Here is a 59,201-nt window from a genome sequence, read left to right as displayed (position 1 = left end):
ATCAGAAACAAGCAAGACTTTTAGTCATTGCAACAGCTGACTCCCTAGAGCTGACAGATATTCCTACAACTCTCTGGGCGAGAGTAAATACCGTACAATGTTGACCAGTAGCAGCTGCAGAAAAAACCATTATGGCTTCCAGAGATTTGGTAGATAATCAAAACTTGACACTACTGGTACCACATTCCATGTCAATTATTCTGTTGGAGCAAGACTGCTCTGCCGCTAGATGGATGATATATTATGCAATGTTGTTGGAAGCGCCTTACTGTGCTATGCCTAACCCTGCAACTCTTGTTCGCACTGCTGATTGCATGGTGGCAACAAATGAAATGTGCAGTCCAAGGTGAGACCTTAAAGCACACCACTGGTTAATGCAGCACTGGAGCTTTTTGTGGACGGATCAGTAGCAGATTTGCTGGATGCTGTACTAGTACCCAAACAGTTGGCAATATGTATAGCGAGGCGCACACAAATAACACAGACTCTGTTTCAACAGGAAATGCAAGAGCAGACGCAGTGGCAAAGCTCTAACCTCTTCCTCTTTACAGATGTTGTACACAGATGCCACTACAGCTGACTTAACAGATTTACAGAGCTACATGGGGACAACAGATGCTGCAAAGCACACACCCTCTGCAAAACGAATCATTTGAACGCCTACAAATGGACTTTATTGAATTAAGTTCAATTGAAGGGAAGCAATACTGTCTTGTCACAGTAGACATGTTTTCCAAATGAGTTGAGGCCTTCCCAACAACAAAAATGAATGCTAGTGACAGCGCAAAGATGCTGATAAGGGAAATAATACTCAAATTTGGTATTCCAAGAAAAATCAGTGGTGACAATGGCACACATTTTGTGAACAAAGCAATCACTTTGCTATCTGACTATTTGGGAATTTACCTAAAACAACACTGTGCCTACCACCCATAGAGTGGAAGGGTAGTAGAGAGAGAAAATGGCACTCTCAAAAACAAACTGACCAAATGTGCTGAGACAGGACTAACCTGGACAAAGGTTCTTCCCCTGGTGTTAAGAGCACATGTCAGACTCAGAATCAATCTCAGTCCTTTTGAAATCCTATTTGACAGACCAATAAACAAAGGTATTGGACCAGCTAAAAGACAACTCCCTGGCACAGAGGAATGTACTAATGAAATGCTGAGGTACTGTGCAAACTTGTCCTCTGTTCTTAGTGCAATCCACACACAGATGAAAGCAGCCCTTCCTCAAGAAAGGCCAGGCAACCTACATAACCTCGAGCCTGGAGACTGGGTGGTGATAAGGACTTTTGGAGAAAATGTTGGAACCAGACCAGGTGGCAAGGGCAATACCAAGTCCTCCTCACCACCATCTCAGCAGAGAGTCGCAGAGAGAGCCACATGGTTGCACACCAGCCACTGCAAACAGGTAAAGATGCCCCACTCAAGACGGAGGCCCAAAGAGATCCTTTACATGTTCCTCTAAAATGATCAAGCAAGCACCTCATAGCCTGATAACTGAACAGAGAGAGAGATACCCCGAGCTCTGACAGAACACATCTTTAATTACCTGTTGTACATATTGATTAAGCAATGCTGCAATACCCCAGCATTCAAAGACTGCATCTTGAAGGAAGATTTATACGGACTGTTTCTTGTGAGAAACTTTAATGTGACATACATACTAATGAAATATAGGACTCACCCATGGGGGTGCGAGTGATTGTACACACCCAAAGTGAGCATTGATAATTTAGACAAACCTTAAGCACTCACTTGTTTTAAAGAACATGCACTCACAGGTGTTATTTCAGTGACTGAGTTTAAAGTGAGGTATTTCACTATTTAGTCCACACATCCCCACATAGAACTGACAGAGTAACTGGAAGCAGCTAAATTCAAGAATGATTGGCAGATTTTTTTTTTTTTTGGTTTAAGACACTCAAAATACATTATGCAATCTCTGCAAAGAACTGTGTTCCAGTTCCTTGTGAAACTGGTGGTCAGAAAACACTTTAACAGGGAACATGGCCAATTTAAAGTCTGTGTACGCAGAGAACTTAAAGGACTATTTCTGCTAAGAGGCTTAATTTAGAACATACCACAGTTGAGCATAAAAAGTTAGTGGAGTACAATTAATTCTGCACACTTTAGACTATAGTGGAATAGGTTCCATAAACTTATTTGACCAAAGATTCGTGGATGGGGAACTTCCAGAACCTATCAGAGCAGAGAAGGAGAACCTCACAGGGAAAACTGACATGATAATAGGCATGATCAGCATTCATATGAAAGTAAGAATCAGTTCCTGCCTTTGTGAGAGGGTTGGCTTTAGATTTCCACATAATCTTCCATTTTTAAACACTGTGACGACAAATTCAAGAGAAGTCTCACCCACAGACTGTAAAGGAAGTCCTCTCAGAAAAAAAGTCACATTTTTCTTTCTCTTACTATTAATTCACATCCCATTTCTATAAAACACCGGCACACTCAAAGAAGGAAGGATTTGTAATAACTGATTTACAGAAGACAATGAATTACACATCTTGTCCTCGTGTCAGCTTTGACTTTTCAAGCAGATTCCTGCCTCCTGTTTTCATCTTAGTATTCATCGTTGGTCTGGTAGCTAATGGATGGGGTTTGAAGTCTTTGCTGCACAACTGGAAGAAACTAAAGATCATCAATGTTTTTGTTCTGAACCTTGGTCTTGCAGATATTCTGTATCTGCTCACACTCCCGTTTCTGATGGTGTACTATTTTATGGGGAGTAAATGGATCTTTGGAGATACATTCTGCAAGATAACAAGATTCTGCTTCAACCTGAATTTATATGGCAGCATTGGGTTCCTTACTTGTATAAGTGTGTACAGGTACCTGGCTATTGTCCATCCAGTGAGAATGATGGGAAGATTCACTATTACCCACTCTGTGGCTATCTCAGTCATGGTTTGGCTTTTGGTGAGCATTCAAAGTCTTCCGGACATGTTCTACACCAAAACATTTAGAAATAAGCCTGGGAAATGCTACGATACCACCCACGAGAAATATGTTGAGGATTACCTGAAATACAGCCTTGGATGGACACTCACTGGGTTTTGTCTGCCATTCCTCATCACACTGGGCTGCTATGGACATGTGATTGTCATTCTCTGCCGCAAAAATACCATTGACAAGGTACAGAAAAAGAGATGCTTGAGATTATTGCTCATCTTGATTGTTCTCTTCTCTGTTTGTTACATCCCCTATCATGTGTTGAGGAATCTCAACCTCTGGTCAAGAGTTTTATTAAAACATCAGATATGCCGTGAATGGTCTAATAGAGTCTACATTGCTCATCAGATAAGTCGTGGACTTGTGTGTCTGAACAGTGCTCTCAACCCTCTGGTTTATCTTCATGGAAATGAACATATTACTGCTCAGCTCAGACAGCTGCTCCAGCGAACTCGTCAGACACTCAACTCCAGCAGTGTGCCTGCAGCACAAATTACGGAGGGGGTTTAACACAATTTATTAATAGTAATTCTGTAAACATATCTCCTAGTAATTCCAATTGTGGCCCCTCTAGTTTGTTATTATGTTATGATGTATTGTGTGTGTTTTTTTAATGTCACATTGAGTTATTATTTTTGTCATTATTCTAGTGCAATTCTAGTGTGTGTGTGTGTGTGTGTGTGTGTGTGTGTGTGTGTGTGTGTGTGTGTGTGTGTAAAAATGATAACTTATTACCATTGTGGTCCTCCATATATTTATCCTTTATGTTTTAGAGAGCAGAGAGTGTTTTCTTTTTTTATATTCATTTATAGAGAAAATACATTCACAATCACTATATTATGATTTCATGTTATCTAAAACAGGAGAACAAAAGAGCCATAATTATTTATATGAATTTTATTGAAAGTGAAGGATGCAACAACACTTTAAAACCATAAATCAACTCTGCCTGAAAACCACATGCCCTCCTTTGTCAATTGTACACAATCAACTTTGCATTGAGTGTATTAGTCATAAAACATAACAACACAATAGTTTGCAAATTTCAAAATAAACAAAACTACAAAAAACACTACTTTTACCAACCTTTTTTGTCATGCAGAAGTTGCATCTCCCTCTCTTTTGTCCCCTTGTGACAATTGACTGTGGTACTGCAGATTGATCAGGGCAGGATTCAGACTACTGTTCTCCTGCTGCGGCTGCTGTGGTTGATGTGGCTGACGTGGGGAAGGTGGCATTACCATTGCATGAGAGAAGTCACAAGGGCCTCTCTCTCATTTCCTCCATGTTGTCATCCTCTTCTAATACTTCCTCCTCAACTCACTGTCTTCTTTTTCATCTCCTCCACTATAGGGAGGACTGTGTTGGGCAACCACTATGTTGGTCGTCTGGGATTTGATGAGTTTGTTACTTTGTATGGGCTTGCTTTCAGGTGCAGATGCCCACCTGGGTGGGAACCCTGGCAAATGTAACATATGTAACAATATGGTGGGATCACAGGCAGTTCTTGTGACAGTGTCAAAGTTCCCTTGAGCTCTGTACCCACTGTCCCAATGACAAAAATATACAGACATGTCAGTCTATAATTTCACAGTTTCAAGATTCCACATAACTATCCTTAACCTTGATTTGACCTCCTCTAGGGATTTTAAAATCCTTTTGAATAAATACAGGTCAAACTTGACCCAGAACACCCTATGTAGAAATATTTATATCAGCTGTGCAAAAATAAACAATTTTTAAATATTTCCATTTCTGTACATATATCCTGGGCCACTTTAAGAAAAGTCATAACATTTTCAGACTTACAGAATATCACTTAGGGTGTCTTCACTGCTTTCAAATGTCAAATGGGTTTGCCCCAAACACTATGTAAGGGTTAAAATACTAATAATTTGAACATGTTAAAGGTGTTATCTAATTTGAATTTTCAACACTTTCTCATTAATATATTAATTTTAGTCCTGTATATTGCCCCCTGTTGACATTACATAGTGTATTTTCCACTGTAAATTATGGCCCTATATTATCTCATTTTTATCAACTTTCTCAAGATTTATTTATCATCAAGTTATCTGTTCACTCTTGGACTTGGATTTGGTCCTTATCAGATGTCGAATGAGACATTTTGTTCTAAAAGAAACCCAAACTAATGCCATGATTAGCAAAGAAAATGCTACAATGACTGCTATCACATCCCCACAGTGATAGGCATACTTATATGACTTGTTGTGCAGTTGTGCTGCACCCTTGTGTCTCATGACATACTCCATCCAAAAAAAATTGGCACTGTCGTTCGGCTATATTGGTTTGTCATGATAACGTTTTGAGAGTTTGAGCATATTTTGTTTAAAGGACTTTTCTGGGTCTAAAATATTCTTCAGAGCACTTGTCAGAGACTTTACATCCAGTTTGGTCACGTCAATCTCAGCCACTCCCCAGGCCTTCATACACGCCATGTTGTCGTACTGGTCAAAGATGAGAGGAATGCCCAGAACTGGGAAACCATGGTAGATGGCCTCGTAAAGGCTGTTAGTACCCCCATTCATGACAAAAACCTTGGTTTTAGAGTGACCTAGTATATCGCAGCCATTCAACTAGCATGGTGTTGTTTCCCAGAGTGACAGGTCTTTCCCTAGTGTGTCTCCAAACAACCCTCTGAAGGAGGTTAGCAAATGCTGAGATGAAGATCTTCGATATCTCAGGGCCAAGGTCTCTAAGCAGGGTTCCCAGAGTCATGATGATCACCCCATGTTCACCAGAATTCTGCACAAATTCCTCTAAATCTAATGGAAGAGGTTTGGAGGGCTTACACTGAAGCCCTCCAATGTAGATGACATTGGGCGTGGTGAGGCGAGGGGACTTGAATGTAAAGTCAACCCAAATTAACCAGAGATAAGCTCCCTGGATGAGAGACATGACGCTAACATCATGTCCAAAATAATGATTGCACACAGCCGGATAAAGTGGATTGGAGACATAGTGGTACATGTAAACCAATACGCTATGATAGATTGTATTATTTATTCTTTGAAAAAACTCAATTTTGTTAGAGAAATGGGAAAACAATTACTGGAGATTGTGTGCCAACAGCATTCCACCTGAACTAGATCACATCCAGTTTCCTTCAGCTCCTTAATTCTCATTCTCAAAGATGCTGATGGCTAGTTTTGCCACAACTTTCTGGTAGACCTCTTCAAGTGGTCATGAAGGCTTGGCTCTCTATGTTTTGGGACTGCTCCTGGGTGACGGTGATGGAGGTGTAATGGGGTGAGAATTCGGAAATGTACCAGCTGGTGGAAGAATGCAGCACTGTGATTTGATGTCCCTGAGAATGAAGCTCTTCTACTAGGATTTTCATGTTAAGCCAGCTGTTCCATCTATGGGTTACACCATCACAACTGCCGCACAGAGTTGCTGAAAATAGCATGACGAATGCCAGGGTTGGATATGACCCCATCACTGTGGAAGAGACAGAACTTACTGAGCAATTAGTTGCAGTTCATAGTCTTCAAACTAACCAAGATCTCTTCCTAATCTGTTTCCAGTTTCTCTTGTAAGTATGTTACTTGTATATATATATAACAGCTGCCTGTTGCTGTTGGTAAAAGGGTTAATGAGAGCACTAATAATGATGAATTCAGAGAATGTGCAGGTTGTAAAACCAAAGCCAGTGAGCCAAAGAGGATAAAAAGCCTCATAGAGCTAGATTTGGTTTATAATTCTCTGTGGGCTCCTAATTCCATTCGCATAGTATAGGTTGTCATTTGATTCATTGTTGTTATAAAAAGACTAATTAAGACTAATTCAATACAAAATTCTACACAGAGTACACTGCAGCCAGTATAAACTGCACAAAATGGGACTCACAGAAAATGACACATGCCTACACTGTACAGCTAACACCACAGATGACAAAATTCACGCAGTCTGACTCTGCCCACTCATACAAGCATTCTGGACAAACATCACACACAAATTATCTTCTATCTTGGGTCGCAGCATCCCACTCTGCCCCTCCATCTGCCTCCTTGGTGACCTTTCCCAACTTGAACCGCCACTGAAATATGAGCAGCCCACCATGGTCACACTAGTAATCACTAAGAAAACAATACTACTCAACTGTAAAAATAGAAATAATCTTACAATATCCCAATGGCTTGATTTACTCTCTGAATACCTATCAATGGAAAGGCTAAAGACAGAAAGAAACAAAAGCAGAAACAAAGCAGAAACATTCAAGAAGCTATGGATTCCTTTCATTCCCACCATCCGTAGGCCCACAAGCACTCACTCACACACTCACCACGCACAAAAAAATGAACACACATACCACACAATACTCAGCCACACAGCACATGCACAAATAACCAACAGCATGCCAGTGATGCTAATGCATGTCTCTTTGCCTTCATTTATTTATTTGTTTTTTGAGGTTTTTTCTCTAATAATTTGTTTTGTCTGCGTTCTATTATTAGCCTCCCGTTTAATAAGTCTGTCTGTATTTGTTGTTATATGTCTCTCCTTGTCTCACCTTGTCATGCCTTGTATGTCATGTCAATCACTTTTTTGCGTATCCTAAAAAAAACAAAAAACAAAAAAACAAATAAGTCTTTCTTGCTGCCTTCTTCACTGTTTATACTTATGACAAAACTGTATGCTCTTTGGCTCAGAATAAACCTTTGACAAACATGTGAACTACATGTCTACATGTGTTTCTTTTAAAACTGATAGGGGTCACTTTAAAGAACAATCTGTGGTATGTGTGTGTGTGTGTGTGTGTGTGTGTGTGTGCTTGTTTAAATGCCTGTTGAGGTCCGTATGTATCGTATTTTGAGCATTCTCAAGTTGATCTTCATCCAGCTTTTCTTCTCCAAACGTTGCCAACATCTACAATATTTATTTAACTTTGAATCTATTAGAGTTATGTTTATGTTCGGCCCTCTGCCACATAGTATGCCTTGTTTCTCATGTCTCAATTAGTTTTTAGGGGTTTGTGTGTGTGTGTGTGTGTGTGTGTGTGTGTGTGTGTGTGTGTGTGTGTGTGTGTCATGCATCCGTTCTTTATAGTGTGCACAGCATGATATTAAATGTCAAATGCTAAAATTATTAGACCAAAATTGGAGCAATCAAATGCAACATCACAAAACACTCCAGTGTGCAAATCTGTGATTCATCTGGTTTGTACATTTTGTCTAAGTGGCAATAATCACCACATCTAGTAATGTAGTGCACAACCACACACCCTTGCAAAAAAGTACGCAGGATATAGCAAAACCACAGATGCACTCCTCACTGAGCTGTCATATAGACTCAAATGTCAAGTGAAGAGGGGCCTGATAGCTTTTGAAATAAATTTAAATGTGTGGTTTTAAGCAGATACAACATATTGTACAATGAAACAACATGTTGTTCTGCAGGCCTGTTTATGTGGTGTGATGAAACGCATCTAAGCAATATTTTCTATTAAAACCACATTGTGCATAAAATGTTTAAAACTGAGCACACAAGCAGAAACACAGAATTTGTCAGTAAAATAGGTCTTCGCGGCCTCTGAGGTTTTCATTCGACAGTCCTGCTGAGTCTGTGGTTGAAAGGCAAGTGTGCACTGCAGTTTACTGCTTCTTTTGCACTTCTGGTTAGACGCTAAGCTGTATGTCGTTGTCTCAGTACTTGTACTCTGTGCAATGACAGTAAAGATGAATTAAATCTAATCTAATCTTAGTTAATGTATAACTCTGTATGTCCCTAGCTAGACAGGTCCTTTCTGCTGCCTTTTTATCCAAATAAATCTAATCATGCTGAGGTCCCCCTCTGAACCCTCTGTCCTGATTTTTTGCTGTTACAGCTATTTTGCTTCTCTGCTCAAACACCATCTAGATTTTACAAACTTCCACAATGCACAATTTTAGTGAGCTATTAAATATTAAATGTGCAATCTCTCTATCACTGCGCACCAAAGTAAGTATTTAATATGCTTATTTAGTAAAAAAAAGTCCAAAAAAGTAAAAGATATCCCTCTCTCCCATCTTGAATGAAGAAAAAAGAAGAAACAAAGGCATATACTTTATAAATAATTTGTTATGCTGTTGTCAGAAACAATGTTTCTTCATTAAAGAGTACAGTGTTGATTTGGTAATGAATGTAATGTTCTCATGTTGTAGATGCTGAGTCAGAGTATATTACCTCACATGCACGTCAGCCATTGGTAAACATTTGGCACATCTGTATTTTTTTCTCCATTGCTTGCAGATTACAGAAGATAACCAAGTTTATCTTCAAACCTGATGGTTTCAGATCAGCACAAAACAGTCCCAAGATAAGAAAGGCACAGACAAACTCAAAACGCAGACTATTAGATAGGATCTGCATTATTTTAACCCACAAAAGTATGGGCAGTTCCACATGCATGTATTAGTGTCTCTGCTCTGACCTACATGTTTTACAAATGTCTAATTGGGTATTGTTAAACCGGTCTTAAGGTGTGTGCATGATCCATTTATATCTTAGTTTTTTAAAAAATTCATTTATTCACCTTTATTTATGCAGGATGTTTGATTAAAGGGGAACTCCACCACAATTGCATATGTGGAAAAAGTTGTATTGCTTGCATGATCTAATAAATTGTCTCAAGTAACATCACTTGAGTCATTGGGTTGGGGGAGAAGACTACAAGTATATATAAAAATGAAATCTGGGAGTGTAGAGTTAGAAAGAAGTATAGGTGGCTCCTCATCTCTGCTTGAGGTTATAGCAGCTCCAGGCTACATTGGCTGCCTGCTATTAGCTTAACACACCCAAATATCCGACTGAACTGTCGGTAGTCAAGTTGCATTGTGGATGATATATTACTTCCAGTACTTTTTTCAAACTGTCCATCGTGAGTCCAACAAGGTGCAATGTGAAATTGGTGGAGTACTTTTTTAAGAGTTTGTTACTCTCTTTTGCATGTGCACCCTGTGTGCACAGAACAAGAAAAGCAGGGGTGTTAAAAGAGTCTCAAGTCTATGTCTAAAATCCTTGTCATGTCTGGCATGAGTTCAAGTCTTGAGTGTCAAGTCTACAGCTCTGCCAAACTAACACACTTATAGATTCATGTATATATTCTTGAGGAGGCACATTAAGAATATCTCTACGACGCGTTTGCTGCCCCTAAAGACAAACAGCAGCAAGCAGCAGAAATGAAGATCCCAGGACTCTTAACATGATTATTGGAAGACCACTTTTGGTTGTCTAATACAATACATGATGTAGCAGGTATTCAAGAGTCATTTTCTTCTAATCATCAGTATCCTTTTGTATATCGAAGTCTATCGTCACAATAGTACATTTAAACCATGATTGTTCCATTCTAGAAAGTATAAATACAGTAGTGCATCATTTCAAAGTCATGTCTGGACTTTCAAACTCTCAAATATCACACCCTCCCCACTGAACGTACACTGCACAGCAGACAACAGTGCTGTTACTGCTGTTCTTTAAACCAGACATACACGTTGAGTGAAAGCAGTGTGTAAGCATAAATGTAGCCGTGTCTCCATGTGCAACAACAATCACCTTCTTTGCGACCTTTGCACTTGTTATGACCCGCCCTCTGAGAACTGCTTCTTCCTCGGCATGTGTGTACGTTGTGAACTCTGGCTCTGGCAAACATTAAAGGACAAGCCCAGTCTGCTGCTATCATATGTCTATGTGTCGTGAAAAGAGAGGGCTCGGCGGGTTGGGGGGAGAGGGGGTGGGTTGAGAATACTTTGGCAGAGGGGTTTAGTTTCTTTAAAAAGAGCATCAGTTCTGTTGCCACTGGCCACATTATCCTGTGTGTCGATTGTGCCGATGGTTTTTAGCTGCTTTGCTGGTTTGGTCTGGTCATTGGAGTGTTGTACAGAATGGAGCTTCCCCAGCTGGAACATATGAGGCTCCGCAGGTCAAGGTGTGACAGCGCAGGTGAGATCACCGATGAACTGCCCCCTGCAGAAAGCAACCGATATGTAGAAGAAACCTTACAGCATGTTGTCACAACTGTACAGGCCATAGATATGTTCATACTGGCTGTATGTGCAACATGGTTATGAAAGAGTAAAAACAGACGTGTCTTTATTCAGAAGTGAGATAACTTCCTTGTTGAGTGTAGCAACTGCAAAAGTAATTGGTAAATATACAGTATCAGTCAAAAGTTGGAACACACTTTCACATCCAAGTGAATGGGAAGGTGTGTCCAAACTTTTGACTGGTACTGTAAGTAATAAGAACTAAACAGGAAGTTAAGAGATAAGTCTGTTTTTAATGCTATTTATAGACTTTCTTTTCTCAGTTTCTTTGTTTACAGGTAATACATTCTTTGAACACACAGTTATACATGAATGATAACAAAGTGGAGTAACTTCATGGGACAGTGAAAGAGACATGTTGTATTACCAGGGACTGCAACTCACCTCACACAAAAACAAGTGCACAAATATGTAGACTTGATCAGTATGCAATCTGATCTCCAGTTGCCTCTGCAGGTCTCATACTTGGTGTGATTTGCTCACAAGCATTATTTATAGTCCTTGGAAAACTCCTCTCATGCTGTTACGTGTGTACAGTATGTGTGTGTGTACGTAAGAGAGGGGAGACAAATGGGAAGGAAATGTCCCAACTCTAGTCCAGGGACTGCTGTTTTAGGGAGGACGTGCTGAACGCCTGCCGGGGCAAGCACCCAATAAAATAGCACGTACCATCTCTTAGTGGTCAAGTTTATTCCAAAGCAGGAAACACTGACCATTAGTGGCTATTATTGCCGTGATAATGACTACCCATGAGTTAGACTTTGAACATAGGCCACAAACTGGGTATATAGTACTGTATGATGTTCCCTGTTTGAAGTATGGGTGACATTACAGTTTGAGTCGACATAATGTGATGAGTGGTCCTGTCTTTTAAGATCAGGCAAGAAATGTTTTAATGAAAAATTTCTTTCACTTTTCTTGTCTCATACACAAAAATATTACATCTGATTTCCAGTATTTGTTATGGAAACGTGTTGATTTGACGGTTGTCTGTCTATTCAGACAGCTGATATGTCTCTGGGCATATCTGGTGGTGTAAATTAAACAATCAAATTATGTGGAGTAACCAAATGCATTTATTCAAGTGCTGTACTTAAAGGAAAGGTTCAACATTCTGATGGAGAGTTAGATGAGAAGGTCGAACTCACTCTCATATCAGTCAGTTAAATATGAAGCTACAGCCAGCAGCCACTTATCTTAGATTAAACTGCTTAACAGTTTATAAATAGTTCAAATGCTCCACTTGTTTAAATGTTGTTTATATCAGTAATTGTAATGGTACAATAGTATATTATATACACTCTAAAAGAAACTAATGTGCAGAACTTTTGATGCTTATTGTAAGTCTATTTGCTGATACTAACACTGCATTTTAACTTAATTCAAATTTTTTGTTTTGGTTTTAAAAACAGAAGCCTTTACTTTACAGATATGGAAAGAATTAATTAAATATCATTTGACCGTAGCAAATATTAAGATAACAATAAATCGAAGAAATTCAATGAGGTACGGAAGTACATTTACGATGCCCTATAAGGCCTATAAGAACTTGTGGCAAAGCTGGGGAGGGGGGGGCCTCAGTGGGGAACACAGGAGAGAGAACTAATATGTCCATGTAAATGTGTGTATTTATATTCATAGAGGGTAGGGGATGGGGATGAGGGGTGTATGTGTCATGTGTAAGGTTGTAATAGTACTTAGAAGTGTGAATGTACATATATAGTATGTCTTGTGTATGTGAATGTATCTACATTTCATGTTATCCTGACATCATTCAAGGATATGTATACATTATCTTGTATATGCAGACATTAGTATTTATCTCAGTAAGTAAGAGATTGATAGCAAACCCCCAAAGTGGAAGTAATATATATATGGTGGAAGTACCTAGTAATAATTCTACAAATATATTATACACAGTATATAGTACTGCGCCAAAGTTTTAGGCACTAAAAGTAAAGTAAGGATGTTTTCAAAAATAATGCCATGAATAGTGTAATGAAATATGAAGTTGATCAATTAACTTAATGCAAAGTTCTCAGTGCACCTGCACACAGTTTTTCAAGGTACTTGGCAGGTCTGTCGTTCCTGCATCTTGGAGAAGTTGCCACAGTTCCTCTGTGGATTTAGGCGTCTCAGCTGCTTCTGTCTCTTCATGTTAATCCCAGACTCACTGATGATGAGATCAGGGCTCTGTGGGGGCTGTACCATCTGTTGCAGGACTCCTTGTTCCTCTTGTCACTGCAGATAGTTAGACTCTGGCTGTATGTTTGGGGTCGTACGATAAATTTGGGACTGATCAGATGCCTCCCTGATGGTGTTGCATGATAGATGAGAATCTAAACAAAAAGTGAAGTGCTAAAGTCTAAGTCTAAAGTGCTTAAACTTTTGTACAGTACTGTATCGATTGAAAAGTAAATGATCTGAATACTTCTTCCACCTCACACTATATCACGCATTGACTTGCCAGTTTATCAGGTACAACTAGATAAAACTAATGCAGTATACAACAGCCCTAGTCTACCCTATCCTCATTCATATAAATGGGATGGACAAAATATTAGGAACACATTTCAGTATAACCCAATGATGTTCAACTGCACCACAAACTACAGCCTCCAAAATGACCATAAAATAAATCTCTCTAATACCTCTCTAATACAAATAAAAGATGAACCGTTATAAAAAATAGGATTTATTGCAGGGCTGTATTATACTGCATTAGTTTTATCTAGGTGCTTACTCCCACAAAGAAGCAGGTGTTCTAGGTGTCATTTCACATAAGCAACCTCTCTGTTAGTGACCTGCTTATATGAATTACTGGAGAAGTAAATTGGCTGATTAGCTGGATTCAAACAAGCCCAGTTTCCACATACACACTACATCAATAAAGTATTTTATAGACTTTGGTATGACTAACTTGTTACTTTTATCAGAGCAGTGACCATTTTAAAACTCTTAATACTAACTATCACTTCCTGGAGTATCCCAGATTCAGATTAAGGCTTAAACTGCCCTCTAGTGGCAAGAAAGGAGAAGCACCACTCCACACTTCACAGAACAGCTTGTGCAGTACAAACTGTGCTCATCTGAATTCATGAGAGGTTCCCACCTCTGTTACGCTTGTCTGAAATGTCTTGACTGCTCTTATTCTGACTGAGAAACCAGCTGTGTCACCACAACAGATGTACAGTACAGTGGATTTGGATGCTTCCCTGCTGTCTGACATCACCACAGAGACTTTGGCAGCTCCCCTCAGGCCTTTTAAATCATGAAACAGACGGAGAGGCAGACAAGCAGGATGGCCTCCAGTCCTCCCCCTCCTGCCTACCAAGTACTTCTCCTTAGCAACAGTCAGCTGACCTGCAGTAGGTAGTGTTCAGTGAAGCACACACATGCACACAGATAGAGCAGTGTGCCTCAGCCGCTCACACTCACTCCTCCGCCTGCCACCTAGGCCTCATGGCTCTCACCATTAACACGTCCACAGAGCAGAAAAGACTCACACAGACTCCTCTGCTCAAGATCTGGGTGCCATGGATAGGCTGCAACTTGAACCGCAGGAGGGCATGTAAGTGCAATAAAAACCCAACTAAGCTTGAATAGAAGAAGAATACAATACATTACTTATTCTGTCCTCCTGCTGTTTGTTCTGCCTCTACTTTAACTCAGTTCTTGTTTCAACAGATGAAGCTTTTGTTTGCATCATTTTGCATCAACTCCTCCAGCAGTCATAGTGTTGCATACTGACTGTACTGGATCCTCAGCATGGGTCCCCCTCCTGCTGTTGCTGCAGGACTGGTCTCAGTCCTGTCAGGGCATGCAGGTAGGCAGGCACCAGTCTGAGAGAGACAGAGGAGTCAGTCATGGGATACCAGCCAGCCTGGACCAAGCCAGGTCCGAGCTGGCTCTCTGTTCAGTCACTGACGTGGTCCTTTGAGCATTTTGCTGATGCAGCATACTCCATTCATAATCGAACAGCCTGGAGGCTGACACTCTCCCTGTCCCTGTATAGACACACACAGACCATCCGGGTACTTTGGGGGTACAGCTAACTGGCAAGCAATCCTGCAGTGTGCCTTATAAATTACTGGCATTTTTGACCACAGACAGACAAGCATGAATCAACTGAGTGATGACTGGGTAAGAAACGCACAGAGCTTTGAGGTTTGTGTGGAAATGTATGAGAAGGGAATGCTATTATTTATCTCAGAGGTCATTCTCACAAAGAATAGTTTTAGATAATTGCAAGTAGTGATGCAATCTGAACCGAGGCCTTAGATTTGTCTAGTAAGAATAGTGGTTTTATACTGAGAACATTGTTGTTTTCTGTTTAGTTTTGAGCCGATTTGTAAACATTTGCATGGCAGAAACTGACATATTAACACACCTGTGGATCAGGAGTGTCTGGCTCTTGTTATTGTCAGCCATATGGTGCAATACGCTGTGCTGCTCAGGTTGTTTCCAATATGTGACTACCTGAGGAGGAGAAGAATCTGGTACAAGTTATTCCTCACTTGAGTATGTATTGCATATTGTTTGCAGAGGATTATTTCATTGTTTTAATGTATTTATGCATCTGTTTCTTTGTTTTTGTTAGTGGTCGGTCTGACAGTTTTCTGTGTGGAGACGTACAGCCAGATATACCCTTGTTTACAGACATTTGAGCTGCACCGCGGAGCTCTTACTCTCTCTCTTAATGAAGATTACCTTGGCAGAGACACCCACACGGCACATGTCCTGCAGCTCAGAACCTCAGAGAATTTTGTGTGACTCTGGATTGCGTTTGACCATTTGCACGAGGCCGACGCTCTACTGCTTAATGATGCATCACATGTGCAACAATAATGCTTAAATTACATCAGCAGCAGCACTCAATAACTATTGCTTTATGTTATTTTGTCTTTGTTTCCATCTCAGCCTCGGTGCCGCAGTTCTGTAACTCTCCTACAATGATTGTGATGGTGGGATTGCCAGCTAGAGGGAAGACCTACATCTCCAAGAAGCTCACTCGCTACCTGAACTGGATTGGAGTCCCTACAAAAAGTCAGTGAGTCCTTGAATGCTGATCATGTAAATGTACAAATGGGACAGGACATGTTTTAATGTTAACTACAGTGTAAATATTCTGTGAGGAAAAAGAGGAAACATTTTTTTAACCTCTCTGTTGTTCCATTCGCACCAGTGTTTAACGTGGGCCAGTACCGCCGAGAGGCTGTCAAGACCTATAAGAACTTTGAGTTCTTTAAACCTGACAACGAGGAAGCCATGAAGATCCGCAAGTAAGTACAATACAAACCTGATTAGTCACTTAATGATGAGAGTCATTACGGGTAATGCTGATTTGAGTTTTATACCTGTGATATGATTTTTCTTCCACTATAATTTTCATGTCACATTCATCATTCACTCATATTTTGCAGTGTTTGCTGCTTTGTCTATACCAGTGTAACTTTTCTCTCAGGGCCTGTGCATCAGCCGCCCTCAAAGATGTGACTGCCTACTTCACAAAGGAACACGGACAAGTAGCCGTGAGTAAGAGGACAACTGAAACTGTCCCTCCAATCACAATACAACACAGTGCTTCATTATGCATTTTGTTTTCTTTTACTGACTCCTTACTCATTCAATGTGATTAAGGTCATTATGGAGAGGAGGAGCATTTTTCTGCCTGAGTTACTTAGTATATTTCCACATAACTGTAACACTGTGTTGTTAAAAGAGACATGAAAGAGAACTTTGATTAAAGAATTAAACCTGAGAACAAAATACACTTCCATAAACATTTGAAAAACTGTGGTGCAGTTAGAAGTCAAACATGCCGGTAGCTATTCGGGAATATGATGAAAAGTAGCCGCTTGCAACCTTGTAAATGTAAATGTATTACTTTAAAATTAAATGGTAGACAGAGAATATAATTGAGATGAGACATTATTAAATTAAAATATGACATTATGGAGCTTTGTTGACATTAACTCTTTGTTTGTTGTAAAATGCAATACATAAAAATGAGACTTTAAAAAACATGACGTGTTAGACAGAGTAACATCAATCTGTTTTAATCTATAATATAATTTATATTGGCATTATATTAAATGTCTACCAACATAGTATGTTGTCTTATAAATCAGATGCTTGATTGTTCAATCATTATGCCAATTATGAATAGTGTGCAAAGTGTAAAGTTGTATTGAATTGAATTGAATACTATAAAAATGTACTGATAACACATGTGTCCTGTCCCATCCAGGTATTTGATGCTACCAACACCACCAGGGAGAGAAGAGCAGTCATCATTAGTTTTGCCAAAGAGAAAGGCTACAAGGCAAGTACAGATCTGGACACAGTGATGTTTACACAAAAAGATGTTTTCCAAATGAGACATTTTGGGAAGTATTCACTTATTCACTTTCTTGCAGAAAGTTAGATGAGAAGAAGATAGGTAGGGCAGAACGGGGTAACATGAGCCACTTTTTACGTTTGATGATTTTACTGCAAAATGAAAGTGTATTTGTTTCAAATAATAGTAACTATATATACCTCAGGTTGTTGTGTACTCATGGAAATTAAAACAAGTTATCTAATTATTATGGTTTTAGAACAATGACCCATCAAAAAAAGTTAGTCCTATGGCACAAAATTACCCCAAGGTAGGGGTAAAATGAGCGTGGGGATAGGGTAAATTGAGCGCTCAATGGGTAAATAGTGTTACCATTAAATATGGATATAAAAATTACACAAAATCAAACAAATTTGAGATAATTTTGAACTTTATTAATGCCATCAATTTAACAAAGGCAAAAACTCTTATACTTAAATACTTTTCAGTAAAATTAAATGTTTGTGTCCTGTTGTTCAACAAGTCACCTAAACACTTTCAGTAAAGATTAAACTGTGAGCTTTGTGTGTTAGCTACAGAAAGAATGTGTGTGTAAATGTGCTTTTGTGTATACAGACAGGTGACAAATTAAAAGAAAAGCTGGTCCAGGTCTGAATGCTTGACCCCTACAGTGAGGGGATCTGGTGGCTCTGTTATGCTGTGGGAGGCATTTTGCTGGCATGGTTTGGGTCCACTTGTCCCCTCAGAGGGAAGAGTCACTGTGAATCAATACAAAGTTGTTCTGAGTGATCACCTTTATCCTATGATCAAACATTTCTACCTTGATGGGAGTTGTTTCTTCCAGGATGACTGTAGTGGAAATTTAAGATGAATTCACAGAGAGCAAGTTGTCTTTCAGAGTTTTATGGCAATATCCAGAATACATATTTGCAAGTCCAGATCTCCCGGTTTGCTAGGCTGAAGAGATATTGAATGAAGTTCAGTGTTGGTACTTGCATATACAGCCACATGCATCACAATCATCCCATATTCATTACCCTAACAGTTATTTTTAATTATTCACCGTATCTCTAGGGAGTTTCTTTCAGTCTCTGCTTAGAATTAAGAGTTGAAGGCTAAATCCTTATCTGCCTTTCCTCCCTGGATATTCCCTCTAAAGTTACAGTGACCGAGTCCCACACCTCACTTTTGACAGTACCTGTTAGGAACATTTTCATACGGGAAGCAGATCATAAAGTCAATTGATATGTTTCCATTTCAATGACAATGCCCACATTCAAAGGACACGAGAGGTCACTGAATGGTTTGATGAGTCTGAAAATGATGTGATTCATATACTATGGCCTTCACAGTCACCAGATCTCAACCTATTTGAACACCTATTTTGAACCGATGTGTTGGACAGTGTTCTCCACCACCATCATCAAAACACCAAATGAGGGAATATCTTTTGGATGAATGGTCTTCATCCCTCCAGTAGAGTTCAGAGACTTGTAGAATCAATGCCAAGGTGTATTGATGATGTTGTGGTGGTCCAACACCTTACTAAGACACTTTATATTGGCTTTTCCTTTAATTTGTCACCTGTCTGTATGTACAGCATGTTTGTGTGTGGCTTAAACTTAACATCAGTCAACAATTAGGTATTTATTCATCAACATTGTAATACTTGTAACAGTGATCAAACATTAACATGAACAGGGTCTCTAGTCTCTAGAATATCAGAAAAAATTTTGGGGATAAATTGAGCCATTGACTCAACTTGCCCCAACATCACTGGCACATTTTACCCCACTATCTCCATTTAGACAAAACTGTTTCACATAGTGGCTCAGATACACAGTTATGCTAAGTTTATGACCTTGTTTTGTAGCTTACACTGACTTAAATTAACATGTAATAATGTCCAAAACTTTTTTAATTAAGATATAAGACTGATGAATTTAGTAACATGATGAATTCACTTGGCATGACAAAAATCCATTGTTTTTGCTCTGTTTTGTTGATCACTCTCTCCATGTGCTTGGGTCCAAGATGGATTGAGTAATGTGAACTATACTCTCTTTGTGATCGCATGATTACTTTTGTTTATGGTTACCAAGATAAAGGGGGTGGCTCATTTTACCCACTGGCTCTGTTTACCCCGTTCTCCTCTACCACTCTCATATCTGTCCTTTGGATATGGAGCTACAGCCTGCAGGCAGTTATCTTAGCTTAGCATAAAGACTGGAAACAGGGAAACAGTTGTCCAAAAATAACAAAATCCAACTACCAGCATCTCTAAAGCTCATCAATAACATGTTTGTTTAATCTGAAATATGAAAAAAGTCAGGCTAGCTGTTTCCCCCTGTTACCAGTCTTTATGCTAAGCTAAACTAAGCTTTTGCTGGCTGTAGCTTCATACTTAATGGACAGATATGACCGGTATTGATCTTCTCATCTTTTTTTTATTTAGTGAGATGAGACAAAACAGGTGATACAAAACATAACAAGACAGAAAGTAATCCAACGGATGACATGACAGGATTTGCGTGATAAGACAAACATGCATTGAGGACTTACAGCTGTAACAGCAGAAAAGAAAAATTCAGATGTTAATACTTGTGATATGAAATGTGTGTGTTAGGGCAGGTGTAGGGCAGTCTGTTGTACAGGATTTCTGTGTGTGTAGGTGTGAGTGTGTATGTAAGTGTAGAAGAGCAATTGGGGCGAATGGTTATAAAAAAAAGATTAATAATAATGATGATAACAAGTAAATAAATAAAAATAAATAAATAAAAAGGGAGAGGAATGGAGAAATTTGATCTCATCTAAATATCTGCAAGGATGAGATTAAAAACACAAACATGTATTGTAAAATTATTTTAATAAATCAAACTTCTGAATGGCCTTTTATACGCAGGTGTTCTTTGTGGAATCAGTCTGTGAGGACCCTGACATAATCGCGGAGAATATCAAGGTAAGAAGCTCCTTCACACCGTCAGTCAAGGTTGTGTTTTTAATATAAATGCTTACAGTGGCTGGCATGTAGTGTTCTCAACTGAATACAACAGCTGACTGTCCTTTGCAGCAAGTGAAATTTGGGAGCCCGGATTATGTGGATCGTGACATAGATGAAGCCATGGAAGACTTCATCCAGCGCATTGAGTGTTACAGGGCAAGCTACATGCCTATAGATGATGATAAAGACAGGTACTGACCCATGATGCTTTTCTTCATGTAAGATTAAAAAGCAGAATAGATTAGTTATTCCCTAATTTCTGTTTATTTTCCCCAATGCTGACTTTTAACAGGAAGCTTTCCTACATCAAGATCTTTGACGTGGGCAGTAGATACTTGGTGAACAAGATCCAGGACCACATTCAGAGCAGGATAGTCTACTACCTCATGAACATCCATGTCACACCGAGATCCATCTACCTGAGCCGCCACGGAGAGAGCGAGCTCAACCTAACAGGTCGCATCGGGGGAGATTCAGGCCTGTCCCCCAGAGGACATAAAGTGAGTTTACTATACCAAAGTTCAGTCCTTTTATGCAAACGTTGTTTTAAAAGCAGAAAAAGATTCATTCAAAACAATTTTTTAAAATGTATTATTTGCACTCATTCTCTCCAGTATGCCAGTGCTTTGGGAGTCTTCATCAAGAGTCAGAATATCAATGACCTGAAAGTGTGGACGAGCCACATGAAGAGGACCATCCAGACTGCAGAGGCTGTGGGAGTCCGGTATGAGCAGTGGAAGGCTCTCAATGAAATAGACGCTGTGAGTTTATAAAGTTCACCTTACAATATAATCCTTCAGACAGAGACGCATGTACAGCTATTTTTAGAAATATTAGCCTGCCCTCACGGTTGAATGTATCAGAGTTGTGTATCTTAGGGGGGGTTGTAATACAAAAAGTATTCACACTCCAAATGATTTGGTTTCACTTTTCCCACTAAGGGTGTATGTGAGGAACTAACCTACGAGGAGATTCAGGAGAAATTCCCAGAAGAGTTTGCACTGAGAGACCAAGACAAGTATCGTTATCGTTACCCCAAGGGTGAGGTAAGTACTCCCCAGAATATACTGGGACATGTTTTGAACCTTTATTTAACCAGGGAAGTATCACTGAGAGGTTTTCTGGAACACGCTGTTCACACTCACACGTTAGACACACATTTCACACCTGGAAGCTGTCCAGTACAACCACATTCAGATCTGTTGGCCGCTGAGCAGCTCCACTGGGGCGGTTGGGAGGTTGAAGGAATAGTCTGACATATTAGGAAGTTAATTTCTTTGCTTTCTTGCTGAGAGTCTGATAAGAAGACTAATACCATTTGAGGTGGAAATCATGAATCGCTTTGCTGATTTGAATCACTTTGTTCAGTTAAGTTTAAAGATTTGTAGTCAATGACTGTGTATGGCAGTAAGTGAATGCATTTCTCTTCATATGGCCTGACATCCAGCTCTGTATCTGACTGTCTGCAGTTCAGTAAAATGTTCAACTTGTTGCTAGTTCAAGCTGTCACATCTAGTTCACTACAAAACTAACCTATACAAGCACTGCACATAAATTAAATAGCTCAACAGCCTATTGTTTAAACCAGAGTTATCAGGTTATGATTGTTCCTGTGGGTTTCATGGTCTTTTAAGGTGCTATAATGAGGATGTAATGCACTCTGAATCACAGCTGAGCTAACAATGGAGCTCTCAATAACCAGTGAGGGGAGCACTGCTGCTAGAAGCTACTGATTCAGTCAGTAACAGTATAGTTCAGTATAGTTCACTTTGAAGATTTGTTTGTACATGTACCGAACACCTCTAGATACCACTGTCATGTCTGTATAGTCAAACCTAAAGCTTAGCTGAGCATACAGACTGGAAACAAGGGGAAACAGTTAGCCTGGCTCCAGCCAAAGGCAACAAAATCTGCCTACCAGCACCTCTAAAGCTCACTAATTTACAGGTTTGTCCAATCCATACAGTTTATGTTTTTTAGGGGGTTTTGTGTGGGACTATTTCTTGGTTGGGTGGTGAATTCCTGGAGTCTACACTGCATTTTTATATAAATTAAACAAACCAGATATAACGTGTTAGTTGGTTGCTGGTAGGCAGATTTTGTTACTTTTAGACAGAGACAGACTAGCTGTTTCTTGTCTTTATGCTAAGCTAAGCTAACTGTCTCCTGGCTGTAGCTTTGTATTTAACATACAAATATGAGAGTGGTGTCAATCTTGTCATCTAACTTTCAGCAAGAAAAAAAAAAAAAGCATATGTTGAACTTTTCCCATCCGAATCTATCCTTCCAGACATATTCATTATAAGAGATTCTGACCAAAGTCAGGACAGAAAGAGTCTGGTTGAATAATTAATGAACCCTTCAATTATTCTGTCTCTTGCACAGTCTTATGAGGACCTTGTCCATCGTCTGGAGCCAGTCATCATGGAGCTGGAAAGACAGGAAAACGTTCTGGTCATCTGCCACCAAGCTGTAATGCGCTGCCTGTTGGCATACTTTCTAGACAAACCTGCAGGTACACAAAACCAAGCTCCACCTCTGCAGGGGCTGGCTGCTCTTCTACTTGTACTAATTTGCTTCGTAATACTTTAACAAAATAACTCAACCATGATATTTTCTTCCTTCTAAATCATCAGATCAGCTGCCCTATCTAAGATGCCCCCTTCACACAGTGCTCAAGCTCACGCCAATAGCCTACGGTAGGTGGTTAGTGCTTGACTCTGTGACACATCCAATCACTGTAAATCTTTCCCTGACAGTCTGGCTTTCTCTTCAATTGTAGGGTGTAAAGTTGAGTCATTTTTCCTCAATATTGAAGCAGTCAACACGCACAGAGAGAGACCAGAGGTAAGTTTCCACAAGCACACATTTGTCGTAATACACACTCAGCTTTGCCAACTATTGGTCTGTGGTGCACCACATACAGTACGTCTCATGGCAGCAGTGGTGGAAAGTAACTAAGTACATTTACTGTACTTTAGTACAATTTTGAGGTACTTTGTTCTTTACATGAGTATTTCCATTTTATGCTACTTTATACTTCCACTTCATTACATTTCAGAGGGAAATATTGTACTTTCTACTCCACTACATTTATTTGACAGCTTTAGTTACTTTTCAGATGAAGATTTGACACAATGGATAATATAACAAGCTTTTAAAATACAACACATTGTTAAAGATGAAACCAGTGGTTTCCAATCTTTTTGGCTTTTGACATCTTACAAAAAGCAGTGTGTAGTCGGGGTCACATTTCAGATGTCTATGAGTTGTTAACAGCTCCACCAAATAGTGATTTTTCCCTCTAAACTTCTCACATGGTTTCATTTCAATAAATGTTAAAATGATCCAATATTTCACCAAAAATCAAAGATCAGAGAAAAAGTCCAAAAACTGAAAACATATTTGTGTATCAGAACTTCTTCTTCTTTCCTCTCCTATTAATCATCTCATGACCCCTCAGATTAATCTGGTGACCCTTCATAGGGGCCTGACCCCTGGGTTGGGAACCACTGGACCAAACTAGTTAACTGTATATAAAGTTCAAACTAGCTCCACCTCCAGCAGCTACAACAGTAACATGCTTTTTACACACTGAACTTCAGTATTAATAATCTAATGATGTCATACATAATAATATATCAGTCAGAGGGACCAAACCACTACTTTTACTGCAATACTTTAACTACATCAAGCTGCTAATACTTATGTACTTTTACTTAGATAAAGGATCTTAATACTTCTTCCACCACTGCATGGCGGGCAGTAATGTTAACTCTAACCCTACATATTAATGAGATGAATGTATACGTATAGCAGTGGGAAATTAGCCAATATACAGCTGAACAGATCTATTTTCTTTTTTGTCATTTTAGAATTTGGAAACAAAAAATTTTTTAAAAATCACCACCTAAATAAACTGAGTATTTGCGTTGTTGTTGTTGCAGAATGTCGACGTCAACAGAAACCCAGAGGAGGCCCTGCAGACTGTTCCTGATCACATATAAATGCTGTTTTGGGGAAACAGACTACAACCATGTGAAAATGGATGTGTTGCTACAGATAAGCTAAACTAAATGTTCAAGATGCACTCCAGTTAAAGGTTGATTGTGTGGCAACAGAAGTCAAGGGGGCTTCAAGGCAGAAGATGACAAGATGTTAGAAAGTTAAGTTACTTCTGAAGCACACGGATTCCTCCTGCAGTGACTTAAGCTGGTACAGGATGTTCTGTTTTAAACATGTCTGTCAGTTGTTCCTGTGTCTTTTCTGACTATATTACTTTGTGCAGAATTTTGAAAGTGACATTGTTTACAAATGATTTACGGGGGGGGAAAGTACTGTGTATTGAAGCTGAGAGAAAAACAAAAAGATGTAGGGATGTTGTCATTATAACTTGGTCCTACATGCACATGTAACTGTTGTACAGATACTAAAATGTGTTGTTGATCATGTAGGAATCAGCACCATGGACAGCACCCAAACAAAACAAAACTAATTGTTGTAGATTTGACAACTTGGTTGTAACATTTGTAATGTAGATAAGTTGCCAAACTTCAGGAGGGATTGAATGAAATGTATGTATGATTGAATGTAAATAATGTAAAGAAAGAGTCACCTCAGAAAATAAATTCACTATACGAGTAAGTGTTCTGTTTGTGGTTTTCTTGGCAGCTTTGTAATGTTGCTCACTCTCCCACGAAGAAGATAAAAAGTTAAATTTAACAACATCATTGCGCAACAGACCAATGTACTGTTCCTTTCAGCCAGTAATGGCTTCTTGTGTGAGAACACTCAAGGGAAATAAAAACTCGCATTTGGGAGTAATTTAAGATGAATTTAAGCACGAATGAAGACATTTAGGGGCACTAGAGCGGAGGGGAGGAGGAAGAGGAGGAGGAAGTGTTTTGGTCGCGGGGTATTTTTCCCCAAATAGTTGAGCAGGGGTTAATAATCCCTCATTTCCCTCATGGACCTTGGTGGCAGCAGTCCGCGAAATTTCCAGTATGCATGAACACAAGCTGGGAGCTGCTTTCTTCAACCCAGTGGGACTGACGCAACTTTCAGACTGAACTTCACGCCTGTTCGCCTGTTTTGTTTTGTTTTGTTTCGTGACGGATGTTAAACTCTTATCAGAATATACATTTTTGTTGTCATCACTGCAGTGGAACCGTTTATATTAAGCGGAGGGAGGGGAAGGACTGCCCCGTGCAATAAATAACTTGTGTAAAATGTGAGGTGTGCACCGCGTCCTGCTGTACGAGCCGCTTCAGTCCCGCTGACAACGTGACACCACCGGGAAACTCAGTTTATTTTGGAGCCTTAAACCTGTTTTAAATATGGACACAATGTGTTTAAAAATTCAGTGCATTCTAGTTTTCTTCACTTTTTGTGTGCAAGAGGGATTATCAGCGGATTATGCAGCGCGCTTTGGAGAAAATATACTTTTACAGGTAAGAATATTCTTTCAGTTTTGTGTCAAAAGTCGTCTCTAAATCAAGGCAAAAGGGTAATGTACTAATATGAAGCTAAACTTTACTTTGTATTTAATAAAACAAGAATACCTGTCAATCAGTCACAAGTGTATGGTAGAACATACAACATACTTCATCATTTTTTAAATATTTTTTAAATACCAGGCCCCCCAATAACTTTTTGCAGCACTAATACAGTTAAAACAGTATCATGAAGTGTTATTTGTCATATAAAATATGTGATTTTTATTTTGTATTTTAAAGGATTTCCATTCTTAAAGTAATTTGTTTGTTCCCAGTAATGTCCAGGATATGTGGTAATGTATTGACACAGCAATGACTTGTGTGCAAAATTAACATTTGAAACCAAACCGTGCACCCTCACCGGCCCTGTGTACAGTGAAAGCATTTATTTCCAGTTCCACTTCCCCTCCATTCATGAATGGCTTTGATTCAGGCTATTTTGACACAAAATCTTGACCCAACCCTCACATGGGCAGATTGTGGAGATTACTTCAAAAAGGAAGCATTTTGATCAAACTGTTTTGCTGAGAAATGACATTGTGCACCGTAGAATAAGTTTCACATCATTGTTTTTCATTACAACTTCTCCTTTTTCCTCTTTCTTAAAAGCACTCACCAAACATTTTACCAAATTACTCAAGCACTTGACCACCATGCTGTCTTGTTTCTCTTCCAGAGAGTAAAACGTCAAAGCAAACCAACAAAACCAGTGGTAAGTTTTTGTGTTACGACACTCATTGTGCAAGATTGGAACTCTTCATGCCACAAAAACACAAGGTTCTCCATTTAGAAAATAACTTCTTAATTTCTGGTGAAGTTTTTCTATTATATGTGCAAATGCATTTGCATGTGATAGCAGGAATATAGAATGAACATAGCTACTTAAACAAAAATTTTAAAAATAGTTGAATTATAGAACTGCTGTATCATTTGGTCCTGGTGTTGCCCCCCCTGTTATACAAAGTGAACTACAGAACAAGCTTCACTGACAGGGAAACAACCCTGAGCACCTCTCAGGGTATCATCAGTAGCTCCACTGTGGTTTGCCCTGGGTTTGCTGCAGTTCCATGAACACATTCTGTCTGTATAGCACAAACCACAACCTTCCTAAATACCAGCGAGCTGGAGGGCTGATGTGGCTTTCTTCCTCATGCCTGTCGCCTCGTCCTGCAATAATGTGGCCAGCACTGACCAGATTGGTCCCAGCAGGCGCCAGCGTTACCCAAGTAAACAAGAGGAGGGAAGAGACACCATGCAGGGAACTGCTTTGTGTTGTTTCGTTGACTTGTCAGAGCGATGCAGACCAAACTGTGATATGGAAAAGAAAGAAAAACAGTCATGTGTGAAGTTTATGATTGTGTTTTTCTTGTGCCTCAGAGTAGTACAGCATTCATGGCTATCTGTTATAGTCAGAGTTGATTGATGGTGTCACATCAGTGTATAAATGTGGCATGAACCCACAGTTATTATGGATCACCCCAGCCTTTTTTTGGATCTAAATAAATTTAATTAAAAAAACTGATTAGCCCACCAAGCCAGCCTTTCCTGCATTCAATGGATCAGAGTGATGTGTGTTGTCCTTCAAAGTAGAACTTTCACCGATGTTGGCTCCAGTATGTGATAAGAATCTCCTGATCTCTTTTAATCTTTAAAGTGATTTGTCATGTATCTGTTATTAGCTGAAGGTGACAGACTACCACGTGAAGTGTTCGGTGGTGTCCCGCTACGCTGTTACCACAGTCCAGAGTTCAGTATGGAACCAGCTTGCCATCACTAAAGAGGCTGCCTTTGAGGTGGATCTGCCCTCCTCTGCTTTCATCTCCAACTTCACCATGTAAGTCAGTTCGTCAAGTCTTCCACAATCTCTCCGTCTGTCAACTACAGTATGCAACAGTACATCACTGCTTCCTGCATTTCTTTATGAGTGTCTCTCTTTCCATCCTTCACTTCTAATCTTTTCTAATCTCTAAGATCACTTTGAATGTCAGTCGTCTCAGTTATCGTGTTTTAGATGACAATTCCTGACAGGTAGTGTGCACTTATACAGATACAGATAAAGTATCCTTCGAAGGGATCTTGACTGTAGGAATAATATTTCCCTGCTATATGGTGATAAACTGTAATAAATATAAGTAATGTTCTCATTGATGGGCAAAATCCAGAAATAAAACTTCAGAGGAATTATGTAAGGAACTAGTATTCTGGTCCAGAGGAGGTGCTTAATTTGATTACTAAGAGGGTCGGTAACCACTCTCCTTTAAAAATGCTAAATATAAACAAAACAAATAAGTCAACATCACAGGCCAAGAAGCAAGCGTGGAGCTGGATTTGGGAGCGGAAGCAGGTCAGGAGGAGGGGGAACCTGAGGGCAGATGAATACCAGGCTTTGTAAATGGAAGTCAGAAATTTAATAGAGAAAATGACAGGAGTTTGCCTAGTCTCCCCTTCTCTCCCCTGCACAGTTTACCGAGGCACCCTGCCAGTTTAGATTTGCTACATGCAGCACACACATGCTTACATCTACTGTATATATGCGTGCCTACATAGGTGCTTGTAGACTTAGATTTTTTAAGTATGTGTGAGTCTGGAACTTGTACAGCTTTTTTACCACCATAATCCTTCACATCTCTCTTTCTCTGTCACTCTCTTTCACAGACACACACACAGCTACGCTTATACATATTTTCCCACACACTCCTATACGGCCGTCTGCACATCACCAAATACCCAGAGGAAAAAAGGCAAACGGATTGCGTTAGTTCTTTGGCATTTCTGTTTCTGAAACTAAGAAGTCTGTGTTCTGTGTGTAGGTCACTGATGTACAGCCATTCCTTTACCCCCTCAGCCAGCCACACATATAAATACAAGCGCCTCCATTTTCCACTCTCCTCTCTCATGCCATTTTGCTCTGTGTCTCAAACAAGACCCGTTTCAAGCCTGTGGGTTTATTTTAGTTAGCCTTGATGTTTTTTCTCTTTGGGTATATTTGTTCAAAGGACTTGACCTTAATTTAGCACCTTGTCATGTGACATAAGAGGCCACCAAAATCTAGGAAGTGCACCTTGTGAATTGGATCACGCTTTTGAGCGTTGGTTTTGGTTTGGATTTTGCTGGGTGTAGCACACAGCGGCACTCCCTCGGAGCGTCACCGGCCTGCAAGATCTCTCTTCATTAATCCTGTTTTCAGAGGGAAATTACTCTTTTCCACTTACCCTGTTTATGACCCGACCTCTCCTTCACATGGTATGAACGCCATCTGTAAACAAGCATGATGTGTGTTTGTGAGGCGGCTCTGTGATAGTTCTGGAAATACAAGGAGCAAAATAAAGTAAATCATGCCTAACAACTCAATGCAGGCCAGGCATATTTCTGAAATATAATCTAACTACTGTGAGTCAAACAGAGACCTATTTCTTCTTCTTCTTTCCTCTATCCCATCAGCACCTCCAATGGCAAGGTGTATGTGGCCCAGGTGAAGGAAAGAGCCGCTGCCAGGAAAATTTACGACGCTGCTAAGAAGCAAGGAAAAACAGCCGGACTTGTCGCTACCAAGTTAGTCGCAGACAAAATTAGAACTTTTTTTACACCTCACTGAATAAAAACTGTAATGTTATTCCCTATGTTCAATACACTGTATTATGCTGCATGATTTGTAACGCAAATACAGTTTTTTTTTACATTAGATCGGCATCCCATACATTATTATGAGTTTTTCTTTCCATTTACTCTGCGGTGTTCCAGAGAGAGGGAGATTGAGAAGTTTCGTGTGGCAGTAAGTGTGCCGTCAGGAGCTCGGATGTTCTTCTCCCTGTCCTATGAGGAGCTGTTACTTCGCCGACTTGGCCGCTATGAGCTCAGTTTGGGTCTGAGGCCAGGACAGCCTGTCCAGAACCTCACATTAGACGTCAGTATAACAGAGCGAACGGGCATCAGTTTCATCAAGGTCTTTCCGCTCAAGACAAGCCGACTGCTCTCCAACACCGCTCAAGGTAAAAACGGATCAAGATATAATGGAGACATTGTGTTATGATGAGCAACTTTCAAAGGACAAAATCATCCTTGAAGAAGCATATTTCCCAAAATGTCAAACTATTCTTTTAATGGAAATTATATAGATTATTACTTTAACCATTTTCAGTTACTACTACATAGATTTAACTGACATGTTAAGATGCACCTCTTTCCTACAGGTGATGCAGACGCCCCCGCGTCCACCCATGTTGAGCGGAGTGCCAGCTGTGCTCGAGTTCACTACAGTCCCACTCTGCAGCACCAGAATAGCATCTCCTCTAAGGGTCTTGATGCAGACTTCATCATTCATTATGATGTAGACCTCAGAGACCCCATGGGTGATGTCCAGGTCAGCAACATTCATTTTTGGCTTGTCAAATACACTTAGTGTGCATGCATGTGTTAACACAACCGTGAAAGCATCACAACACAAAAATGTGTTTTTGCTACCAGTAAAGGTTTTATTCTCTCAGCTTTTTATTATTCTCTGCCTCTCTTAGGTGCATGATGGCTACTTTGTGCATTACTTTGCACCCAGAGGACTTCCTGTGGTTCCCAAAGATGTTATATTTGTCATTGATGTCAGTGGCTCCATGATAGGCACCAAAATAAAACAGGTAAAGTGGGCAAGAAACCTTCACATAAAACTCATGGACCACCAAAGGTTAGAGCTTTAATAAGAAGGCAAGCTTTCTAAGATGAGGAAATGTGCTAAAATATGACAATATGGTGCTAAAAATAATGTACATTTTCTGTTAATAATTCTAATAATTTCTGTCAGTAGACCAAGCAGGCCATGAGCACCATCCTCGGGGACCTTAGAGAGGGAGACCACTTTAATATCATCACCTTCTCAGACAAGGTTCACACTTGGAAGAAAGGACGAACAGTGCGGGCAACTCGGCAGAATGTACGAGACGCCAAAGACTTTGTAAAAAGGATTATTGCAGAAGGATGTGAGTTGAAATATGATATTATCTGAGGAAAATGTATCATTGTATCTTTTTTCAACTTCCTTATTATTTGTTTGTTCAACACTGATCGTCCTCATTGCTCCATTCTTTTCTCAGGGACCAATATCAATGCAGCGCTGCTTTCAGCTGCCCAGCTCGTCAACCCAACATCCTCTGGCTCTTCCAGCCACCTCTCATCCCGTCGTGTCCCTCTGGTCATTTTCCTCACTGATGGGGAGGCAACAATCGGAGTTACAGCCGGTGACACCATCCTAAGTAACGCTAAGAAGGCGCTAGGCTCAGCCTCTCTGTTCGGCCTTGCCTTTGGAGATGATGCAGACTTCCTCCTTCTGAAACGCCTGGCTCTGGATAACCGAGGCGTAGCTCGGATGGTGTATGAGGATGCAGATGCAGCCTTGCAGCTGAAGGGTTTCTATGATGAAGTGGCCAGCCCTTTGCTATCAGACATCCAGCTGTCCTACCTGGATGAACAAGCGTTTGACATCACCCGCTCCCTGTTCCCAAACTACTTCCAAGGCTCTGAGTTGGTGGTGGCTGGAAGGGTTAAACCAGGGGTCAAGGATTTAAAGGTGTCAATGTCCGCCACTGATTCAAAGCAGCGTGTCAAGTTGGAGAATGATGTGACGATTTCCCACACAAAGGGGAATGGGACAGCAGATTCACTAGACTGTTCAGGAAGTTTAGAAGGAATTTCCAGCTTTGTGCATCGTCTCTGGGCATATTTCACCATCAAAGAGCTGCTACTGGCCAAACTGAATACGACTGACCCTGCCACTCAGAGGTTACTAGCAGACAAGGCCACAAACCTCTCCCTAAAGTATAACTTTGTGACACCAGTCACATCTTTAGTTGTAGTTAAGCCAGATGCAGATGAAGCAGCTCAAACTCCAACCACTGTAAAACCCACCACTGCAGCTACTATAACCACAACAGCAACTACTACTGCTATATCCAAAATATCAGCTGTTGGTGCTGCAAAGAAGTCAAACTCACCCTCTAACACAAGGCCGAACAAAAAACCAGACCCTCCTCAGCCACCTCCCAGACACCCTACACCACAACCGAAAAAAACATCATTACCACTTTCCCCAGCAAAAACCGTGGTTTCACCATCCAAGAAAACCACAACAACTTCAAGTCCCGGCTCCACCAAAACTGCTCCAGCACCACTCTCTGGTAAAAAGCCCACTCCTTCCCGTAATGATACTAAAACTGCCTCTCCTCCTCCTGCTGGGAAGATATCCACCTCTCTGCTTAATGCTCTAAAAACAGCGTCGCCTCCTGCACCTGGAAAAATCTCCACCCCCCAGCCCATGAAAACAATCCCACCCTCAACAACAACCACCACCACAATGCTAACATTCAGCAGCAGCACCACACCTCCTCTCAGTTCAGTCAGAACTGACGCTGCACCCCTGCCCGGGAGACTCCTTACTCCACAGCCCAGTACAGTGAGGACAGCTCTGCCTCTTGTCAAAGCGGCTGCGTCCTCCATGGAGGCAGAGAACAGCACCACACCTGCTACAGGTGTTCCTCAGCCTGAAATCACCACCACCGCTCTGCCCAAGCTGTTGTCTCCGCTCACCCCTCCCACCCCGGCTCCGGCTCCGGCTTTGGAAGACAACAACACAATCTCAGGCGTGGATGTAGACCTGAGCATCGCCACCCTGGTGTCGGCTACTTTTGCTCCCATGCCTGGTGTAACAGATGGGCCAAGACTGTGGGAGGCAGCAGGGCTTCTGGGTAGGTTGTCATAGCCTTCCTGTAGACTGCAGACTTTGTGTTTTTATTCCTAATTGAATGTTCTTTATCTCTCCACTAGATGTCTCTACCTCCATTCAGATTCAGAGAAAAGGTGAAACTGAATTTCCTGTTTACATTTTTCAGAGCTTTTAAATGCATTTCATCTGGTACAAATGACTTTAAATGTAATAATGTACTAATCAACTATATGACAGCATTGGAGATGAATGGTGGGTAGTAATTTTATATTTCTATCTCTTTTCTGTTAAATAGATATTGACCTTGTGAAAGGTGAGTATCACTACTAATTATTAATGTTCTGTCACTCCCTCTAAAATCAAAATTTCTTAGTGAGCAGCAGAATGTGTCCTAAACTTATTCTCTCATTGCTTGCTTCCATCTCCCAGACTATGATGCAACCTATGACTATGACTACGATCTCAGCTACGATGCCTGTAAGTTTTAAATGCTTATTGGAGGCAATTCTGCACTGTAGCTGCAAAATAGAAAAGTTTCACGCCAAATACATGTCTCTGACCTATTTTCAGGGGATGATAGTGCAGACACGGGATCATTTGGTGAGTATTTAGTGGGTGTTATTTGCAGCTGCATGTCTTGAATAATGTGTTGTTTGTTGTAGAGACACTGCTTGCAATACATGTCTAGTCCTGTGATTGGTTTCAGTGCTTGGGAGTGAGGAGGACTGTCCTTTAGTTGAATGTCTTATGCTTTTAGAGCCTCCGTCCAGGCTGAGCACCATCAGGGTCTTCTCCTCATCAGGTCAAGAGCCTACGTTTGATTTATTGGTTTTTAATTACATCCTCAAAGTCATTTAAACATTCTATGTACTCATGTCATATTTCTGCTCAATGCTGTCTGTTGCAGTCGATGGAGATCCTCATTTTGTGGTCCAGTTGCCAAAGCTGCATCAAAACCTCTGTTTCACAGTAGACGGCAGGGCTAATGACATTCTCAGACTGTTAGAGGACCCAAAGAGAGGTATGCATGTCAATAAATTCAGTTTCAGGTTTATATATTATAGGATCAGCTAATGCATACTGTCACAATTACTTTTTGGGTGGATTACCAAATGTGAATGTATCGCCTTCCTCTTTAAGGGCTCATTGTGGATGGTCATCTAGTGGGGGCTCCCCCCAAGCACGGCTCAGAAGAGCGCCCCCGAACCTACTTTGACAGGCTCACCATCTCCTCAGCCACGGGCGGCTCTGGTGACATTATGATCACACTCTCATTGGACGCTGTAGTGGTGGAAGGGGAAGGGCAGGATATCCTCCCCATCAATCAGCAGGGATCAGTGACAAGGCAGGGTGTGACGGTTGCTGTGGACAACCATCGGAGCTGCTGGATTGAGTTGGCCAAGGATGTGCGCTTCCTGGTCCTGTTCCACCATTACAAACACCCCAGCTACCTACAAATGGCTCACCTGGGTTTTTATATCACACATGGACGTGGGCTGTCTGCCTTAACCCAAGGCCTGCTCGGTATGTGCACATCAACTCAGGGGCTGCAACAAACAGTTATTTTCATTATTAATTATTTTCTTGATTAATCGATTAGTCATTTGGTCTATAAAATGTCAAAAAATGGTGAAAAATATCAATCACTTTTTCTCAAAGCCCAAGATGATGTCCTCAAATGTCTTCTTTTGTCCCAACCAACAGTCCACAACTCAAAGCTATTCAGTTTGCTGTCATAGAAACCAGAAAATATTCACCTTTGAGAATTTGAGAATTTGGACATTTCTTTCTCAAAGAATGACTCCAAATGATTAATTGATTATTAAAACAGTTGTTTCACTGATACCTTTCTGGTCTCTTTGTAACTATGCATCTCACTCTCTGTCCTCTATCTACCTACAGGCCAGTTTCAGCATGCTGACATGAGCATAACAGCAGTGAACGATCATCCGGATGGAGGTGCTCACCGGGCTAACAAGGAGGGAATGTTAGCCAATTCTGGGATCCTGAGGTGGGGATCGGAGCACATGCCAGTCACTTTGCAAGACAAGACGCTCAAAGACACGGTGCGAAAACGCCACTTAGGAAAGTGTTGGGTGGTGCCCAAGGCAGAAGTAGAGAGACTACTGGGTCATCCGTATGAGAGCTACGTGGTGGATCAAGTGTAATTCTAGCTGAGTCAGCTTTGCCTTGTTGCCTCACTGCTGCACAGCTCAGGTCACAGCAATTATTACGGCATGGTTATTGGACAAAGGATGAGCAAGAAGTAGGACTCCACGGGTCTAAAATGACATGTTGCCACAGTGTAATATTCTGTAAGGAGCAGTGAAACACAGGTGTGGTTGCAAAAGAAGAAAAGTGGGGGTGACAGATTAGAGACTACAGTGAAAGACAAAGCTGCAAATACAGGAATTACGAGGATGGTTGTATGGTTCTACATATAATATGGTTAAGGACTGAGTGATGCCGTTGTGCCTTAACCATCACTGAATTTGAATTAGATTCAAGCTCTGTGTTTCTGTGTATCTATGACAGAGACGCAATGTTCTCCTGTTCGCATGGCAACCACAAGATGTCTATTTGTGTTGCAGCAGTTTGCTCCCAAATATCTTGCACACTAATATTGTTCACAACTTCAAAGATATCCGTCTTATATTTTCATCATGCAGTGATTATTAGGTAATGACAGATTTTTCTATTTCAGAATGATTTGTAATTAAAAATTGTATCATTTTTGTGAGTTGTATTTTTAGTACACAAGTGTATATAAGCTATTATTGTATGTATGTAAAGATAATCTTACCCCTAAAAGGTTACTCACCTGGATGTAGTGATTGCATCTTCAAAAAGTAACAAAATCAGGGTCTTTCCAGGTTTGCCATGTGCTTTTTATTTTTCTATCATTTCATTCGCAGTTTAATTCATTTTATTTGTTACACAAGACATTAGGCATTGTTCACATACTAGTGATCAAACAAGGACAGTAAGTTTTCTACTACTCAGCCTGAACTATTTCTTTTGTCAATTTCAAGGGATATTGTCAATAGTGGTTTTCAAAGGCCAAACTGGATGGAAATTAAAACAGTACAACCACACATGAGGCTTTTTGTTTTCAATAAATAAAAAAAAGAGAGGACAGTATCTGATGTTGAGGAAGGGCGGGGGAAGGAGGGAAGGCTTCAAATATATCTATGTTCAAAGAGTAAACAGTATTCCAGTTTTTATCAGATAACATGTTTCCAGGATGAAGACCACACACAAAGTTGAACGATGCACAGTGTGAGATTGTTGTGAATACACAGCTGTATCGATTTTCATTTCTGCTCGATGCTCAGACTGCTGCTGTTATCCTTCCATCAAAACCTGTTTCTTAAGAATGCTAATAATCATATTAAACCATGATGCAACACTGGAATGATCACTGAATAAGGTAAACATAACACATAACACAGCAAATAACAAAACGAAAACAAATAATTTCGGTGTGCATCACTTTTTTTTTTTAAATCCATTTTTATCATCAGAACATAAACTAATAGCATAGCATATTCAGCATTTGACGTAAACCTTCCACAATACGTCAGTGAAATTCGAATAAATAGAGCATAACAATAAGACACGTCAACACCCCAAACACGCAATAACTTTGTTTAGAGTTGTTAAGGGATTGGTCGCGGTGGATAAAGTGAAATGGAACTGCTTCAGTGTTTTAAAAAGGAAACTATTAGATCGTCTCATCTGTTGTTGATGTGTAACAAGCCAAGCCAAAGATCAATCCGGCTGTTAGGGTGCAGCGATATGAGGAAGTGCCTCGACTCCGTTGTACAATAACAGCCCTGATTTGGTTGAAAACAATATCCCTTCTATAGTATTCAGTCAGCTTTACAGAGAAACATACACTACTTAACTGTACTTTAAACGTTGTCAGCAAGTTTTGCCAATAACAGCAACACCATTTTTGGCACAAGACAGACCTGCCACTAACGGTTAGATAAACAAAGCAGTCAATTTTCTTTTTTTAATAGGGCCCAAACATTTGAACAAGACCCCAAATTAAGGCTACAACCAATCAAAAAAAAGCTTCTTGGTTCATTCTTATGGGGTGGCACTTGTAACTGTGGCTTCGTACTTATGCTATGCTACAGAATCTTTTAAAGTTAGGGGGAGCGTCCGGCTTTTCACTCTATTTAACAACTGCAATTTTTCATAGGATTTTGTCTCTAAGGGATCGACTTTATCTCAATGACATACACAAGGGTTGAAACAACCAAGACACAATCTGGTGCTTTCACTATTAGCCGAAATTTCAGTCTTCGCCCTCTTCACTCAAAAGTGAAACTTTCCAAATATCAAATCCAAAACATTCCCCACATACATTCTTTCCTCCACGGCACACCTTCTCGCATCTCGACAACTTCAATCAGCCGTAATCAGCCTCGTTTCCATCACTCGTTCCAAATCTCACCGAATACTTCACTGAAAGCCTCACCTGACACTAGACAAATCCATTCCCATGCCTCTTTTTGCTCCTGACATTCCCTTTTTTTTTTTTAACTTGAAGACCACAGTTTAAACCTCAGCTCTGTAAACGTCATAACTTCAGCCAGTGAAATGTGCACCAAATATATAGAAATAAAACTCTTCAATAATTTAAAATGTTAGAAAGTAAACTATTCAAATTTAAAACTGACATCACACAACAGAGATAAAACAAAGGAACTGTTTTTTGTTTTTTTTTTGAGGGTGGAGGGGTGAGGTGGGGTGGGGGTGGGGGTGGGGGGGGGTGACAGTTAATAGCCACTGGTTAGCTTGCCTGCTAGCACAGGGAACACAACAGCATTGCAAAGTGAGCACTATCAGTTGACAGAACAGCCCATTTATATGTAACTTTTCATCACATTTTTTTTGCCTGACCAACAGATTTTGCCAAAAGGAACGCCGTCTATTGAATTAACACAGGTAAAAGACCAAGTAAGAGAAAAGTGAAAGCAGGGTTGACAGGAGCGATGCGTGGAATGGTCCAGCCTTCATACCGCAGTGTCGTTTAAGTCTATGTACAATACTACTGTGTGTAAAAGATGCATGCATGTCAACTGGAGGTGACCCTTCCAGAGGATTCTACACTAAGCCATAATAGATCTCTCATGTCAGAGCTCGCCGTCGATCTTTGCTTCATCCACCCAACCTCTGATATGAGGAGAAAGACGTTACAGAAAGAATGAAATGCTATGAAAATCGGCAACAAGTAATAAATTCACCTCTAATGATCATAGTTAAGACATTAAGACATGATTATAGATTCTACGATGGAATGAAAGACCATATCAACCCTGCTTTTCGGTGACAAAGATAGGGAGTGTAAGTATTTGAACAGTGTGTGTGTGTGTTTGTGAGCGTTAATGTGTTTGAACGTGTGTCAAGAGAGAGAGGGACGTGAGGAAAAGGAGGCAAACGGTTGAAGGCAGGCAGAGCCCAGAGACACACCCTCCACCACGCTCACACTTCATTGTTTTGTTTTCCCCCCCACCCACCCTGCTCAGGCAGCGTCCCCCCCCCCCCCCCGCCCCCCCCCCCCCTTTCCCCGGCTCCTCTACCGACAGGCTCTGCCGCCGCTTTCGCCCCCTTTTTAACCCCCGCCTCCTCTCCCGGCCCCGCCCTCTCTCGGAAGCCCCTCTACCGCTCACTGCTCATCCTCCCCAAACACATCGTTCTGTTTGCGTTTCATGTTCTCAAAGTCAAAGTCGCTCCCAGTCATACGTTTGTAGATGTCCTTGATGTCGTTGCAGGTGGTCTCGAAGTGAGTGGTGGCATCGTAGGAACTTGAGGCAAAGATCTGGGAAAGATAAAAGTTTATTGTCATTGTCATATATGTTGGAAGCAGTGCAATGAAAAAGCTCAGGCTAACTCCCTATCATGCACAATAGATGTGCAATTAAACACAAGAATGTACATACACACACAACCGTAGATATGGGGCAAACAATATATAATAAATAGAGATTTTACATACAATATATATATATATACATAATGCAAAATACCACCCTGATGTTAACTGAGTAAGTGAGGGTTGTGTCCCTAAAAACAATTGCTTTTTATAGTTGCAATGTTGTTGGAAAAGAAATTCTCTCACCTGGCTCTCAGTACCATCATCTGTGGGCTCATAAAGGTCACTAATAGCCACAAACCTGTAAAAAAAAATCCCACATAGTTTCAATAAACTTCCACTGTAATTCATCACACAGGCTCACACACATATTTTTCTAACATATAAATCCATGAATGATGGCAGTGACAGTTAAATGCGGGACTGACTTTTGGTCGATGGGCTCCAGCAGCTCCAGGGCCGGCTCGATCTCAGCTTCTGGCTCGCTGGTTTCCACTGTGGTGCTGACGATGGCGATGTACTTCCCCTGGGCAGCCACGTTGTGAGCATAGGAGATCATGCACACGTAGATGTCTGGAGAATTGACAAAAGGGTTAAGAGGAGGAAAAAGTTAAATCAGTGAAAATATACACTGCTAGTAAGTTATGATGGTGTATAATATGGAATCTCTTCAGTACAAGCTGTTATTGTCAACTATAATACAGCTAATAGGGAACATTCTGATATGAGGAAGCTGCTGTAATACAAGCCTGTTTTTTCTAAAAAGGACAAACTGAAGAAGTATTTTTAGTCAGGCTTTAATATCAAAACCATTAAATATAACAGAAAAAGGCATTTTTGTGCCATGTCTAAGATCTAAAAGCTTATCAAATTGCATTTTAGCATTTCGCTGACAATGATCCTCACCTGAGTTGCGGTTAACCTGATTCTGAGGAATGATGATCTGGCAGGAGTTGGCGTCATTAGTGTTTTTGATGGGGTGGCTGAGGATGCAGATCACACGGATCACCTGACCCGCCTTACGGACACGGTCCGGGATGTAGCTGGGGTCACAGATGAGCTGCTTACAACGAGCCACCTGCAGCAGGAATGAGACAGCGATGTGTGTTATGTATATTTAAGATTTACTTTCTTATCCTTTCTGGGTGTGTATCTGATACTTAATACTACTAAACTAAATAAATTGCCTGAGCAGTCTTTGTGGATATGTAATACCCATGAAAGACCTGCAACAATTAGTTAATTCATTAATTTGTGGATTGACAAAAAATTAATTGGTCACTAGTTTGCTAATTCTGGACTGTTTCTCGGACAAAATAAGATATTTAAAAACTTCACCTTTGATTCTGGGAAATTATAATGTGCATTTTCAACTATTTTCTGACAAAATAAGTGACAGATTAATTGATAATGAAAATAATTGTCAGTTGCAGACCTATTCCACTCTAATGTTTATTATGGCAACGTTGAATTTGCATGTAATCAGCAAGGCCGTACCTCGCCCTCAGACTTCACTCCAATCACATGACCGCCTTCCATCACTATCTCATCCACTGGTTTGTTCAGCATGTAGGTTCCTCCGTAGATTGCACTCAATCTAAGGTGACATGCAAATAAGAACTGTTAAATCATAGAGTGGATTTGTATTTCTTTATTTACTATCGAAGTCAAATATTGATGATAATTCTCTATAAAAAAATGAACAAAAATGATTAAAACACCTGGCGAATCCCTGTGGCAGCTCTCCCAGACCGTACAGTGGGTAGAGGTAAGGGCTCTTCCCATACCGTGCCAGCGATTCACTGTACAGTTTGATACGATTGATGGTGTCCAAACAGGGCACATCAAGGTAGCTGAGAAAGTGAGAGAAAATGACACAGGAACATAAATATAAACAGGAATAATGACTGCACAGAAATAATGTGATATATCTAATTCTGCATGTATTCACAGCCAAAAACATGATCCTGATCTACAAATATTTATGTGAAAAAAAAAGCTACTCATTGCTGAGTTGTCAATTTATTAGACATCAGGTGGTAAATAACTCATCCACATTAAAGCGTATATTCCTCAATAATTAATTACATGTTAAAATTTTAAATACAGCTGTAAAGTTCAGAAAAACAACGTTATCAAAGACTTGATAGGAGGTTATGGATAACATTATGATGTCCTTCGCTGTTCTTACTCATCTGTCCTGTAGAGCGCCAGGGCGTGGCCAGTGAAGTCAATGACATCCTGGCCGAGGTCAAACTTCTTGTAAACATCCCTCATCGTTGTGGTTTTGGGGTCCACGCCCTCAAAGGTCTTGGGGTCATTTTCATCAAAGTTAGCCACAAAGACTAAGAACTTCCTAAACCTTCGCTTCTCGAACATTCCCATCAGATCTGGAGAGACAGACAAAGGATTGATGCTGTGATGTCCACCTGATTAGCTTAATGTGATTTAATTACTGTCCTTTAGATATCTTCGCTTACAAATTGTGATGCGACATATTTGAGGGGCTTACTTGAAGCTAGTGCCTCGGTCTCGGTTGACGGCACCTTGTAGATCTTTCCTCCTTTGTAGACAAAGCTTCCCTCCACGACCTTAAAGTCCAGGTACCGTGTCACTTCTGTGTATAGCAGCATCTTCACAAGCTGACCTGCAATCACACGGACGAACATGTATTTCATCTTAATATCTGTCATCAACCTTTAACAAAGCACACATTCTGCCTTGATAGTATTAAGATAAAGAATAAAATCCGATCTGCGTATAAGTAGTCTAATTAGTTAATTCTTTATTCCTGGGCCTTATCAGTAATACTAATAATTATCCTGAGAATATGACACCAGAAAGGTTTTAGTTATATATGTGGGACTGACCATTGGCCATGAGAAACTTGGGGATGAGGTCAACGTTCCAGTCCCTTCCTCTGCCCATTGATTCAGGCGGACTATCTGGAAGACTGAAGCGCTTGTACAGCTGAGGAAAAGGACAGGAGGGTCAACAATGTGCTGTGAAGCAGGAGTCTACATAGCTCACAGAATCTAAAGCATGATGGAGGATAAGGCATTTAGCGCATGCAGACAGTAAAAACAGCAGCTGGTGCACCGTGGCACTGGAGGTAAAATGAGATGTACTGGGGGACATAAAATATATTGATTGCTTTTATGTTACCTCCTCCAGGGGGGTGATGGAAGAGCTCTCCCCACCATAGTAAGGGTTCCTGTCCATGTGCAGAACCTTTTTCCCATTCACAGACATGATCCCGGACAGGATGCATTCCTGCGCAAAACAAGATTTAATAACGGACATCAATAACATAACATCACATTAAACTCGGAAATGAATGGACACAAAATACAAATGACTTAGGAAAGATGTCTCTCGGGAGGAAAGAGAGAGACGTGAATGCAAGTTATGAGGTTTTGACAGACGGCTGCAGGGAGGATAGAAGGAACGTAGTGCGCATGCGCCAAAGGATCGTTTCACCTATGTATCTACTGGAATAATAATAATCATTATTGTTATTATTAAAATAATAATGTGCATTTGAAAGAAAGATACAAGAAAGATATTATCACACCAGAAAATACTAAATATTACAGAGATGGGTTTACAAATGAATATTAGTTGCTTTTTTATAAAACTGCCTAAATGTCGACTTTTTAAATGCGAATGCTGTGCAACACTGTGCAAGATCACGATTGAGATCACATTACATGTATCAGGCCCATTCGTGCCGCATAGGGTGTGATAAAGTGAAGGGAAATGCGGCGAGAGTAGCAGCAGTGAAAGGCTCAGTCATTGAATAAAAGCCGTGCTCAGGCCTGCGCCAACCTCAGGATGGAGGCCTGTCTATGCAAAGAGGACCGTCACACAGTGTGGGGTTACGCCTAAAAGATGCTACAGGGTGTAACACAACACTGAGCCGGCTGCGAGAATTAAAAAAAAAATCTTTCCTGGAGCATTATTTGCTTCCTATGATGCACAGGCAGGTCGACAGGTGCATTTGGAGACATTTCTGAAGCGCATCTCTTGTCACAATTTAATAATGTCACAAACACACAAGGAGCCTTTCACTCCTGGGCTCGGACAGAAGGTAAAGGGGCCTAATTGTCCGCCTTAAAAAATCCTTTTGAGAGGTCACACAATCAGTGTCTGTGCAGAGCAAATGAAGCTTGACTACTTACTGTGAGTCCGGTGCCCAAAACGATCACATCATATTCCTCATCCATGTTGTATCACCGCCTCTCCCGTCTCGCCCTCTTTTTGCCTTGAGAAATGAAGGGTATTGAAGGAAAGAATGCCAGTGAGTCCAAAAACCGGGAATCGGTTCCGTCTCTCAGCCCAAGCGCTTTAAACGGCTCGTTCAAAGTTAGATATTATTTATTAATCATTAGGCATTAATGACCAATGGAATAAACTGTCCACACTGTCACCGGCGAGGACGACCAAAGATGGCCCTGATCGTGGAGCACTCTAGAACAATGTCGTTGCGCGTCGGCAAATAGTGCGCATCCTCCTCTCTTCCCATCTTGCCACACAATGGACTCTTAACTGCTGTGTGTAATAGGAAACCCTGCTGCAAGCAGGCTTTATCGAGCGATTATGCACATGTTCCGTTTGGTTTTAGAGTTTGGCTTGCAGTTTAACATTTTTTTTGACATTTTTAATAGCTTTTTTATGCAAGTCTGTGTGTTCTCTATTCTCTTTTCTATCCTTCCTTTCCAGTTGTAGGCGCAGCGTTGCGTGGATGCAGTTAGTGTATCCCTCCGCCACCACAGCTGTGTGGATGGGAGTTGCTTTCACTGACTGACTGAACCACGTAGGCCTTTCAAACAGAAAAAAACTGTTAAACTATTTACATGTATCTTTTATTTTTTATTTTTATTTTTTTAGCTTGTTTCTTTCTGTTTTATAATGTTTATTCATGATTCACACGTGGACGATGAGATGATGACACAAAAGAAGTAGTGAAATGAAATTTAAGAGTATCAGCACCATGGACAGTTGCCAGGTGTAGCTGGCATTCATAGTTCAGCCGCATTAAACACATCACGTCTGTTTACAGCACTTTCCGGTTTATTATTGCACAACTGCATTTTAATGTCATAGCATCAAATGTTCTGCTGAGAACCGCGATGAAGTATATTCATACTAACATTTACAGGCATTACAGCAGCAGGAAACAGTCGTTATCTTTATCCAGACAAGCAGAAGTTAAACTCATTCTTGAGTTTTGGACCAGAACAAAAAGTGGGCAAAACTGCGGCCCGTGGCTCTACTGAAAGGCCGATGATGCGGGCAGGGCAGGCTGCGTGAAAGAAGCAGGAAGTCCTTTCTTTAGCTCGGCTGACTGCACATGACTGTCAGCTGGTCTGCGTCACGTGACCAGAGCTTTGCGGAAAAACTAAACGAAAATGGCAGGCTCGAGGAGCTCGAGTCAAGTGCGATTAATGGCTTTTATTGGCTTTTTGTTCGCCCTTTTCGCTACGGGGAGCTCCACCGCTCAAGTGCCACTTCTAATATGGTCCAGTGACGGGTAATATGTCGATTTAATTTCTTATTTGTCATGTAAGACTCACTTTAATAGTCATCGCTGGCCAGCTGTCTGCCATGCTAATGCTAACACTTATAGCTAACTGGGTTTCTACTTTTATCCAGATAAAACTAGCTGGTCGATCTAGCTTAAATTCATAGGCTAAAGTCTAAAATTAAAATATCTGGTGATTGTTTTGACCGAAAACGGACTGTTTTCTCGGTTGCTTTGGTGCTGTCGTCGAGTGAAAAATTCTCAAAACACTGAAATTCTCAAATCTAGTTCATTTTCTCACTGCAGTAAATTGATTTATTTTGCTTTCACGCATAATTCAAATGATCCCGTGATGCAGTGAGTTAAATTGTGATAAAAATGGATTTCACTGCTTTCCTAACGACCGTGACTATCGTCATGCTCAATTATCACTTGCAAAATATTCTTATCTGCAGCCATATCCTGCCAAACATATTTAACACATTGTAAGTAATCAGGTAGTGTTATTTATCTAAGTGTAAACTAAAGTAATATTGTTACTGAAATGCATTTACACTACAGGTGGTGGAATTTTATACAGTCAGTTTGTAAATATAGAGACATCAAACAGAGCAACGGCTGTGAAAGTTTGGTGGTTTGGTCAAAGGAAGAGGGTAACAAAGACTGCGGGTAAATCACAGCCACAACTAGGGGAGTGTTACACCATGCTCACAGATTGTGGTGTCTTTCAAATGCATATATACACACTTAAGTCAGTTATATAAGTGCTGGCGTATATAAGATCATGCATACCAAAGACATATATCACTTGTGGTGGGCTGACACCACAACTCACAAGATTTTTTTTGTATGTAGGCATTTGTCTTAATGGTACAATGTTATGGAAGCTTTATTTTTTGCATTATATAGAGCTGCAACTAACAATTATTTTCATTGTTGATTAATCTGCAGATTATTTTCTCGATTAATCGATTGTATTATCTGTAAAATGTCAGGAAATAGTGAAAAATAGCTGTTATAATTTCCCCAGGTCAAAGGTGACATCTTCATATGTCTTGTTTTGTTGGACCGGTAGTCCAAAACCCCGCAAAAAATCAGATTACCATCATGTTTGACTAAGAAAAGTATGAAATTACCACATTTGAGAAGCTGAAACCAGTGAATGTTTGGAAAAAAAATTATGAAAACGATTATTCGATTATCCAAATAGTCTTTAATTCATTTTCTGCAAATCGACAAACTAATTAACTGACTAATCGTTGCTGCTCCAGTATTTTACACTGTTATTCTAACTGAGATTACAGTAGAAGTACAAGATGCACACTAACAGTAAAAAAAGTCACGTAAAACCTTTGGTGAAACTGGTGCTTCTGACAAGAGTTTTGATGTCAACTGGATGTGGAGGATATTTAACTTGACTTATCAAATAAAGTGCTGCACATACTAAAAACCGACGTGATTGTTGTATTTGATGTTCTGAGAACCGCAGCAGCGTTTCATATAACATGCGGAAGCAATCGAGAGAAACTATATTCAGTATCACAGTTTATCTCTCTTTTCCATGCATGTTTAGTTTACCACCACTGGCCTCATCTTCAGCTGGTCACATCACGTCGAAGGACCAGTTGACTGCCTACCTCACCTCTGCCTTTGGCTCCGGCCCCCACACCGTGCTGCTGTTTCTACAAGACAAGGTCAGTCCCTCAGACATGAAAACTACATCCCTGCTCTGTGGCAGTTAAGATTTTACACTGGATTTAATAGATTTCACCATTCATCTGTTAGAAAGAAAGGAAGAAACCATGTTGAGTAAAAGAGGGTAGTAATGAGTCATGTGTAGCCGCACTTCAGTCCATGTGACACTTCAGTTCAGTATTCTCATTCTGGTGTGACAATGAGCTTTGGCATTACTTCCCATTTCGCTGTTCCTCTGTTACACATTCATCACTCAGGTCTGTTGAGACTGATTAACGGGATACATGTTTTTGTTTTATACTTCTATTTCATAGTTTCAAGATACTTATCTGTTTCCACTTTTCTGTTGATGAATATTTTATCGTCCTCGTTTGTGTTCAGCTGAGCAAAGATGACTTCACAGTCTACGGTGGAGCTTTTGGAAACAAGCAGGATAGCGCCTTTCAAAACCTTGAGGTACGTTTTATAACTGACACGCGAGTCTTAAATGATGATGATTTATTTTGTCAGACCGGTAGGACCGATGATTCACACCTCTCGCTCCCCTCCAGGCCGCGCTGCAGTCTTCTTCCTCGTCGGTGACGCTCCCGGCTTTAGAGTGGTCGAGCTCCACGGCCATCCTGTCTCTGCTGCAGGAGAAGCTCGGTGTGTCGCCTTTGCTCGTAGACGCCGACACTCTGTCGCATCTCAGCATCAACACATCCGTCAGCAATCTGCTGCTCATCAATCTTCCTTATTGCACTGGGTGAGACTTTTTGTGCATCAGTGAATGGAAGTATCATCTTTATTTTTAAATATGTGAAAACTAACATTTTTAAAATTGTTTTTATAGGTCGCAAAAGTCTTGCAAGGAAGTCCTACATGACAATGGTAAGTTTGAACTGTTAAGGCATTTGAAAGTATAAAAAATATCCTATTGTTGTAATCATGGACAGATTTTTGACATGTTTATATGTAACTCAAGCGTATTTTGCTTCCAACAGATGAAACCATCGGGAAAGTTCTGAATATGATGAAAGCCAAAAATGTCCCGTACACGGCGATATACACAGGACTCCAGCCATCACGAGTAAGATATTATAATTAACCATATAACTGACCGTGTAATAACCATATACAGTAAGACTTCAAACACACACACTCTGTTTTACTGGATGTCATAGAAGGATATAAAGCATTTTGATATTCATTTTTGATAATTCATCTTTGCAGGTGATTTCAGAGACTTCTGTGTCTAACCAGCCTGTGGGCCGCTCCTTGCTCCAAGCAGCTGAAACAACTGTCAAACCACCGATCATGTTCAATATGTCCGGTAGCACTTGCATAATGCTCTGGGCTCAGAATCTCAGTATCAGCACCAATAGCACTTGGGTGGACCTTGCTACACAAACACCTTCCCTGTCAGGATCCATGTGTAACACCAGTAACTCACTGTGAGAAAGCTTTTCCTTATTCAGTAGAAAATGTACAGCACATTAGTGTCATTGAAAGTAGGGAAGTTATTTTAAATGTTTTCTTCTTTTCTCTCTGCAGGCTTATCCTCAGTTATTCTTCAGGTATTACTCTGAGGTAAGACAATCAATTGTTTATTTAGTACAAAGTTTGACGTAGCTAGAGCCAGCCGCTGGTTAGCTTAGCTTAGCATAGAGACTGGAAATAGGGGGGAAATGTTAGCATGGCTCTCTTGGCCAGACGCAGTGACTCCCACAAGTCTCTGAAGTCACTTTGCTGGGGCCAAGAAATAATCCAGCACATAATCCATAAAACCACAACATGTTGTTTTTACACTTTGGTTTATGTACAGATTAAATGAAAGAGATATAGCATGTTAATTTGTGAGCTTTAGAGTTGCTGGTAGACAGATTTAGTCATGTTTGGACAGAGCAAAGCTAGCTAGCCAGCTGCAGTTTAATAATTAACCTACAGATATACAGAGAGCAGTATTGATCATCTCAAAATGTCAAACTATTTCTCTTATAATTTGTTTAATCTCCAATAAGGCTAAATCACTAGTTCAGACCCTGCTGAACTGTCGTATAATTGTATTAAATATTTCATCAGTACAAATGTGCCAAGGTAGTGCCATGTACTGCTGTCTTTTTTGATCCTACCACTAGGAGAAGCCAAAGTCCAAAATGTTCAAATTCTAGACAGGGTTGTAATGAAGTGAACAATTAAGCCATAGAATAATTAATAATAATAGTAGCTATTTGTCACAATACTAGCTATGAATTCTAGTCTTTACACACTGATATGCTCTCAGTAAGATACTCAGCACCCTTCTTTTCTTGATCTCCAGGTTTGCCATGAGTCAGCGCATGTATCCCGTGTCTGCACGGAACTGGTTCACCCTGGACTCTGTGGAGCTACAGTTTGGCGGTCAGACCGCGTCTTTCATCGGGAGCCGCGGCATCTACGCCCCGGCGGAGTATTCCTTCCACTGCCAGTCGGTCAACAGCTTCCAAGATGCTCTGCTAGTGCCAAACAACACCAACCAAAACACAACACAGTGGAGGCTCAATTTTGTCGACTTCCAGGTACAATTACGGCGCTTTATGTTCCATTCCTGCAACAATGCATCAAGTACTGTTTTCATGGGGAGTTTTTGTTAATAATCAGGTGCAGCACTGCTCGGTCATTGAATGTTTTCCTGTTTTTCCTTTTTTTTAACGATACAGATTCAAGGCTTCGGTTTGTCCAACGGAACAAATTTCTCCTACGCCAGCGACTGTGCAGGCTTCTTCACCCCAGGGATCTGGATGGGGCTGCTGACTTCTCTGCTCATGTTGTATATTTTCGTGTACGGTCTGCACATGATCATGCAGCTCAACACCATGGATCGATTCGACGACCCCAAAGGTCCGTCGATTTCAGTGCCTCAAACGGAGTGAATCGCTCCCAAAACACACACACACTCCTCATTCCTTCAGTGCCTCCCAGGAGAAGCCTCCTCGTCATCTTTGGTTTTGCAACGCTTCGGCCTTCTTCCTTTTAAGATATTTGTCGAGGCACATCACCCTTTCCTCTGGTATTCTATCCTGCAGTTTTCTTTCCTGAATCCTCCCACAGCTGTCTTCGGAATACTGTTTTTTCTCGCAAGGCATATTCCATTTTCATCTCCCTACATTTGCAAGTGCCAAAACGGATACACCTTTTAATATCTGAGTTGAATTTTGAGTGCATGTGTGAAAAGAGTTCATGTCTTTTGTGCCACGGTTTGTCAAACACAGTGGATATTTTTCTTAAAATAAATTGCACTCTTGCCAGAGAATGCCTTCCGTGCCAAGGTGAATGTGATTGCTGGATGCTGTAGGACCGTTTCAGACCTCAGTTCTTGACTTTTTAATTTCTCCAAACTCGACTGTAATTTTAAGACTACTGGTAATGAAAGAAGTGCCTGTATATAAAGAGCTGATTTGTGACTGTGTTCTGAAATATTGCTGTTTTGGAGTTGCCTAATAGAAGTACGCTAATACTTTATGTTGACTTAAGTTCTGTTCACATTTCTCACGGTTCAATCAATACATAAGTGCTACCACTGCAACCCAATGTTTTCCTAACTTATTTATATGTATAAAAAGAATAACCTGCCTTTTGAAAGTTTACTTCAGGTTCATCAACATACATGGCAGTGATTCGGTTCTGCTTTTGTCAAACTTATTGATGTGCAATTGCCACGACATGTCTTTAGTTGCAAATAAAGATATCTTTAAACTACGATTAAATCATGTTGTTTAAAGTCCCCCTACGCTCTAAAATGTGTTCTGCTTTTTGTTACTTCAGTTGGATGTTTGAGCTTCACTGTGCAGGATGATGTAGGTGCAGAGTTTGACACTTGAGGGCTGTTTTCACACATTCGTCTGCTGAAGGGGGAAAGTTCCTGTAAGTTTAAGAGGTGTAGGTACCAGCATTATTTTTGACATCGTAACTAGTTTGAAAGCCAATCATGTGCAAATTACACAATTGTGATATGAAAACAGGAAGCCTCCAGTGCATATACACTGAGATGGACTTTTCAGTGAAGTTGGAGACATCTTGTATCCAGCTGTTTTGGATTTCTTTATTTAGGGAGAAATTTTAGGTTAATAGAACTTTCTAGTGGTAAAAAAAACAATTCAAAAATTAAATTAATTTACCTATTGATAATGATGGAATTAATGTTTTTATTAATGGGTTTTAAGGGGAAAATTAATGGACTAATAAGGGGTCAAAAAAAACAAGAAAAACACCTATTTATACCTAAAAATGCCTTGAATTTCAAATTAAAAGAGACAATTCAGGAGTTTTGGTTCATTTTACTGGATACTTTATCCTTTAAATCCTGGCTCTAATGGACAGATTAAAGGATCTCTTGCTAATCCTTGTTTCGTTGTGGTAATCTTGAAAGCAACAAGTAAACGCAATCAACATGCATATAACTAATAAATGAGCTCGGTTGCCATGGTTACGTCAAGTCAAAACACTCCAAGGCACGTAGACAGAGACGCAGCTAAACGTGTGCAAGCGAGACTTTTACTTGTCGTTCAGTTTCCATTGCTTCACGAGTTGTTTCCAAGATGTCAGCAGCTCCAGTTCAGAGACTATTTTTTGGCAGCACTCAGGAGAGGAGACTCTTTCCCCTCCATTATGCGCCAGACCGGCTAGGAAACCAAATGTCACGACAGGAAGCGCCACATGTCGGCCCTGGCTGCTATGACAACCATGAGGTTTGTCTCTTAATAAGACAGTATCTGTGTTAGCTATGGGGAGAAGGTGATTTACAGATAATTTATGCAGCATGTTATTGTCCATGACCACCTGTTGTCACAGAGATCAATGTGTGTCAAACCATAATTCTTTGTTTACTCATTATATGACATGAGGCCTTGGTTAAACTTTTCCATTTCCTTCACAGTTTGGCACCATTATGTATAATTCAAAGAAGACACCGGGGAGTAAGAAAGGATATGGGCTTTCTGCAAGGACTGCAGCACGCTTTCCTCCCTGTAGCAATGTAAATGCACTCACACATCATCAACACATTTACCACAGTTACCCAATCAATCATCCAACACAACACAACCTTTTCATAAGCTTAAAGGATAAGTTCACATTTTTTCAAGTTTGTCTTAAAACAATTGCCAGGTACCAATATTAACTTTGAAAGAGGTTGTAGTTATTCCTCTTACTAATACTGACCATGAAAAGATCCCTTCTATGTGTGTTTACAATGTAAGTGATTGGGGACAAAATCCACAATCTTTGTTTTGTGCAAAAATGCTTTTAAAAGTTTATCTGAAGCTAATATGAGGCTTCAGCAGTCTGAGTTAGTCATGTAAAGTGGATATCTGCTACATTTACAGTCTTCTTACCATCAGATTCCCTCTTTGTGTTTCCTTGTAGTGTTTCCTTGTTGAGCTGCGGTGGTAGTATGGTAACAAAAAGAGGGACTTTGGCATTAAAAAAAAAGACTGTAATGTTGAAATATATCTACTTGATTTGACTCATTTGGACGCTGAAGCTTCATATTCAGATAAACTTTCAAAATATATTTTTGCACAAAGAGAGGACTGTGGATTTTGGCCACCATCACTTACATTGAAAATGCATTAAGAAGGGATCTTATAATGGCCAGTATGAACAAAAGGAATGACTACAGCAGGAAAAAACAGTGTCAATGTTCATTAGGGCACCTGACTGTTATGTTGCATTATGGGAGCTGTAGGATCCAGGGTTATTGGGCGCTTGAACCTTTTCTGTCTCTGCAGCTTTGATTCTTGTTCACATCTGTCTCTTGTGAGCCCCCGACTTTATGGAAGTGCAACACTAAATGGCTGTAATACACCTCTAACAAGTCTGATCAAAGCATGTCTTTATAATCTCTATCATCAGACAGCGACTCCTTCACCACAGCATTACCAGCAGATTCAAAGCTGGTCCACAGTCTCCCCTCCTAGCAAAATACCTTTCAACTCAAACACACAACGGTTCAAAACCATGTCACGTACAGCTGAGGACAGCCCAGGGTGAGACACGCACGCACACACACGCGCACACACACACGCACGCAGCCCAAATGTAGCCGTGCTGCACTGAGCTGATGAATGTTATTTTGTGAAGCAGCCCTGGGACCTACACTCATGACACAGTGACAAACAGGAAAGTGAGCTGGCCGATGTGCTTTGGCAGCCCGGACTGGTCCAGACTGCCTCAACTGGAGAAGAGGTCACTCGGGGTGAAGGTGGGTGAAGCAAAGCCCAGGCAGGACTTAATCTCTCCGTGTATTAAAACCAATGGAAAGAAGCAGCTGGTTCAAACCCATATCCATTTTCAAGCTAAAACAAATGATACCAGATTATCAAAAAATAGAATATTTTCTTCTGACTTTGTAAAAAACCCAACATGTAGAAAATTACTGCTATGGCAACTCCTCCCTTGGTGCCAAAAACTGGGCATGCTCATTTGATTAACATGACAAAATATGTAAATGATCATAAAACACTATTATTACACCAAATAAGGAAATATGTTCTATATGTTGTAGGAACTAAACATGAACAAATATTCCTTTAGTTTACCAAAAAGTTATTCACAAAGAAATGTGCAGTATGTCTTCCTACATAGTAACAATCTTTATGTTTAGAGCCAATTAAATCTCTTGTAAACAAACTGTTATAAAATTCCAACAACAGAAATACAGATGACTAGATATGAAGCTTTTTAAAATCTATTGTATTTATAACTGTGTTTTAGAGCTGTGATAAGACCCCAAACTGAATTACAGTAATGTCCTATTTTCTCTGACTTCTGAAATATGGCATCAGTTTAAAATCATAGAAGAAATTTTAAACATGTGTCATGAAGTCATGAAGTATCAAGGTATGTTAAGTATGTTTTTAGAGATGTTAAAGAGGTCCGGCAAACTCCAAGAACTTTACTGCTGGTTTTGTTTTTTCTTACACATGAGCTGATTCAACATGGCTCGTTTGATGTGGCCATAAAAATGTTTAGAGTCGTTACGTTGCTCTCGATCCTGTATCCTGCACAACATGTACATATTTATACACAGCTGTTGCTAAAAAGCACGATTTCCCTCAAGCGATTTCCTTTCGGTGGGATAAATTCATAACGTGTCCTGTTATATGGAGCAACATCTGATGCTCATTTGTTTTTTTTTCTCTCTCTTCAGCTAAACAATGACAAGGAATTCCTGAAGCAGAGGAGCAGACTGGCCTATCTAAGTTTGTATTATTAACCCTAAAGCTCTGGATGAAAACCCACCATGACACAAGAACATGTCTATGTCTTATCATTTTTTCTGAACTCTTACTGTCACTAAAACAACGGCAGAAACACTTTTATGTGCTGGACTAAAACTGTTGTTAAGAAATGTTACGTAACCTCAACAATTTAAAAAAAAACAACTTATTTTTCTTTATTCACAAAATGACGAGATTCCTGTGTGGTTTGTATATTACAATATGATGTTACTTACAAAATGATATCTCACACATTTTAAACAAGTGAGTGCTTGCTGACAAAAATGACAAAAAGAGTTATCTTCAATAGAAGTCAGTCGGTGTGCCAAAGTGAACGGCAGTGCTGGTTCCAGCATGGAGGAAAAAGCAGCCGCTGGTTCCCGCCTCACACAGCAGGCTTCAACACCGGGCTGCTGCTCCTCTCTCTGTGGAGGGAATCACTGACCGGACTGCTCAAAGCACCAACCGCCGTGGCAAATGTGAGTCTGTTGGGTCCGGAGGGTCCCAGCTCATTTCTTCCTCCTCACTTTGGGTTTCTTGACCGGCCTGAGGTACGGGTTGTCGATCATGTTGTCTTCGTTGGCTTTCGCGGAGGGAACGACGCCGCTGGGAGGAAGCATGGAGTTCTCTTTGTCGGCTCCTGGATCATCCTGAAGGAGGGAAACAGAAATCGAGATGGATGTGAGAAATCATTATAAGGCACTCACATTTAAAGGAATAGTTTAATAGACATTTTGGCAGAGATGCTTTCTTTTTTGCTGAGAGTTAGGTGAGAAGATTGATAACACTCATGTCTGTGGAGAGTGGTATCAATCTTCTAATCTAACTCGAGAAGAACGTGAATAAGTGTATATCCCCAAAATGTCCAACTATTCCTTTAAGTTCAACCAAGTCTCAATGACTGAAAAAAAAAAAAAACAGGATTCTTTAAACTCAGATTTACTTACATGTATGACACCTGAGAGTGAAATGCTTACATATCAAGCGTACTCTCACTACTTAATTTGGATTTGGTTGAAAAAATTCCCACGTACAGATTACAAAAGCCCTATTATGGACATCTACAGTGGATTTGAGTGCCTGGTCATATAAATCTAAAAAAAAAAATTGTTGCACATGTACTGAAACAAAGACTCTTTCTCCAAACCTCATTGGTGCTACCGACTGTTGTTGCCAAATACTAAAGTCCAACTTTGAAATGCCGCTATTGTGGTAATAAAAACTGGATTAACCTTTCACCTGCAGTAGTTTCTGATAATCTGCAACAGGTATTCTTTCTCTGCCTCTCCACATAGTAATAAACTCAGATCGGCCCTTAGATGGTCACAGTCAGACAGACGTCTTTAAAACAGAGAAATCTGACTCACAGTGATGTTGTTTCCTGCTGTGTTCTCGCTGTCTGTCTGGTCGTCCTGCTCAGATGAGTCCGTTTCTTCCAGAGTCTGCAGTTCCAGCTCTGACGGCAGGAGGGCGCTGAGATATGGGATGGTGGTCGGCCGTGCTGCGATCACTGAAAAACACAGTGGCAGGGATTAGAACTTGTGCTCTCAGTAGCATAACAGACATGCAGGCGTACATGCATCTAATAATCTTTGAAATACAGGTTAGCTTGGTCAGAGTCACTCACATGGGAAGGCAGTGATGTCGTCTTTGAAGAGGCTCTGCGTCTCTCCGGTCTTGGCCATGAAGCGTGTGAGTGCTCGCTCCACGTCTCTCCTCTGACTGGCTGCTTTCTCTCTCACCACCTGGTAGTCTGACACAGGCTCCCTGAACGTCTGCAGAACGGAAAACACACTTCACTATCAAAGGGAATTGGTAATACAAAAAAATTACATTATTCCAGGTTTTGTTTGAGGACCTTTATAAAGACTGTGACTCACAGGTGTTTTGATGTAGGTGTGAGGGTCGGGGAACTCTGGGAAGTGGCTGGGGATGTGAGACGGATGTGTGCGTTTCTGTCCGGCCGACAGTGCTCTGGGAGTCACGGGGGGGTTCGTTACTGGAGCTGGAATTCATAAAGAAGTTCACACTATGTTATGAAGGTAATTTTTCTGTTATATTTAAATCAATGTAAAATGAAGACTACCATAATCAATTTCATTCCAACAGTGGAGAGCAGAACGCCTACTTACGTGCAGTTATAACCATCCTCTGTGATCTCTTGGCATAGACAGGCAGAGTATCAACATTGAAACCTGCAGAGACACAAACAGATTCAATTATGTCAGTTTTATTACATCATCTTCGCTATCTATAATTAAATGTTGGTGTCCTCCAGGACTTACCCATTTCAATGAGTGTGACCACTGTGTCCGACAGGGTTGGGACACTTCTGGCTGTGTGTTCACAGTAAGATTTGGCACTGCGACCTATTTCTGTTATATCTGAAAAAGGGACAACACATTTTGTTTTAGACAAGTTTCTACTGATGAACAACTTGCAAATATAATTAAAAGATGGGTCATAAAAAAGATGAGATTTCAATTCAGTTTGCAAGAACCACCAACACATAAAGTTTATCATACTTTTTAGTATCGATATACATCATTAAATTAAGAAGTGAAGGAAAACAATAATGATTAGAGGTAGTAGCATAGCAGTAGGCGAGTCACTATAAAGATTTAGGGCTGTGAAAAGAGGCTGCAAAGTTCAGATAAAAATAATGGAGATAAGGGAAATTTAAAGGAAACATAAATGTTACACAGCAAGGACAATAATGCTAAATGGTGTTCACAAGGATCCAGCTATGTCTATAAACAAAGAAAATATTACATGAAAACATTTGAGCAGATTCCCAGGAAGTTCAACAGAGGATCTCCATCCCTCTACTGACATGATTACTACAGATCTGCAACCTGTAGTGTCAGCAGAGATATGTTCAAATTAAAACATGTCACACAACTCTTCATCCAGTGCCTTTAAAATACCTCAGACATCACTCTGATGAAGGCACCTTCAGCATGTGACATGTTTTAATTTTGATAACACCAAAATATTCAAATATGCAGCTCTTGAAATCAATGAGGGCACATCCTCCAGTAGATGGAGGCTTCACTTTACGGTTTAAACGTACAGCTCTGCATCATCTCGGTGAGTGTTTCCACTGCTGCCTTCTCTGCGCTGTCGAAGCCACACTCTGTCAGCAGGGCACTCACTACCACCTGCAGGGTGCGGCGTCGAGCCTGGTGGTAGTTCTCTGCTGGGCTGGTGGATGCTTTACCACCACTGGAGCGCTGGGAAAACACACAAAAAAATACAACAGAATTGTTATTAATGATCCTAATGAGGAAAGTGGCTCATCATAGCAGGAATCAGACAAAATAATACTGATAGCTGAAGATACTAACCCCTTAAAACAACCAAATTATTAAATTATTAAAATTTTAACACAGTTTCGCCATCTTAGTTGACAGACTTGATTTAGAGGTATGAGACACATGTGCACAAACATTAGCGGGCAGAGAGACACGCAGAAATGCATATTTCTTACAAATGGCATGCTACTCACATTATCAGTAGGTAAAGGCGTTGTTGAGTATGTACAGAAATGTGCCCACAACGTGTAAATAAATTTCACTGTTGCATATTATCATTACCTGACAGATACATGTAGCTAATACACATTAGCTAGCATCATTTCGAAATGAATTCAAACGAGTAAAATTAAGTAATTTTACTAAATAAACGTTAACGTAGCTGACCGTATAGTCCGCAGCGAAATGCAGCAGGTTCATACTTGGTTAAACAGTTATTTTAAATTTTTGTTTCTCTTGAGACGAGTGTCCAGGCTGGTCTGACTTCTTAAGCTAACAGCTAGGTTAGCTAAAAACCGTCGCATGACGATGAGTATAAAAACACTTTCTCACCCCTCCTGCATTCAGTGAACCTCCCGATACCACTGCAGGGTCCGCCATCCGTAATTATTTGGACTCTCGCTCGTTTGATAATACTGATTTATACTGACAGAAACGTTATTTGTCCGACGACCGTTTAGCCGCCGTTAGTAAACACGGTGTGACTTTATGACGTATTTCCGGAGGTGGAATTATCCGTCACCAGTTTTACTGCTGCCCTCCAGTGGTTGGATATGGAATTACACCTGTTACATTTTCAACGTGTCAATAATACTGTATTTACTGCCTACCAAATAAAGGCTTGTTGGAGGTGATGGAGCTAGAATACAGAATATAATGAGAGGTAAAGCAACACATGAATATTGCATGAGATATGCTTTTCCTCTCATTAGTAAATTAAACGGTAAAAGAGTGAAAGAGCGGTAGTATACCAAGCATTAATGTGTCACGTGATGCATGTTCCTTGAATCTATATTTTTCTCTTAAAGGATAGGTTCACAGCTTTTGAACTCTGTCTTAACACAGGTGAACAGGTGTCCATTTGAACTCTGAGAGAGGTTTTCCTCACTGTAATCATTCCTCCTGTTTATACTGGCTATTCAAAGATCCCCTGCAAATGTCAGTGTAAGTGATGAGGGCCAAAATCCACAGTGTGTCCACATAGTAATTTTCTGCAAAAATGCATATTAAAAGTTTATCTGAAGCTTATATGAGGCTTCAGCAGTCTGAGTTAGTCATATCAAGTGGATATCTGCCACATTTACAGTCTTTTTAGCATCAAATTCCCTCTTTGTGTTTCCTCGGACAGTGTTTCCCTCTTCAGCTGCGGTGGAAGTACAGTAACCAAATGAGGGACTTTGGCACTAATAACTGTAATGCTGAAAGATATCTACTTGATTTGACTCATTTGGACAGCTGAAGCGTCATATTAGCTTCAGATAAACTTTTAAATACAATTTTGCACAGAAGGAGGACTGTGTATTTTGTCCATCACTTAAAATTTAAATGCATTATGAAGGGATCTTCTAATGGTCAGTATGAACTGGAGGAATGATTATGGCAAGAAAAACTGTGTCAATGTTCATTTGGGTTGACTTGAACATTTTTGAACCTGTTCTTTAATATCCAAATTATTACTTATTATGACATCTATTTGACAAATGTTTTTGTGCACTATGCACAAAGGGCTATGATGTAAAATCATGTCCTGAATCAGTTACTATTTGAAAAATAGGTTTATTGGAGTGCAAAATGAGTTAAATCACACGCATTCCTCTCCACACACACTTATCACAAAGTTTCTGCTGCTCAGCAGCCAGACATCACTGTAACCTGCAGCTTTCACTTTATCTGCTTATCTTTTTCTCATCGGTCAAAAAGGGCAAATTGCACATTTAACTAAATCTGCAATAAAAGAATGAACACAAAGTGACCGGTTCAACATCGTGATTTAATTTATCACTGTTGCCATCAATATTGTATCTGCAGTGTCCTTTTGCATCAGGAGATGAGGGTTTCTTTAAGAGGCATATAAGCGGTTGGCTGAGCTTCTCTGCCCAGTGATCACAAGATGTTTGGCCTTCGCCTCGATCCCTACTGTCTCCAGCACGTCCGCAACATCAGAGCCAGTCAAGGTAGTGTGCGACTTCAGCACCTGCTTCTTCTCCTTCTTCTCCTCCATCACCAACTCTACTGGTGTGTCCTCGGCAGTGTCATACTCCGAAAAGGGCAGCATAACCGTTTCCAGCAGTCCACCAACCACTCCAAGCACGGCCAGAGTGGAGCCAAGCATGTAGATCTTCAGCATGCCCCGGTTGGGCTTCTGGTTCAGCATTTCCTTAGCAAATGGGATAATCTCGCCCATGGTTTCCATTTTGTGTTGTTTGGTGAGTCTGTTGAAGGAAAAGAAGAAATTCAATGTTTAGTCAGACAGAATTGTCCAAGTTTTAGTGTTGATAAACTGCAATCAATCTCTCTAGTATACACACAAAATGCTGATACAGCAACGGCAAATACTCACTTTGAAAATTCTGAGTTTTCTCAGATTTCGGCCCAGTCAGGCAATCGTAGGCAAAGACACAAGGGCAGATTCTGCAATTTAAACACAAGCGGTGCCGGGTCAACCCCCACAATGACGACAAAATACATATTCATGAGGTTGCTGCAGTTGCTTTTTTGGAGATGAGGGCTTGTTTGGGTAAAAGGGCATGAGTGTCCAGAACAAGAAGTGAAACAAATATTCCTTGTAGGTGAAAATGTGTACGTGACATCACACACGGTCTTTGTTTGTTTTGCAGCAGATACAATAACACATACTACATTATTATCTATTTCCCTCAAAAGGACCTCCAACCACGCAGTGATCCTGAGTGCAGAGTAAGTATTAATCATGCAAAACATTCATATACTGCATGTCACTGATCATTGAAACATGAGTG

The 59,201-nt window shown here is 40.4% G+C and overlaps 8 protein-coding genes and 1 pseudogene across 11 annotated transcripts; 5 read left to right on the top strand and 4 right to left on the bottom strand.

Annotated features, from left to right (window-relative positions):
- The first annotated feature begins 2,449 nt into the window (after positions 1–2,449).
- Positions 2,450–3,597, top strand: LOC122982827 (P2Y purinoceptor 1-like). Its single transcript, XM_044352400.1, has one exon. The coding sequence runs from the start codon at positions 2,517–2,519 to the stop codon at positions 3,483–3,485; it is 969 nt and encodes a 322-aa protein (XP_044208335.1). The 5' UTR covers positions 2,450–2,516; the 3' UTR covers positions 3,486–3,597.
- Positions 3,598–5,041: 1,444 nt separating this feature from the next.
- LOC122982290 lies at positions 5,042–6,405 on the bottom strand (annotated as a pseudogene).
- Positions 6,406–10,750: 4,345 nt separating this feature from the next.
- Positions 10,751–25,008, top strand: LOC122982952 (6-phosphofructo-2-kinase/fructose-2,6-bisphosphatase 1-like). 2 transcript variants are annotated; one of them, XM_044352599.1, is made up of 14 exons: positions 10,751–10,919; positions 15,944–16,069; positions 16,209–16,305; positions 16,488–16,554; positions 17,274–17,348; positions 20,266–20,322; positions 20,434–20,555; positions 20,657–20,864; positions 20,979–21,125; positions 21,306–21,410; positions 22,750–22,879; positions 23,001–23,063; positions 23,147–23,211; positions 24,312–25,008. In XM_044352599.1, the coding sequence occupies exons 1-14, from the start codon at positions 10,862–10,864 to the stop codon at positions 24,369–24,371; spliced, it is 1,380 nt and encodes a 459-aa protein (XP_044208534.1). In that variant the 5' UTR covers positions 10,751–10,861; the 3' UTR covers positions 24,372–25,008. The 2 variants fall into 2 exon arrangements, with proteins under 2 accessions (XP_044208534.1, XP_044208533.1); XM_044352598.1 differs by lacking the exon at positions 10,751–10,919 and adding an exon at positions 14,107–14,594.
- A 125-nt stretch (positions 25,009–25,133) lies between these two features.
- Positions 25,134–37,149, top strand: itih6 (inter-alpha-trypsin inhibitor heavy chain family member 6). 3 transcript variants are annotated; one of them, XM_044352342.1, is made up of 17 exons: positions 25,134–25,814; positions 26,536–26,571; positions 27,539–27,693; positions 29,301–29,411; positions 29,601–29,848; positions 30,050–30,219; positions 30,371–30,487; positions 30,655–30,826; positions 30,941–32,587; positions 32,667–32,699; positions 32,861–32,878; positions 32,995–33,042; positions 33,136–33,165; positions 33,323–33,367; positions 33,473–33,586; positions 33,706–34,089; positions 34,468–37,149. In XM_044352342.1, exons 1-17 carry the CDS (start codon positions 25,701–25,703, stop codon positions 34,731–34,733), a joined length of 3,708 nt encoding a protein of 1,235 aa, XP_044208277.1. In that variant the 5' UTR covers positions 25,134–25,700; the 3' UTR covers positions 34,734–37,149. The 3 variants fall into 3 exon arrangements, with proteins under 3 accessions (XP_044208277.1, XP_044208276.1, XP_044208278.1); XM_044352341.1 differs by having other exon boundaries at positions 33,272–33,367; XM_044352343.1 differs by lacking the exon at positions 33,323–33,367.
- Positions 37,150–38,158: 1,009 nt separating this feature from the next.
- Positions 38,159–42,936, bottom strand: gdi1 (GDP dissociation inhibitor 1). The gene is made up of 11 exons (XM_044351773.1): positions 42,634–42,936; positions 41,618–41,725; positions 41,323–41,422; positions 40,965–41,099; positions 40,644–40,842; positions 40,174–40,305; positions 39,950–40,049; positions 39,359–39,530; positions 38,881–39,025; positions 38,699–38,753; positions 38,159–38,398 (listed from the first exon to the last, which is right to left on the bottom strand). Exons 1-11 carry the CDS (start codon positions 42,676–42,678, stop codon positions 38,246–38,248), a joined length of 1,344 nt encoding a protein of 447 aa, XP_044207708.1. The 5' UTR covers positions 42,679–42,936; the 3' UTR covers positions 38,159–38,245.
- A 575-nt stretch (positions 42,937–43,511) lies between these two features.
- atp6ap1b (ATPase H+ transporting accessory protein 1b) lies at positions 43,512–49,388 on the top strand. The gene is made up of 10 exons (XM_044352470.1): positions 43,512–43,985; positions 45,550–45,670; positions 46,053–46,127; positions 46,223–46,416; positions 46,504–46,541; positions 46,655–46,740; positions 46,884–47,104; positions 47,205–47,240; positions 47,971–48,208; positions 48,350–49,388. Exons 1-10 carry the CDS (start codon positions 43,864–43,866, stop codon positions 48,560–48,562), a joined length of 1,344 nt encoding a protein of 447 aa, XP_044208405.1. The 5' UTR covers positions 43,512–43,863; the 3' UTR covers positions 48,563–49,388.
- A 716-nt stretch (positions 49,389–50,104) lies between these two features.
- Positions 50,105–52,906, top strand: LOC122983058 (protein pitchfork-like). The gene is made up of 5 exons (XM_044352771.1): positions 50,105–50,377; positions 50,566–50,664; positions 51,543–51,676; positions 51,774–51,891; positions 52,840–52,906. Exons 1-5 carry the CDS (start codon positions 50,228–50,230, stop codon positions 52,903–52,905), a joined length of 567 nt encoding a protein of 188 aa, XP_044208706.1. The 5' UTR covers positions 50,105–50,227; the 3' UTR covers position 52,906.
- Positions 52,907–53,057: 151 nt separating this feature from the next.
- taf8 (TAF8 RNA polymerase II, TATA box binding protein (TBP)-associated factor) lies at positions 53,058–56,948 on the bottom strand. The gene is made up of 8 exons (XM_044352769.1): positions 56,776–56,948; positions 55,983–56,142; positions 55,195–55,293; positions 55,042–55,104; positions 54,790–54,914; positions 54,537–54,684; positions 54,277–54,419; positions 53,058–53,559 (listed from the first exon to the last, which is right to left on the bottom strand). The coding sequence occupies exons 1-8, from the start codon at positions 56,821–56,823 to the stop codon at positions 53,419–53,421; spliced, it is 927 nt and encodes a 308-aa protein (XP_044208704.1). The 5' UTR covers positions 56,824–56,948; the 3' UTR covers positions 53,058–53,418.
- A 1,244-nt stretch (positions 56,949–58,192) lies between these two features.
- g0s2 (G0/G1 switch 2) lies at positions 58,193–58,876 on the bottom strand. The gene is made up of 2 exons (XM_044351959.1): positions 58,784–58,876; positions 58,193–58,655 (listed from the first exon to the last, which is right to left on the bottom strand). The coding sequence occupies exon 2, from the start codon at positions 58,634–58,636 to the stop codon at positions 58,283–58,285; it is 354 nt and encodes a 117-aa protein (XP_044207894.1). The 5' UTR covers positions 58,637–58,655; positions 58,784–58,876; the 3' UTR covers positions 58,193–58,282.
- Positions 58,877–59,201: the final 325 nt, after the last annotated feature.

This window comes from Thunnus albacares, chromosome 5 (genome assembly GCF_914725855.1).
Source record: "Thunnus albacares chromosome 5, fThuAlb1.1, whole genome shotgun sequence".
Classification (NCBI taxonomy): domain Eukaryota; kingdom Metazoa; phylum Chordata; class Actinopteri; order Scombriformes; family Scombridae; genus Thunnus; species Thunnus albacares.
This window is presented reverse-complemented; position numbering and strand designations above follow the sequence as displayed.

Bases quoted from the DNA above. Each gene is read 5' to 3' on its own strand.
- gdi1 (XM_044351773.1), bottom strand. From the start codon at position 42,678: ATGGATGAGGAATATGATGTGATCGTTTTGGGCACCGGACTCACA. The intron at 40,050-40,173 runs GTGTTTTAATCA...ATGTCACCTTAG, and splicing joins CTGCCACAGGGATTCGCCAG to ATTGAGTGCAATCTACGGAG. The intron at 38,399-38,698 runs GTGAGAGAATTT...TATCTTTCCCAG, and splicing joins ATGATGGTACTGAGAGCCAG to ATCTTTGCCTCAAGTTCCTA.
- g0s2 (XM_044351959.1), bottom strand. From the start codon at position 58,636: ATGGAAACCATGGGCGAGATTATCCCATTTGCTAAGGAAATGCTGAAC.
- itih6 (XM_044352341.1), top strand. From the start codon at position 25,701: ATGGACACAATGTGTTTAAAAATTCAGTGCATTCTAGTTTTCTTCACT. The intron at 33,043-33,135 runs GTAAGTTTTAAA...ACCTATTTTCAG, and splicing joins CGATCTCAGCTACGATGCCT to GGGATGATAGTGCAGACACG. The intron at 33,587-33,705 runs GTATGCATGTCA...TTCCTCTTTAAG, and splicing joins GTTAGAGGACCCAAAGAGAG to GGCTCATTGTGGATGGTCAT.
- LOC122982827 (XM_044352400.1), top strand. From the start codon at position 2,517: ATGAATTACACATCTTGTCCTCGTGTCAGCTTTGACTTTTCAAGCAGA.
- LOC122982952 (XM_044352598.1), top strand. From the start codon at position 14,486: ATGGCTCTCACCATTAACACGTCCACAGAGCAGAAAAGACTCACACAG. The intron at 20,556-20,656 runs GTACTGACCCAT...GACTTTTAACAG, and splicing joins ATAGATGATGATAAAGACAG to GAAGCTTTCCTACATCAAGA. The intron at 20,865-20,978 runs GTGAGTTTACTA...CATTCTCTCCAG, and splicing joins TGTCCCCCAGAGGACATAAA to TATGCCAGTGCTTTGGGAGT.
- taf8 (XM_044352769.1), bottom strand. From the start codon at position 56,823: ATGGCGGACCCTGCAGTGGTATCGGGAGGTTCACTGAATGCAGGAGGG. The intron at 56,143-56,775 runs GTGAGAAAGTGT...GTGTTTTCCCAG, and splicing joins GTTCACTGAATGCAGGAGGG to CGCTCCAGTGGTGGTAAAGC. The intron at 55,294-55,982 runs GTACGTTTAAAC...TCCCTTTTTCAG, and splicing joins CACCGAGATGATGCAGAGCT to ATATAACAGAAATAGGTCGC.
- atp6ap1b (XM_044352470.1), top strand. From the start codon at position 43,864: ATGGCAGGCTCGAGGAGCTCGAGTCAAGTGCGATTAATGGCTTTTATT. The intron at 46,741-46,883 runs GTAAGATATTAT...TCATCTTTGCAG, and splicing joins CAGGACTCCAGCCATCACGA to GTGATTTCAGAGACTTCTGT. The intron at 48,209-48,349 runs GTACAATTACGG...TTAACGATACAG, and splicing joins TCAATTTTGTCGACTTCCAG to ATTCAAGGCTTCGGTTTGTC.
- LOC122983058 (XM_044352771.1), top strand. From the start codon at position 50,228: ATGTCAGCAGCTCCAGTTCAGAGACTATTTTTTGGCAGCACTCAGGAG. The intron at 50,378-50,565 runs GTTTGTCTCTTA...TTTCCTTCACAG, and splicing joins GCTGCTATGACAACCATGAG to TTTGGCACCATTATGTATAA. The intron at 50,665-51,542 runs GTAAATGCACTC...CTCTATCATCAG, and splicing joins GCTTTCCTCCCTGTAGCAAT to ACAGCGACTCCTTCACCACA.